This window comes from Capricornis sumatraensis, chromosome 3 (assembly GCF_032405125.1).
Source record: "Capricornis sumatraensis isolate serow.1 chromosome 3, serow.2, whole genome shotgun sequence".
Lineage (NCBI taxonomy): Eukaryota > Metazoa > Chordata > Mammalia > Artiodactyla > Bovidae > Capricornis > Capricornis sumatraensis.
This window is the reverse complement of record NC_091071.1, coordinates 175,063,914-175,135,569: the sequence shown is the minus strand read 5'-3', so window position 1 is coordinate 175,135,569 and position 71,656 is coordinate 175,063,914. Positions and strand designations below refer to the sequence as shown.

General features: G+C 41.2%; 2 protein-coding genes and 1 non-coding gene across 3 annotated transcripts in view; all 3 read left to right on the top strand.

Annotated features, from left to right (window-relative positions):
* LOC138075558 (SCAN domain-containing protein 1-like) overlaps positions 1 to 764 on the top strand; it is a 4,351-nt gene extending 3,587 nt beyond the window's left edge. Inside the window, exon 2 of the mRNA XM_068967390.1 lies at positions 1 to 764. This exon is cut by the window's left edge and continues 116 nt beyond it. Coding sequence (XP_068823491.1) covers positions 1 to 348 — 348 coding nt within the window. The 3' untranslated portion in view covers positions 349 to 764.
* Positions 765 to 14,211: 13,447 nt separating this feature from the next.
* On the top strand, positions 14,212 to 62,993 carry CDC42 (cell division cycle 42). The gene is made up of 6 exons (XM_068969551.1): positions 14,212 to 14,263; positions 43,180 to 43,334; positions 46,058 to 46,130; positions 56,438 to 56,547; positions 56,676 to 56,873; positions 61,501 to 62,993. The coding sequence occupies exons 2-6, from the start codon at positions 43,230 to 43,232 to the stop codon at positions 61,588 to 61,590; spliced, it is 576 nt and encodes a 191-aa protein (XP_068825652.1). The 5' UTR covers positions 14,212 to 14,263; positions 43,180 to 43,229; the 3' UTR covers positions 61,591 to 62,993.
* Positions 62,994 to 67,935: 4,942 nt separating this feature from the next.
* LOC138077362 (U6 spliceosomal RNA) lies at positions 67,936 to 68,042 on the top strand. The gene has a single exon (XR_011144799.1). It is a non-coding gene; the product is annotated as a U6 spliceosomal RNA (small nuclear RNA).
* Positions 68,043 to 71,656: the final 3,614 nt, after the last annotated feature.

The following is a 71,656-nucleotide window of genomic DNA, read 5'->3' as shown; positions in this document are numbered from 1 at the left end:
GCTGAGGAGCCAGAAGGCATCCTGATAGCGCCGCCCCAGGTCCAGGTTCCACCAGAGAGCCTGGATGAAGACTCTGAAGATGACCTGGAGACCGTGCCCCGAAGGAGTCCTCTCAACCCTGCAGCCTCCAGGCAGAGGTTCCGGGAGTTCCGCTATGAAGATGCAGCTGGGCCCAGGGATGTCCTGAGACATCTCCAAGAGCTTGCTGGACAGTGGCTGCGACCTGATATTCACACGAAGGAGCAGATTGTGGAAATGCTGGTGCAGGAGCAATTCCAGGCCGTCCTCCCTGAGGAGCTCAGAGCTTGGGCACTGAGGTGTCAGCCTGGGGTCAGAATCACTGGCTAAAATCTCACTGCTTCTTTTTCAGCCTACATAGGAGAAGTGACCAAAGGCTCTCTGTTGCAAATCCAACTACAGTCATGAGAAATCTGAACCTTAATTTTCTTTGAGCTTGCCTTTGCTAGCTGTAATAAGAATCAATGAAAACCTTTTTTTTTTTTTTTGCCTGAAGCAGCTCTATTTCCTGGCACTGCGAACTCCAAAATGAGTTTCCCTGCCCTCTTGTAAGGACAATCAGTCTGCTGCTTGTTTTTGCTCTGCTGAATGCATCCCTTTTTGCACTTTGTGACATGCTTTAATATATAGTTTTTATGTATCCAAAGAGATGATTGCTTCAACTTTAATATTCTTGATTCTCGCTGTGGTGGCTTGAATGGAAGCTTCTGTAACCCCACCAGTAACTCATTTGGGGTGTCCTTGAAATATTAAAGTTTGATTCTTAATAAAAATGTCCTGTGGTGATTTGCCAGTCTGGCTCTTAGTTGTCAGCATTTGAGAAAGATGGGATAATTATCGGGAGTAGATGTGAGCTGCAGATAAGAACTATGTGGCGTTTGCTGAGCTGGCGAATAGGAACAGGCCTGGCTTTTGTTTTCAGAGTCAGCGTCTAAATTCGGCAAAACTGAAGGGGGAAAGAGGTCAGAGGAGGTAAGTAACTCAGGTGGGGCTGTTTGATTTGCTCTGTGTCCATTTCCTTATCTTCTCAGCTCATCTTCCTGCTAGAGGACCAAACCATCTGAGGTTCTGTTCTTTCTGGAACAGAGGTCATCCTGGCTTTTTGTGTGTCGAGTCCTGTACTTTGGTTTGCAGCTGAAACAGCAGTAGCTGTGGTTGTGACAGGTAGAGAGGAAACAGCAGCTCCTTCCCCAGCATGACCCAGTCTTGAGGAACCTTTCTGCCTCTGCAGCCTGGCTTTTGGGATAGGGGTGGTTAGCTCCACTGTGGAGCTTGAATTCGATTCTGCTGATGTTTGTTGAGTACTTCTGTGCCTTTGGGACTCTTGATGCTAGAATCCCAGGTGGTGCAGCAGTAAAGAATCTGCCTGCCAGTGCTGGAGACACGGGTTCAGTCCTTGGGTGGGGAAGGTACCCTGGAGAATCCCATGGACCGAGGAGCCTGGCAGGCTACAGCCCACAGGGTTGCAAAGAGTCAGAAATGACTGAGCACACACAAATATAAAACCCAATTTCAGGGAATTGCCTGGTGGCACAGTGACTAGGAATCTGCCTGCCAGTGCAGGAGACGCGAGTTCAATCCCTGATCGGGGAAGATCCCACATACCTGAGAGCAACTAAGACCCTGTGCCATAACTGCTGAGCCCATGTGCTGCAACTGCTGAAACCTTTGTGCTCTAGAGCCTGTGCTCTGCAACACGAGAGGCCACTGCAAAGAAATCTGCACAGCAACGAAGAGCAGCCCTCGCTTGCCACAGTTAGAGAAGGCCCTCACAAAGCAGTGTACACCCAGTGCAGCCATAAATAAAAAATTCAAATATATAATATAAAGCCCAACTTTAAGGAAATCTATTGTTTCTAAGGAGAGGAAGAAGCCATCAAAATACATCATTAGAAATGCTGGAGTAAAACTAGCCTTTTTTGGCATCTGATTTTGAGACAGCACTAAAAAAACACATTTTGTGTGTGTGTGTGTGTGTGTGTGTGTGTGTGTTTTAGAGAAGAAATAGCCGAGTCAGGGAAGCGGCATTTTTATTGAACTGTAGTAGGAGTCAGAGATCACTGGACAGAAGGCACACCTTTTGTAAAGGCCTTTACAAAGGGAATGGGAGGGCATGCAGTATTTGGGAAATAACTCATTGTGTTAAGCTCTCAAGTAAAATTTAACATTGACAATGGAGTAACAGTGATAGTGTCATAGTATCTTCAGTACTTCCATTTGTTCCAAACATTCCGAAGGTATTTCCTTTAATCTGCAGGGATTAGGAACTCCAGGTGTTAAAGAATTTCCTGACCTGCTCCAGTTTCTCAGATGCTTTGATGGCCTAGAATTTAGCATGCAAGTAAAGGACTAGAGTTCCAAGTAGACTGAAATGTTTTCATCTGTAGGATTTTAAAACATGAGATTTCCTGAATCCCTTAGCACAGATTTTTCAACCTTGGCAATTTGGGGCCAGGTAATTCCTTTTTGTGGGGGCTTGTCCTGTGGATTCTAGGGTATTTAACAGCATCTTTATCCTCTGCTCACTAGATTAGAGTAACATCTGCTAGGTGTGACAACCAAAAATGCCTCCTTTGCTCTTGGTTGAGAACCACTGACTTTCAGTAGGAGACTTCATCCAGACATGTCCCAGATTATACTTTGGTCCACGGTCTCTTAAGCTTAACATCAGACTGAGAAGCTGTTGGAAGACTGGTGTAAACTGGGCTTTGTGGTTCCTTTTTTTTTCCCCTTCAAATTTTCTATTGGAGGATAATTGTAAAGCACTCTCCTGTGTGTGAGATATTTCTTTGGCTTTTTTCATCTTTATCTTGAAAGTGAAAGTCGCGCAGTTGTGTCCCACTTTTTGCGACCCCATGGACTATACAGTCCATGGAATTTTCCGGGCCACAATATTGGAGTGGGTGGCTTCTCCCTTCTCCAGGGGATCTTCCCAACCCAGGGATTGAACCCGGGTCTCCTGCATTGCAGGCGGATTCTTTACCAGCTGAGCCACACAGGAAGCCCAATCTAAAATAACATGTCTTAGATTCATTTGACAAAAAGTATGAAAAAAACAAGCCTGGTACATAATCTCACTTCCTAGGTAACTCCTGTTAGCATTTTTAAATTATAAGATACAAGCGTCCTGTGCTGCCTGCGTCTCCTTTCCTCTTTCTGCCTCCCCAGCACATGGTAAGCTTTCTGAAAGCAGGGTCGGCGCCTGCTTTGTCCTCTACGCGAGGAGTTCCCAGCCTTCAGGATCTAATGCCTGACAATCTGAGGTGGAGTTGATGTAATAATAACAGATAAAGTATACAGTTAATGTAAAAAAAAATTAATTTGCATGTGTATAGAAAAGTCCAAGGATATAAGAGGAAAATGTAAAGGCTGTTTTCACATTAACAGTTTTGCAGATAGACATGTATGTGCCCACATATGCATATATCACCCTGCCTTTTTTTTTTTTTTGACCACGCTGTGTGGCATATGGAATCTTAGTTCCCCGACCAGGGATTGAACCCATGGCTCTTGCAGTGGATGTACAGAGTCTTAGCCACTGGACTGCCGAATTGCCAGAGAAATCCTTTTTTATTTACACAAAATACATTATGAATGTTTATATATTTTTCTTGCCCAGTAAGCCTTAGCAGTCTTTTGCTATCAACATAAAAAGATGTATTAAAAAAAAATTTTTTTTTTTAGCAGTTGCATAGTATTCTGTATGGCTAATACCTAGCCTTATACTTTTCAGTAAAAAATGCAAGGCAGGGGGTTTAGATACAGAGGTGAACCTCCAAAGCACAAGTGAGGCTTACAGAGGTAAGTGAGAGAGCCAGAACTCAAATCAGAACTGGTAAAATGCCCAGCACTATCTCCCAGCAACCTGCTAGTACCAACACTTTCTCATGGAAGTGAACTTGTAGATGCAAATCCTTACCCCAAACAAACCCAGTAAGAGGAGAAGCTCGAGTTGATCTCCATTCCATCTGGCCCTAGTCCCATGCCCTTGCCACGAGGTCACGCTGCCTGGTTACTAAAAAGTACACCAACTTCAAGGGTTTCTCGGGCCCTGTGGAGATTTGGGAAGACAAGTCACTCCCCATCTCTAGTGCCGCTCCTCCAGAGGTGGTTCCCATGCTTTCTCTACCCCGTAGAGTAGTTCTCACCGCTGCCAGTCACTGTCATTTCTGGAGTCAATCTAGATACCAATTCTAAAGAACCCTGTTTATTTCTACTATTTACTTTTTGGCTGCACTGTGTCTTCGTTGCTGCCTGTGGCCTTTCTCTAGTTGTAGCAAGCAGGGGTTACTCTTCGTTGAGGTGCACGACTTCTCATCGCTGTGGCTTCGCTTTGCAGAGCATGGGCCCTAGGTGCACAGGCTCAGTAGTTACGGTGCACGGGCTTAGTTGCTCCGAGGGAATGTGGAATCTTCCTGGATCAGGGATCAAACCAGCGTTCCCTGCATCGGTAGGTGGGTTCTTAACCACCGGACCACCAGGGACATCCAAGAAAGCTTTAAATTCTGCGAATGATGGGGCAAGAGGAGGGAGAATGTAGAGGAGCTGGAGGGGAGCATTTCTAACATGTCTCATGTGTCTGACTTGCCCTCTGTGATTATTTTGACTCCAGTTCCACAGTTTCATCTAGTCACGGAAAAGTGCTCCTGCCAGATGGCTGCTGGTGAAAACCAGTGTACGGACCACAAGGTAATATGAGATTCCTAGCAACTGGCTGGAGCCATGGAAAAATATGTCATCTGTTGGGCGACTGCACCCTGAGCAGTGAGTGGGTGCCAGTCCCTGTTTGCTGGAAAGGAGGCCAACTCCAGGGGCTGGGGTGGGGCAGAGTCCCCCCCTCGTGGTGGTGAGAATTCAAGCACATCTGGTCTTCCTCAGAGCACCCCGTGCGGTCAGTTTCCAAAGGCAGCTCACTACAACTCTCTTGACAACCAGTTGACTATTTTGCTAAGCATTTTCCACCCACCACCATGCATTTATTGGCCATTTCCCCTTGGCCTGAAACGTCCCACCCCTCTGCCTCCCGCGTCTTTGCCAGCCTGCTCCTATTCATTGTTTATGACGCAGATAGCTGTGGTCACCTTCACGAAGCCTTCTGTGATTTCTGCCTTGAATCAGCATTTGAATCCCTCTTGTGCGCTCCTGTAACTCCTTCCCTCTAGTTCTGCGTCCCTGCTCATTCAGCAAACACGCACTGTGTACCCAGCACGCCAAGGCCCGTGCTAAGGATCACATGCCGTGTCTAGTCTGTGTCCCCAGCAGATCGTGAACCCCACGTAGAGGGAATCTGTTCCTGGCCTCCAACACATGACCTGCACGTGACATCCTCTAGAAATAGTTTATTTTGTAGAAGACACATGATTGCTGCCTGATTTAAGGTGCTTCCTTCTTAGTGAACACAAATGACTGGAATTCATGGGAAACGAGGGAGTGAGATTATTAAATCCTGTTTAATTGGAGATTAAATTGTTTAATTGGAGATTATTATTGCCCCTGTTTAAAATGGAGATGATGGTGAAAATAAACCCCTGAAGAAAAGAGGAAGGTTTCACTCAGTCTTCACTGGGGTGGCTGGCTTCCCTCTCCGTTTTGCACCTGATTTTGCAGTGAGGTGAAGTTAAAACAGCCCTTGGCTGGCTCTGTTTGAAAGCTCCAGGGCCCCCTGGGTGCCTAGCAACAAGCTGACTGCCCAGAATAGTGATTTTGAAGCTGGGTGTGTCTTCTGGGCAGGAAGCCACCAACACCACCAGAGCAGCCAGGGCCTCCCCTTCACTTCCTCTGGGCCGAAGCTCCGCCTTCACTTGGGGCCAGAACTAAGTGTTTTGGAGCCCTGTCTTAGCACAAATGGGATGTTCCTAGCAAAGGTAACTCCCGCCCTTTCAAGGTGTGTGATCTCAGACAAGTCTTGTCACCTCTCTGAGCTCCAGTTCCCACACCTGCCTTGTTTCATATTCCCAGCTAGGGCCACCCTTGCACAGCACAGAGCCATTCTGTATATGCTACTTTCTGTGATAAATAGTCTACATCGTAGCTGAATCTGCTTGGTAAAGGGAAGGTTCATCGAGTGATTCCTTCTCAGCTGTCTCTTTGATCTTTTCCTTCCTGAGCCCATCTCTCAAACAGCTCCATCTCCTCATTCCTCATTTCTCTATGTAAAATCCTGTTTTTATCTTCTCACTCCTCCCCACCCCTCTCCTCATTTCTTATCTTATCCCCAGGCATTAGACCTCAGCGTTGAAAAAAGCCTACACTTCTTAAAAAAAAAAAAGTGTTTTAGTGTATAGGCCATTGCTAGTGTGTCGTGACCTTTAATTTTTAAGATTTAACAGGCATCCCGTAAAACATACAGATCTTAATTTCATGACTCAATGAATTTATCCAAAGTGGGCCTACTCCTCTGACCACCTTCAGATGAAGATACAGGATTTAACCAGCTCCCCCGGAAGTCTCCCTCATACCGTTCCCGAGTTATCAGCCCCCTGAAAGGTAACTGTCATGCTTTCTATCGCCCTAGAGCAGTGCTGCTGAAGCTAGTGGGCAAAGACAGGGCGCTCTCTTTTGTGTCTGGTTTCTTACATCCAGCATCATGTCTCTATAATTTGTCCGTCCCCCGAGCATCCTGCTTTTCTGCGTCTGTGAACCTGGACACGCCTGTTCTTTCCAGCAGGAAGCTTCTGTTCTGCTGACACGCCCTATCCTGACCTGACCAGTCTGTGCAAGTCCTCTAGACTCAGATCAAATCTCCCTCCTTTGGGAAGTCTGTGGTCAGCTCTGGATTTGAATCCCAGAGCTTCCGTCTACCGGCTGTATGATTTCGGCTATGGGTTACTGACCTCTTCACTCCTCACTTCTGTTGAAGATCATGGTGTCTAGAGTTCTTATGAATTTCAAATGTGGTAATACATATTAAATACTAAGAACAATAGCTGGAACCTAGGAAATGCTTAGTAAATATTACATATAACTATTGTGAATACTCTTATGTCCGCAGATTCTTGTACACCCCCCATCTTAACACTTACCTTGATTATTGTTTGTTCCACTGTGTGACCTTAGTTCTTTAAGTGGGAATTGTATCTTCATTCACGGTATTTTCTGCAACAGTCTTTTATGAGTATGCCCTATATTCTAGCACTGAGGTACAGTGGTGAAGGAAATCTTTGCATTTACTTTTTAATGGGAAGAGACGGATTACAAGAAAAATAAAGAGACGAGATCATTCTGGATAGTGATCAGCTCTAGGAAGGAAGTAAAACCGTGTGGTGTGAGAGCGGGTGTGAGGTGCCGCTGAAGCTGCAGGGGTCGGGGGGGAAGGGAAGAGGTCTTCTTGAAGAGGCGAGATTGAAACAGAGCAGGTACATGCAGAGCAGGAGCGAGACCAGCAAGTGCAAGCTTCAGAGGGCTTCACAGGAAGCTCAGATGTGTCTGAGGAACAACAAAGAAGACCACGTAGCTGGAGCCCAGTGAGTGAATGCGTGGGCTGGAGAAGGCCAGAGGATGGGCAGGAGCCAGGAGAAGCTACTGAAGTTAAGTGGGGGGATATTGTTCACCTCTGCTGCCAAGGTGCCTAGGACATAATGGACACCGACTACTTGCTGAATACTGGCAGCAATGTGCCCAGGACCAGTTAGGCCACACAAGCAATTCTTGGATCATTTTCAAGTTGAAATTTAATCTTTGTGCTGTATGCTTCTGAGCTCTTACCAAAACCGACTGGATGGGGAAGGAGATGCTCAGGTGTTTATAGATTCTTCTCTTCCCTATCCCATCTCATCCACTCTTCTTCAGTGACCCAGATTATCTCCACCAGAGATGTGTAACAGTGATGAAGGTGGCAAGTCTGGGCCAGTTAGAGAAAAGGCAGGTAGGAAACAGGTTCGGTCAGTTTCTCTCCTTTCTCTGACTCCAAGAGGGGTCCAGGTCCCTGGACAAGCGTAAGGATGTGGCACAAAGTGGAGGAGAGAGACTGAGCCCCGAGGGGACTGCATAAAGGGTGGGAGGGGGGTGGTGACCCTTGGAGGCGCCTGCTTTAGCCTCTTAAGGTGTGGCAGTCCCAGCAGAAAAATGGGGCTGCTGGCAGGGCCTGGGGCTGTGACCAGCCTGAGAAGGGAAAGACCAGCCAGTAAATCAGAATGGAAGGAAAGGCCTGAGTCTCAGTGACAGGAGTTTATTTATTTATTTGGCTGCACCAGGTCTTCCCTGCAGCATGTGGGCTCTAGCTGCGCCGTGTGGGATCTAGTCCCCTGCTCAGGGATCGAACCTTTGCCTCCTGCATTGGAAGTGTGGAGTCTTAGCCACTGGACCACTGGGGAAATCCTCCAATAATAGAAATTTGTACAACAACATCAACCTTTTAGTAACAACAGTGAGACTTTATTTAATTATTTCTAATTTTAATTTTTATGAAATATTACATGTGAGAAAAAGCACAGAAAACAAGTATACAGTACAATGAATACTTATAAAGCAAACATCCAAGTAATCATCACCCAAGTCATGAAACAGAACATTGTCAACATCATCCCCCAAGCCCAGCACACCTCGATCCTTTCCAGATTACTATCTCAGTTAGACGCAGCCAATAGCTGGATTTTTATAATTGTCACTTCCTTGATGTTCTTAATAGTTTTATAACCTATGAATCACACAGAGAGTCTTAAATTAGGATTTTCTCACGTAAATCCTAAGACTGAGGGCCGCAAAAGAGAGCCTCTTTAATGTAGATTCTTCTCCAGTGGATCTTGGCAGGCTCTGGGGAGATGGTAATGGATTTGAGGCTTTGGTATTTGTCAGAGAAAGTGGTGTTGAGGCTTCTCTCATTCAACCAGTGTTGGAGTGCTCACTACATTTAAAGCTCCTGAGATGCACCCCAAACTGAGCCTGCCCCTGGGAGCTTACAGTCAGGCAGGGAAAGTGTCGATAAGCATGACAGAACAGGGTGAGGCCTGGGGAAATCCTCAGATAAGTGCTCTGGGAATTTAGAAGAGGCAGGGACCACTTTTGGTGGCAGGAAGCAGAGCAAGCTTTATGGAAGAGGTGGATGACGCTCATTCACGCATTATTTATCAAATATTTTTGAAGGTCGGCAGAGTGCCAGGAAATTAGGTAAAAGGAAACAAAAATGAATAAGTTAAGATCCCTGCCTGCTCATGGCCGAATGGCATTTTAGCAGATACAAATATGGCATGCTTTAAAAAGAGCATAATAGGAATAATTGGTTGTGTGGAGTTGTCAGGGAAGCATTCACAGCTGAGATCTAGGTTAGTCCTTGAAGAAAAGAACAAGAGTTTGGCAGACAAAGAAGGGAACCAGTGAATCTGCCTAGTTACAGAAGTGGGAAAGGACACAAGGTCGATGTTGGCGAAAGGAGCAGTTCCTAATGGGGAGGAGAGTGGGACTCGAGAGGTAGGACAGATGAACAGGAAGGGTGTTGCTGGCAAGGGGAACAGCATTAGCAGCACAAAGAGACCAGAAATCATGGTACCTGCGTGCACAATACTAAGTAACTTACTCTCACTGCAGCATAAGGGGGTGGGATGAAAGTTGTGATGGTTAATTTTATATGTCAACTTGACTGGGCCACACGGTGCTGAGATATTTGGTCAAACATTATTTTGGATGTTTCTGTGAGGGTTTCTGGATGATATTAACATTTGAGTAAAGCAGATTGCACTCCCTGATGTGATGGGCATCATCCAACCAGCTGAAGGTCTGAGCAAAAAGGCTAACCCTCCCTTGAGTAAGGAAGAAGTAAGTCCTGGCTTTGGACTCAAACTGAAATGTTGAATTTTCTTGGGTCTTGAGTGGCTGGCTCTCGGACTGCAATGGAAGCATTGGCTCTTCTGGTTCTCAGGCCATCAGACTCGGATGGGAACTGTACCAGTTCCTGCATCCGTAGCTTGCCAACCCACCTTGCAGATCTTGGGGCTTACCAGCCTCTGCAATCATGTGAATCACTTCCTTATAATAAGTCTCTTTAGGTAGAATTGGAAATATAGATGCATATAAATATATTGATAGATAGATGTAGATCCGTCTATCCGTCTACTGAATCTCCTACTGGTTCTGCTGCTCTGTAGAGGTAATACAGAAGGGAAGGGGAAGTGACTTTGGAAAGGCAAGTTGGTGCCTGATCATGGGGGACAGAGAATACCTGGCTAAAGGACTTAGAATTTTATTTTGAAGACAGAGGAGAAAGCACTGGGATTTCCTGAACTGGGCAGTGTCTTAATCAGAACCGACACCTAGGAAGATGAAAGCTGTGCTGTATAAAATGAATTCAAACAGAGCTTCTTTTTGATTTTTTCAATTTTTTAGCTGCACCACATGGCATGTGGGATCTTAGTTTCCTGACCAGGGATCAATCTAGCACCCTTTGCAGTGGAAGCACAGAGTCTTAGCCACTGAACCATCAGGGAAGTCCTAGAAGAGAGGTTCTTAAAGGAAACCTCTAGAAGCTGGGTATTAATTTGTGGGCATAGGATCTACGATGCAAAAAAATTGGGGATCCCCGAAGCCGATCTAGGCACCGCAGAACCTGAAGCACGTGGGAACTGGAAGATGATTTCTGTGGTGCTGATGAGATTTGTGCGTAGCTGGAAATTTGGAAAAGGGGGTGAGCAGGGGTTAGAGACGGAAGAGATTTGGGAATCATCTACGTAGAGGGTGGTGGCAAGTACCCCAGGGGGCAGACGCTGGGGTCAGGAGTGGCAGAGTGACAGTGCATCAAGAGCCTTGAAGTTGCGCGTAATGGAAAACTACCCCACCTGGCCCAGGCAGGAGAGGGGATTCATTGGCTGATGTGATTGCAAACTGAAGAAGACTGGATCCAAGGGTTCAGTCATGCTACTGAGACTTGGTTTCACTGTCCTGTCTCTCCGCTCTGTTCTGCCTGTCTTGGTCTCATTCTCGGGCTGTCACTGGACTGACTGTGGGAAGAGGGCTACCAGCAGTGCCGTGATTACATGCTGCTCTCAGAAGATGGATTCATGCAACTGGACAGTTCTGACCAAAGGCCCAGAATCAGATCTCATGGCTCTCGTTGTGTCACGTACCCACTGCTGGCATGCTGTGGCCAGAGTCCTCTAAAATGCTCTGATAGGCCAAGCATGTGTCACGTGTCTAGCCCTGCAACTTGACGAGAGACTCATCTCTCAAGCCACAGGGGTTGAGAACTGGGGGAAGAGCTGCCTAGGAGAAATGGAAATGCTGTTACCAGAGGAAGAAGGAATGGGCACTGGGCTGGTAATCACAGGGGAAGGAGAACTGGAAACCCACAGGCTGGCCGTCCTGCAAACGTGAAGCAGCTGCCGCCAGTGGGTCAGTGGGGAGGGGCCACCAGGAGGTGGAGGTCTGGGCTGACAGCAAGGGAAGGGCTAGACTCGGTAACACTGTTGCCTTTGGGGCAACATAAATGTTGGAGAAGCTTCTTCTGACAAAGCTCTGACAGCATAACAAAGTGCTAAGTGAGTTCTTGTCCTCAGGATAAAGGCAGGAAAAACCAAGTGGGTTGGGTGACACCCCATCAGGATTTTGCTGCTGATGGAAAGGGCAGACATTGTCTGGGGACATTGATGGGAACTGTGAGACGGGATGGAGGAAAGGGCACTGCTAACTGGTCTTGCGGAGGTTGAAAACAACCAGTTTTCCTTCCAGTTTAAGAAACTAAGCTCATGCATTTTTCAAATAGTCAAAAATTTACAGTAACCAAAAATAACCTAAATTCTGAAAGTAGGCAATTGATTGGATAAATATAGAAATGCCTGAATAATGAAATGCAGCCTTTAAAAATGATGCGTGGGGACTTCCCTGGTTGTCTAGACCTCAGCCTTCCAGGGCAGAGGTTGTGGATTTGATCCCTGGTTGGGGAGTTGGTTTCCCTGGTGGCTCAGAGGGTAAAGAGTCTGCCTGCAATGCAGGAGACCCAGGTTCGATCAGTGGGTCAGGAAGATCCCCTGGAGAAGGAAATGGCGACCCACTGCAGTATTCTTGCCTGGAAAATCCCATGGACTGAGGAGCCTGGTAGGCTACACACCATTGGGTAGAAAAGAGTCGGACACAACTGAGCGACTTCACTCTCACTTTGGGGAGTTAAGATCCTACATGCCTTGAGGCGGAAAAAAAAAACCATAAAACAGAAGCAATATGGTAACAAACTCAATAAAGACTTTAAAAACGGTCCACATTAAAAACAAAACTTTATATTTTTTAGTATATGATGCTTTACTTGACGTGGAAAGATGTTTGCAATGTAGTTTTGAGAGAGAAATGCAGAGTACAATCTGTTTTTGTACAATAAATGTGTATACATATATCTATGAATATCTATATTCATATATCTATGAATATCTGGAAAGGTGTACACTGAAATGTTAATAGTTGGTATCACTAGGGATAGGACTAACAGCTAAAGCTTATCTTCTGATTTCATTTTAATAAACCTGCTAGGTAGTATGTAGGTACTACCTACTACCAACATACTACCTACAACGACCTACAATTAGGTAGTTTGTAGGTCAACTGGCCTCTTGGGGTTAAGTGCTAGCTCTGCCACTGACTGGCTTGGTGACCTTGGGTAAATCCCCTAACACGTCTGAGCCTCTGTTCATGCATCAATAAGTGGGGGTACACTTTGTGCGGTGGCACTATCCTAGCCTATGAAGTTTATCCCAGAGGTGATTATGGCTGATTGAAAAGAAAAATAAGTGGGGGTAGTAGTTTCTTAACTTCTAGGGTGGTTGTGAATTTTACATTAGCTACTATTACATGCAAACCTGTTCAGTTCAGTTCAGTCTCTTAGTCGTGTCCAACTCTTTGCAACCCCATGAACTGCAGCACGCCAGGCCTCCTGTCCATCACCAACTCCCGGAGTCCACCCAAACCCCCGTCCATTGAGTCGGTGATGCCATCCAACCATCTCATCCTCTCTCGTCCCCTTCTCCTCCTGCCACTTATAGTAAACACTCAAAAATGTATTTTTCTCGTGTAATTAAAAAGTCCAAAAGAAACTCTTAACTATTAAACATACTGGAAACAAATGTTTTTCTTGGCCAACTAACTGTGGTGGTCATCAACAAAGGAGCTGTTACTAAGATAAGCTATTTTCCTGTAACACTGGGAAACATCTGAACAAGACAGAAGGTTCCTACTCTCCTGAAGTTTGCACACTAGCCAGGAAGACAGATGATAAACAGATGCTGTGAGGATAGCAAGATCAGGAAGTCGGTGACATTGAAAGGCTGAGAGCCGGCAGAAGGGCTGCAGAGGAGGCAGTGAGTGCAGGTGGTGGCGAGGAGGTCTCTAAACCAAGAGATGTGGTTGGAGCGAGGGACAGAAGGGTCTAAACAGAGATGAGAAGCGACCTCAGCTCTTAGGCCAGTTCAGTTCAGTCGCTCAGTCGTGTCTGACTCTTTGCAACCCCATGGACTGCAGCACGCCAGGCTTCCTTGTCCATCACCAACTCCCAGAGTTTACTCAAACTCATGTCCATTGAGTCAGTGATGCCATCCAACCATCTCATCTTCTGTCCCCTTCTCCTCCTGCTCTCAATCTATGGTCTTTTCCAGTGAGTCAGTTCTTCGCATCAGGTGGCCAAAGTATTGGAGTTTCAGCTTCAGAATCAGTCCTTCCAATGAATATTCAGGACTGATATCCTTTGGGATGCACTGGTTGGATCTCCTTGCAGTCCAAGGGACTCTCAGGAGTCTTCTCCAACACCACAGTTCAAAAGCATCAATTCTTAGGCGCTCAGCTTAAGCCAAGGCGTACTGAATACAGGCCTGAGGGAGTCAGGAGGCCGTCCCACTTGTAGTGTGGTTTCGGGCAAGTCACTGCCCGTTTGAGTAGCCACTGTCTTCTCTGCAAAATCGGGATGCTAACACTTTGTAAGGATGCAAGGATCAAAAGACATGTTAGGGGCAGCGCTTTGCAAGAGATCGTTTGTAGCATAAACTACAAATCCAGGAGAAGAACTGTAGAAAGAAGTCCAGAGAGCAGCCACCAACTAGCGACCGCGGTGACTGGCGCGTGCGCGTTAGGCGGCCCGAGCCAGGGGCCTGAAGGGAGCGGGGGGAGGAGTTCAGGCCCCGCCCGGAACCGCTCGGCCTCTTTTCTCCTCTCGGCCCCTCCCATTTCCGCGGATAACCCTACCGTGCGTCGCCTGCGTGCTGACGTCAGGCGCGTGCCCCTGTCCGGCAGCCGAGGAGACCCCGCGCAGTGCTGCCAACGCCCCGGCGGAGGAGCTGAGGTGAGTGTGGGGCCCGAGGTTGCCCCGCGGGAGCGGCTCCCCCCCTCACACCGTCCTCGTCCCCCCGCCGCGCCGCCCCTGGCGTCTCCCCGTCCGCGGGGACCTCCTGCTCTGGGACCCCGGGGGGCGGGCGCGGGGCGCCGCGGGGGGAGGGGTGCCGGGCTCGCGCGGCGCGGGTCCGGGTTCTGTCAGGGGGACTGAGGGGAGGGGGTCGCGGAGGGCCCGGCGGCGGCGGCGGGGGGCGCGGGTTCTGCCCGGAGCGCGCGGCCGCGGCGTGAGGTGCCGGGGCGAGGGCGCGGCCGGGCTGTCACCGGGCAGCGGCGGAAGGAAAGGGTCACACCCATCCCGGCCGCCCGGCTCTCCTCCCCCGCGGCCCCGCGGACGCCCACCGCCCCCATCCGCCGGGGCGGGCGGCCGGGCCGGGCCGGGGCGGCGAGGGCCGCAGACCCTCTCTCAGGCGCCCGCGGGCTGGCGGGGCCGGGGCTCCCTGGCTGGCCGGCCGGCCCCCAGCGCGCGCCCCGGCTTCGACTTCCTGCTTCGCCGCGGACATTTTGCGGCCGGCGGCGGGGGAGGGGAGCGGACCGCGAGCGCGGTCGGGGAAGCGGGCGGTCCGGGGGGGGGCTCGGCCCTGCCGCGCGCCTCCCTCTCTCTGCGGCGCGGCCGCCCGACGCCTCGTCCCGCGCCGGGAGGGTGGGGTGGGGGGCGGCTCAGTCGCCGCTTCTCCCGTCTCCTTGATTCCTGCCTTAGGTCGAGTTCCTCCCAATACCATTTCCGTTTGGCTTCTCCCAACTCTTCTCCCTCCCCGCCTCTTCAGTTGAAGCTTCCCCTGCTGGAAGTTAACCTAACCACCTCCCGAAACTGTCGTTCTGCCTTTTGCCTGATTCCTCTCTTTAGGGGGAAATTTTTCTTTGTTCATTTGCTCCCCCCCCCCCCCCCGCCCCGCTTTCCCTTTAAGTCCTAGAGAAATGCAGTGGGGAAGATTACGTCATTGCAATATAAGGGGTGAGAGTTTTTAACTCCTGCAAGTCAGGGGCTCGCTAAATTAAGACAGCATTTGGTAGCCTCTGTTGGGGCCACCCAGTGGCATATCCTGCCTGTTTCCCAGCTACTGGTATTCAGAGATGATCTTTTGAAATCCTGGCCGTCTCATAAGCGTCTGAAAGCCAGGGAGGTTTAAAATCTCAAGATGATCTTAATGCCAAGACAACACTTTTCTTTAGCCACTTGGCGTGGGCAGTAACTTTAAAGATTCCTGTGACTGTATTGGAGTGAAGTTAATTTATTTGTGGAAGCCTTTCTTTGTTCCAAAATAACATTCTCAGATTATTTAACTTTAATAAGTGTGTCTTATTGATTCAGAGTACGTACCTAAGTCGACTCACGTGCACTTTTGTGGCAGGGGTGTGGTGAAAAGAGAGTCAGTTCATTTTACACCTGTTCTTTGCTTGCTGGTCACTTTAGTTTTGTTAAAATGAGTTTTGGGTTTTTAACCAAAAAAAACCCTTAAGTGAATAACATTTTCAGACTTTGGAGATCACAGTATTCATTCTTCAGAATGTTAGGCACGTCTTGAATTGTATATCCTTCACTGACTACAGGGTACAGTGGCACAGAAAAATATTAGCATTGTAAAGCAAATGAGATCCAATTGTGTAATGCATTGTTATAAGGATAGTTCATGTTGGAACAAGTACTTTCTTATTGTTTCTCGTTTCTATAGAGAGAACAGATTGCTTGTTAAACACTTAATAGAAGTGGTCGATTTAAAGCAGCTTTTGGTAGTTTGTAGGTGTTGGTAGATGATTATATAGGTGTGGAGCTTGGATCTTCTGAAATACATTTGTTATAATGTATCTCTTTTTAAGAATATAAAATCGAAGTACTTATCTGCCATATTTCTCGACTCTTCTGTACTTAAGAGCTTTAAATACACAAATATCAATTGTCTTCTTCCCTTTTAAAAGTATGGGAGAATAGTTTGGATTTACAGCTTTTATACTGAGGCAAGGAGATTGGTGATTGAGTATTAAAAATGAGCTGTTTCTCAGTAATTTTTTAAGACCCCAAAGGTATCACAACCTCTTAAAGTGTTTGTATGTAATAATCAACAACCTGTACTCAGTTGAACTTAATATTTTGGGCACCCGAGGCAGGTATTACAGCCTAGGGTGGTGGTGGTTCAGTTGCTAAGTCGTGTAGGACTCTTTGTAACCCCGTGGCCAGGCTCCCCTGTCCTCCCCTGTCTCCTAAGGTAGTCAGGGGCTGAAATGAAACATCAGTGAGATTCTTCTAAAGCCCACCAAACCCACGTCTTGACTTTTTTGTAACTTCAAGATTTTCTTTATTCGGATACTTTTTCCACTTTTAATTTTATGGTTTATTAAAGAAGCATTTCTAGTTACTTTAAAAATGGTTCACTAATAAAATGTTTTGATTCAAGATGTGTTCCATTTGGAAAACTTCAAAGTACAGTTTACTGTGCCTGTTTGGGAGTAGTATTTATAGCCATTCTCGGAAGTAAAAGTAAAATTGTACTTTTTATTTTAAATGCATTTATCGTTTTAGGGTCAGTTTTTGAGAGGACAAGGAATGCTTAACAAGAAACACTTAAGGCCACAGAGCTTTCTCTGCTGGGGGACGAGGGGGTTAGTATGTTCACTTCTGTCCCATAAATAGACCTGTGTGTTTTCTATTAAAGGTTGCATTCTAGGTTTTCAGTATTCGGTAGTCTCTTCCAAGTCTGTTAATTTCACCCACTAGAATGTAAATCTGTGAAGGCAGGACTTTTGACCTGGTGTGATCACCCCGATCCCTAGTACCAAACCATGATGTATCTCAAGAAATGTTTGTCAAATGAATGATTGTGATGTCTGAGGGTCAACATTTTCTGCATATTCTACAGGCGTATGTACTTTGTTTCCTGAGATGACTTTTGTGCTTGGTCAGCCATATCCATATTTGGGCTCATTGAAGTGATGATTACTAATCTTTTCTTGCTTAACCATATCCATCTGTTTACTCCTATATTTGCTGCAGGTGTACTATCTGAACAATTAACAGTTGCTTAGAAAATCTTTTCTGATGACTGGTTTTTATTCTCCTAAAAATTATGCAGACTTTAATGTGTTTCCTTCCCCAATTTCTATTTTGAAAAGTCGCTTAATTATGCGACTTCTTTTCCTCAGTTTAATGGCATAAAATTCTTGGTCATGTTATGTTTTGTCCCTTACGTTTCTACTTTTAGTTACTCATCCCTTCATTCCAAAATATTTTTGCTAAAGCAAATCAATTTTCATTACTTGTTCTTTTGGCCTTCACTCCTGTTATAAGTCCTGGATGTCAAAACTCTTCTTTACTGGTTGCCCATGGGACATTGGTCTCAAATTGCTCATTCCGTGAAGTGAAACCCCATTTTTGCTACCAAAATGGTGTCCTATTAGAAAAAATTAGAAACATTTTTTTCTTAAAATATTTAGCTATTATGCTGAAATCCAGAACAGTTTCTAACAGCAAAAATCTACGTATCAAGTTATGGTGTTTACCAAGCGTCAGTGGTCAGTCACCTGAAGAGAACCTCAGTTGCTCATTCTGTTCTTTAACACTTTACACTTGCATCATTTTCTGTAAGAGTGAGCCATTTTGATTTGCTGTTGCTGTGTGTTTTGAGAGAGACACTGCGAGTATAGTGATTAATAGTGTAGACTCTGGAATCAGACTGCTTGGATTCACATCCTGGCTTTGGCATTTATTAGCTCCATGCAGCCTGAGTAACGTCTTTGTGACTGGATTAACCTTCCATAGAAAAGTTCTAGCAATAGTCTCTACCTCACAGTGGTGGTGGTGGCGGCTGGGCGCTAAGTCGTGTCCGACTCTTACGACCCCATGGTAGGCTCCTCTGTCCATGGGATTTCCCAGGCAAAAACACTGGAGTGGCTTGCCATTTCCTTCTCCAGGGAATGTTCCCAATTCAGGACCCAGGAATTGAACCTGTGTCCCAGGCATTGCTGGTGGATTCTTCACTGCTGAGCCATTAGGGAAGCCCCACAGTGTTGTTAGGAGTATTCTAAATGAAGTACTTAAAGCAATTAACTGGGGCACAGCAGTGCTTTGTAGGTGTTTGCTCTTGCTATTATTACAGCCTTGCTTAATGCCCCCATTTTTAAGAATTTACATGTATTTCTCTCAAACATCAACAGTTTAATAACCATCCCTCTCCCAGATAATCTCATGAAACCATAAAAATTAAATGAAGTGGGAATTGGTGTCTGCTTTATGTTTATATTCATTATCTTAAGCAGTGTCATAGAGCTAAGGGTGTAAGTTCTTAAGTGTGAAGTATGTGGTCCTGTGAACTAGCAGCATAAGCCTCACCTTGGAGTTCCTTAGGTATCTCAAGCTCCATTCCAGTCCTACTGAATCAGAATCTGTATTTTAATGCGATCTCCAAGTGCTTTTCATGCACACTGAAGTTTGAAGCGCCCTCTGAGTTATAGTTTCCTGCCTGTTGTGTAGAATCGCCTCATGTCTGTGCTCATCATCAGGAACTCATGTGTTCAGTTTCTAAAGGGTCATCACCCCCTTAGTAATAACTAGTCTTAAATTCTAGTTTCAGAACTGCTTGACTTGAGTTCAGTTACACATTTGAACTCAGTGACTTTTTATGGAAAACTGATTGCTGTTATGAAGAGCATATGATTAGGATCATTCACATAATTGTTGGTTATGAAAACAGGTTAAATACAAAGATGGCATTTAGCTGATCAAATGTAAAAAATTTTTGCTGCTTTTTTGGTACTAAAATAAACCATATCTCCAGTCTCAAGGGAAAATCTTAATAACTAAAATCTAGTCTTATTTAGCTACCATCCTGAAAAAATTATTGATATTTTTAAGGGACTTGATTACATTTTCTGATTTTTCTTAATACTGATTGATGTAGAAGAGATTCACCAGTAATATCCCTGTGCAGTGTGTGCTCTAGAGCAGTGTTGCGTGACCTTTTTCAAACCAATGGAGACATAAAAAAAGTATGGCACCCTGGAGTGAAAGGATAAGACTACTCTTGGCTGGCTGGAGGTGCTGCAGCCCCAGGAGAGCTGGGAATCAATGCCTTAGGCACACCTGTGTCCGTTCTGTGTGTCCCAAGGGGCACTTTGAAGCCATCTGCTGTTGGATATTAAGCCACAGCCATCATTTTCAGCTAAAAAGATTATCACTTTTTGTTACTCCTTGTGTAAACAGAAGAGATGGAAGATAACAGGTCAAATGAGGAGCAGATGAAACCAGGGGGAGAAATGGAGGTGGAATTAAAGAATACTGTAATTAGTGTTAAAGACTGTGAGATGATAAATTTTGTAGAAGAAAATGAGTAAGATTTCAGCTACAATCCATTTACTTTGTTGGTAGGCAGTTTAAGGATATTTGTAATTTTTTTGTTTTCATTGGGTTTACTTTAAATCTGTCTAAAAGCAGATGAAGAGGAATAGGATGCGAGAGTCAAGTTTCTTAAGAAAGATATCTTTGTTATATGTGGTTTCAAGGATTTTCATCCTAATACAGCTTCACTGTAGCTTCTAGTGTTTGTAAAACAGCTGAAGGTGAGAGGAGCTCAATTTTAGAATTTTTTGAAGTGGAGTTAAACCATCTATATTATTTATTACTTTGCCAGAAAACCATATTTTTATTGTGAGGTTTAAGAATAACAGTATGACTCAAAAGTAAACTTAGATTTTAAATATAAAATTTCATTCTTCAGATAACTAGGAATGAATGGATAGTTCCTGTGAATGTTGAGTGCTGGGGCTTTAAATCAGTATCTAATACTCTAATTTGTTTCAGAAAGTATATAAATAGTATACATAGTATAAAATATAAGCTATGAAAATGTTTGAATCATTTTCGGTTGTATGATTTATTTGTTTAAAGGGCCAAAGGAAATATTAGTTCGTCATGGACAGAGGAGCCTAGTAGGCTGCAGTCCATGGGGTCGCAAAGAGTTGGACACGACTGAGCGACTTCACTTTCACTTTCAAGCATTTATAAATCAGTGGAGATGGGGATAAGGGATACTTTAAGTTTTTAAGAGTGGGGATTTTTCTGGTGGTCCAGTGGTTAGAACTCTGCCCTTCCAGTACTGGGGGTATGGGTTCAATCCTTGGTTAGGGAGCTAAGATCCCCCGTGGCATGCTGTGTAGCCAATAAATAAATTAAAAAAAAATTTTTTAAGAGTAATGCCTATGTTAATTCTCTAGTGTGTTTCAGAATAGCTGGAAGAGGTTTCCATGGGGATGGGTTGGAACCCCTACTTAATATATCCCCATTTTGGAAATTTATGATATGTAAGTTTGTTAAGGGTTCATAGAAGTTATTTACATTTGATCACAGGTTGTCAGGATCTGTTTAATTCAGTGTTTTTTAAACTTGTTTGGTGATGGCCCCATCTCCCCAACCCATGGAACACCCAGTTCCACCTTTGAGAAAGTGGACTGGGAGAAAGTGGTATTTGGTGGCTTGTTAATCTCCATTAGGTTCAGGGGCTGTTGGTGTGGCTTTGCTATGGGTAGAAAAATGGAAAAAACTTTAAGTTCCTGAGGCAAGTGAAAGGTAGAGACTTTAGCAGAGGCCATAGATTATCTATTCTTGCTGTAACCTAAACGCCGCTCAAGATCTTTGTACAGAAATTGCTAATATGCACTTCCTTAAGATGGAACTTGGCATGTTATGTATAAAACACATCTTTGGGGTATCGATAGGGGAGTTAAGTATTCATTGAAAGGACTGATGCTGAAGCTCCAATACTTTGGCCATCTGATGTGAAGAGCTGACTCATTGGAAAAGACCTTAATGCTGGGAAAGATTGAAGCCAAAAGGAGAAGGGGGCAGCAGAGGATGAGATAGTTAGATAGCATCACCCACTCAATGGACATGAGTTTGAGCAAACTCTGGGAGATACTGGAGGACAGCGGAACCTGGTGTGTTGCAGTCCGGGGTTGCAAAGAGTTGGACACAACTTAGCTTAACAGTAACAACATGGGGGTGTAGCTCCATCTCAATTTAAAAATCAGGCAAGGTATTGGAAGGGTTGCAGTCCATTATTAGGGACTGGGAAAGTGATTGTCTAGTGGCTGCAAAGGAAATCTCTGGAATGGAGTCTCTGTCTCCAGTTTTCTTTGTTCTTGGATCAGTAATCCTAGTTTGAGTATTTATTATTTTCCAATATTCTGAAAAGCTTGCAGTAATTTCAAAGCCATTTTTTAAAAGCTCTGAAAGTCATGTAATTTTTAAAACTACTTTATTTGAGATCCAAAGAAGTTTTATGTTTAAAAAATAATTGTTAAGTTTTTTAGGAGTTTGTGGCAGTAATCTTTTGTATTTTATAATTTGACATCTTTCTTTTGCTTTTTCTTGTCATACATACTGCCCAATCCACTTCTCCCTTCTCACAAAAACAAAAACCTGGCCCAGATACCATCTTTTACGTTGATTTTTTTCCCCCCCTAGTTTCATATATTACATGGAAATGAAGATGTATTCTCCTAAAAAATTGTCCTTGGTTCTAGTTCAGAGCCAGGAATAGAAAAAATCATTTTACTTACTGTTGGATAGTTGACCAAAAGAGGTGGGGGAATGGGGAAAGATGATTTTGTGGGTCAGGATTAGGGTTAAGGACTCGGATTGGGCTGTTTTAGTTCTTTTTAGAAAATTACTATTTTTTGGTAGTGGGGTAATTTTTCTTTAGGATCACAATTCATGTCTTGGATGTGATACATGTTGAAGATACAAAAGTTTGTTTTCTGTTGACATCAAATTTTTTACCTCTGCTACTTTCAGTTTGAGAAATTGGTGTCATTTCTGCTCTTATAAAACATAGATCTCTCATGTTCTGTCTTTTTTAACAATACAAAGATGAGGTGATTCTTTGCAAATATTAACACACACTCTAAAAGAAACGTAAGACTTAGAAACAGCTTTTAAAATAGAGCTGCTGCTGCTAAGTCGCCTCAGTCGTGTCCGACTCTGTGCGACCCCATAGATGGCAGCACACTAGGCTCCCCCGTCCCTGGGATTCTCCAGGCAAGAACACTGGAGTGGGTTGCCATTTCCTTCTCCAATGCATGAAAGTGAAAAGTGAAAGTGAAGTCGCTCAGTCTTGTCCGACCTGCCGTGACCCCATGGACTGCAGCCTACCAGGCTCCTCAGTCCATGGGAGTTTTCAGGCAAGAATACTGGAGTGGGGTGCCATTGCTAATCAATAACAAAGATTTTTGTGAAAACCTAGATTCTGGAAATAATTTTTTGGCAGTTCTGTGTTTCCTTAAGTGTACTATTTTAATTGATGTTAAATCTGAGTGAATTTTTCCAAAATTAGAAGCACATTTTAATTATAAAGCTACTGAGCCTAAGATTGGCTACATTAACTGTTTCACTGTGATACAGTTGGAAACATCATGTGGTATGCATTCTTTATAGGGATCTTGTGTTTTATAGAAAAGTATCCTTTTTTGCTAGTTTAAAACTCAGTAGAGTTTCCCTGGTGGTCCAGTGGGTAAGACTCTGGGCTTCCAATGCAAGGTGGGGGGATCCCTGGCCAGGGAATTAAGATCCCCCATGCCACAAAAAGAAAAAAAAAGTAGAATTGTGCATTCCCAGACTACAGTTGCTCATGATGATTCAGGATATTTATTCTCCAAAATGTTATTGGGTGGCTTTTAAACAGTTTGATGTTAACTACTGTAGCTAGTTTGGGCTGTGGCCTTGACTTAAGCTTTAGGAATAGGATTCTTGTCTTTCAGAGGGAGTTAAATTTTTTTTTTGTTCCTCCCTCCCTTCTTTTCTCCGGATAGTGATAGATGAGGGTTTAGGAGCTTAGAGGATCGACTAATGGGTATATTCTTAGTTCAAAGAACAAGGTTTTTTGTTTTTTTTTTTGACTCGCTTCATCTCTAACCCATACTGTTTTATTAATTAGTGATTTCAGCAACCCTTTGTGTGCTCTCTGGAAATGACAGTTCTAGGTGTTGGTGATAGAAGTGAATGCAATAGACCAAAACAGATCTCTGGCCCCATGAAATTGACACACTAGTGTGTGGGTTGGAGATAAGTGGCTAAAAATGAAGAAGGGGAGGCAGGGTACAGTGGAGTGTTTCAGGGTTTGTAGAACTTGTGGTGCAGTTTAAGGTAAGGTAAGTGAGGAGTTCTCACTTCAGAATGACATTTGAGCAAAGACCTGTAGGGGAGATGACTGAATGAGTCATCCAGGCCAGAGCATTCTAAGTAGAGGGAACTACTGTAGTCAGTCTTCAATCAGTGACCAGTGCTGTTCCACCTGATTTTATATGAAGTCTTTAAAAACAGACATTAAACAAATTAATTTTTTTCGTTATTTAAAAGTTTATTTTTTAACAGAAGGATAATTGCTTAAAGAAGTGTATTATTAATGCATCTGGAATACCGTTATAGGAGCTTAGCTTCTCAAAATGCGGTATGTGTATATAATTTCCATAGACGGAATTCATAATCAAAGTAGAAGTTTGTGCTTTGATGGTGTTATCTTTGGTTGCAAGTGTGCTCTAAAAGGCATATTTGTGGCCAGCACATACTGGTTGTTTTTCGGTCTTTGCAACTCTTATCTTTGTCGTTTTTGTTTCTCTTGATCTCTTTTAGTGGATAGAACTGTACTGTTACTGCTCTGCAGCCAGGCTGAAACATCTGCAGTCATGCCAGCTGTACTGCCTTGACACAGAATTTAGTGCAAGTGTTATAACGTCTTTATTCTTTGTTGAATTATTTCTTCAAGTGCACAGCTGAGTGCTACTGTAGAAGTTCACCCTGTTAATTTTACAATTGGTAGACTGCTTTGCTTCAGAATCTTGGTAATCTTATTTTAAAAAAAAGGCTTGTAGTTTGTAAAATAGATTGTTGAGTATCTGAATGTAGGTACCTCTGCCTCATTAGATATAACAAAATATAAATGATCATGGTTAGTTTTGTAACCATGGTGGCCTCTCACCTGATAACCTATTCAGAGATAGGTTCTCAGCTTGTCACTCATTTTATGGTGTGTGTGTTGTCCAGGTTATATAGTAACTTTTTTTTTTTTTTGCTTCAGACATTTTTGCTGCAAATGTATGCTTGTATGTGGGACTTCTGATACATACTGGCACATGATTTCATCCTTGATGGACTTAGGACCAAATTATTGTGTTCTGATTCTGAAAAGGCTATTCTTTTGCGTGTTTTCTTACAAAAGAACATAATATCTTGACCTTAAGATTTCTTTTCCAACTTCTCCATTTGTCTGTGTTACACATCTCTCCTGTAATTTCCCGAACTAAAAAAGTTTCCTCATAATTTACCACCTCCTTAAATAAACCCCTCCTCCACCCCCAAACTGGTCAGCTCTTTCTCTGCTGGCATACAGCCACTTCCCTAGTTCAGGCCCTTGGATTATTAAAGTAGTTTCTTAGCTGAGTTCCTGTATTTTATCTGGTTACCTTTGACAGTTCACCTTGGAGTACAGATACAAGATTGATATGCTTAAAAAAAAAATTGGTTCATGGATCAGAAAGAAATGGTAGCTTCTTCTTATTAAATGAAAGTTCCTGTCCTTAGCTTTCAGAATCTGTATGACATGAACTCATCCTCTGTGTGTGTGTGTTTCTTTCATTCTTGACCACTCCCATGTTTTATTACTTTTGAAAATCTTTGGAAGTTGTAGCAGACTTGGAATTGTGTTAGTCGCTTCTGCTTATAACCAATGAAGTATACAAGGTGATGTATGTCAAGCTATCACAGATTTTTATGGGTTTGGTTTATTGGTACTTGATATCTTGTAGACCAGGTTTGATCAAAATGTTTTCCTTGTTGAATGGCTTTTGGAGATCTTTTCATTTTAATAGATAGCTTTGTTTTTAAAATTAAAATGCTACATGTGCATGGTGAGAGCTTCAGTACAAAAGAGAATATGATGAAAAATATGTCTACCCATTACAGACACACCCATGTCCTCTTCCCAGAAGCAGTCACTTGTCCAGCAGATGTATTTTTGTAGAGAGTCTCTGGACCTGTCAGTATATAAGTATCTCCTCTCCATTAAAAAATTCACATGCATCAATTGCTATATTATGCATACTCTTTGCACTTTTCTTTTCAAAAACAATATATTTTGGAGATCTTCCACACTTGCACTGTATTGGTAGTTTTTGCTAGGGTTACTGTATAGTCTGGCTGATTTTAAACAGCAGATGTTTATTTCCTTACAGTCCTGCAGGCTGGGAGTTTAAAGGCAGGTTCTGGGCAGGTCAGTTTCTTCCAAGGCCTCTCCTCTTCGTTTCTAGACGGCCGACTTCTAGGGTCTGCACTTGGTCTTCCCTCTGAGTGTCCCAGTCTTGCTATAAGGACACTAAGTTAGATTAGGGCCCACCAATATGATCTCATTTTACCTTCATTATTTCTTTAAAAGCTCTGTCTCGAAATATAGTTGTATTATTAAAAATTTTTTTTAATTTAAAATTTGAATTGGGGTATAATTGCTTTACATTTTTTTTAACCAACAAGTTATATTATTTTTTATTCATGTTAGAATTTCTATCAGTGTTTGAACATTAATATTTAGAGTGTTTGTACATTGTTGCCTTCCGAGGTTTAAAATGAGAACCACACTAGGTCACAGATTGTAACTAATACAACACATTCCGCAACTGCATGAATATTCACTCAGTCTCACTCTCTTAACACTGTTAAGACATTTTCTTTTTCTTGCTGTACTTTACAATGAAAAGTGTGCCCCAGTCATGTCTCAGCAAAGTTCCAGACATTATGCATTTATCACATATAAATTCTTCAAAAATTTACTTCTGTCAAAAGACTTGATGACTACTATGTACACTACAAAAATAAATTTTCATATAAATTACATGGCATACTTTTATCTTTGTAATTGAAATGACACAAACCCATTCCTGCCAAAATTGGCAGACAACGAGACCCAGTTTGAATATTTCCTTTAAACTCCTTACACTAAAACCTACCATGAGTCCTTAATGAAAATGTTATATATGCTTTACAATGTTATGTTAGTTTCTGCTGTACAACAGTGTAAATCAGCTATATGTATACATATCTCCCCTCCCTCTTGAGCCTCCCTCCCAACCCCCTCCATCCCACCCCTCCAGGTCGTCATAGAGCGCCGAGAGGAGCTCCCTGTGCCATCCAGCAGCTTCCCGCCAGCTGTCTGTTTTACAAGTGGTGTATATATGTGTCAGTGCTACTCTCTCAATTCACCCCCGCGTCCTCTCGTGTCCAGAAGTCTGTTCTCTACATCTGTCTCTCTTCCTGCCCTATAGATAGGTTCATCAGTATCATTTTTCTAGATCCCATATGTATGCATTAATATACAATATTTCTTTTTCTGACTTCACTCTGAATGACAGACTCTAGGTCCATCCACATCAACAAATGACCTGATTGCGTTTCTTTTTATGGATGAGTAATACTCCACATATGTTCAGTTCAGTTCAGTGTCTCAGTTGTGTCCGACGCTTTGCAACCCTGTGAACCGCAGCACACCAGGCCTCCCTGTCCATCACCAACTCCTGGAGTTTACCCAAACTCATGTCTATCGAGTCAGTGATGCCATCCAGACATCTCATGCTCTGTCGTCCCCTTCTCTTCCTGCCCTCAATCTTTCCCAGCATCAGGGTCTTTTCAAATGAGTCAGCTCTTTCCATCAGGTGGCCAGAGTATTGTAGTTTCAGCTTCAGTATCAGTCCTTCCAATGAACACCCAGGACTGATCTCCTTTAGGATGGACTGGTTGGAGCTCCTTGCAGTCCAAGGGACTCTCAAGAATCTTCTCCAACACCACAGGTCAAAAGCATCAATTCTTCGGTGCTCAGTTTTCTTTATAGTCCAACTCTCACATCCATACATGACCACTGGAAGAACCATAGCCTTGTCTAATAGCCTTGACCTTTGGTGACAAAGTAATGCCTCTGCTTTTAAATATGCTGTCTAAGTTGGTTATAACTTTCCTTCCAAGGAGTAAGCGTCTTTTAATTTCATGGCTGCAGTCACCATCTCCAGTGATTTTGGAGCCCAGAAAAATAAACTCTTGACAGTTTCCCCATCTAATTGCCATGAAGTGATGGGACCAGATGCCATGATCTTCGTTTTCTGAATGGTGAGCTTTAGGCCAACTTTTTCACGCTCCTCTTTCACTTTCATCAAGAGGCTCTTTAGTTCTTCTTCACTTTCTACCATAAGGGTGGTGTCATCTGCATATCTGAGGTTATTGATATTTCTCCTGGCAATCTTGATTCTAGCTTGTGCTTCCTCCAGTCCAGCGTTTCTCATGATGTACTCTGCATAGAAGTTAAATAAGCACGGTGACAATATACAGCCTTGACGTACTCCTTTTCCTGTTTGGAACCAGTCTGTTGTTCCATGTCCACTTCTAACTGTTGCTTCCTGACCTGCATACAGATTTCTCAAGAGGCAGGTCAGGTGGTCTGGTATTCCCATCTCTTTCAGAATTTTCCACAGTTTATTGTGATCCACACAGTCAAAGGCTTTGGCATAGTCAGTAAAGCAGAAGTAGATGTTTTTCTGGAACTCTCTTGCTTTTTCGATGATCCAGCAGATGTATCACTTCTTTTATTCATTCGTCAGTGGATGTTTAGGTTGCTTCCACATCATGGCTGTTGTAAATAGTGCTGCAGTGGACTTTGGAGTACATGTGTCTTTTTGCATTATGATTTTCTCAGGGTGTATGCCCAGTAGTGGGATTACTGGGTCATATTTTTATTTAGTTTTAGTTTTTTTAAGGAACCTCCATACAGTTCTCCAGAGTGATTGATTGCATCAATTTACATTCTCACCAACAGTGCAGGAGAGTTCCCTTGTCTCCGTGTCCGGTGCAGCATTTATTGTTTGTACAGTTTTTGATGATGGCTTTTCTGACCAGTGTGAGGTGATACCTTATTGTAGTTTTGATTTGTATTTTTCTAATAATGAGTGATGTTGAGCATCTTTTCATGTGCCTCTTGGCCATCTGTATGTATTCTTTGGAAAAATGTCTGTTTAGGTCTTCTGCCAATTTTTGATTGGATTATTTGTTTTTTGATGTTGAGTTGTGTGAGCTGCTTGTATATTTTGGAGATTAATCCTTTGTCAGTTGCTTCATTTGCAGATATTTTCTCCCATTCTGAGGGTTGCCTTTCATCTTGTTGGCAGTTATATTCTGAGTTACTGGTGTTTATGACTTCAGCATATCAGTTTGGGGGATGGGCACAATTTAGTCCATAACAGGCACTATAGGTCATTCTTTTTAAATAGTTCCATGATATTCCTTCGTAATATGACCTGTTTTACTGTTCCCCTGTTGGTGTGCATTTTGCTCCTGCAAGCAAGGCTGTGGTAAATATGTTTGTGCCTCCCTCTTTGCATACTTGGAGAACGTCTTAGAAATGGAACTGCTGATCAAAGAATGTATATATTAAATTTTGGTAGGTACTGGCCTAGACATGGGAACCTTGTTCCTTATTGTTTCTGATATTTTTTGAAAGCAAAAATTTACTTTGTGTATCATGTCCTAATGTAAAAACCACATTTTATTTTCAAAGGTATATCATTGACTTTCACTTTGCATTTTGATGAGGTATAAACACAACCCCCTATAGAAGACTGCTTAATCAGATTCTGAATTAACTGCTTGTCTGGGTCATTTCGGGGCTTCCCAGGTGGTGCTAATGGTAAAGAACCTGCCTACCAATGTAGGAGATGCAAGAGACATGGTCGATCCCTGGGTTGGGAAGATCCCCTGGAGGAAGGCATGGCAACCCACTCCAGTATTCTTGCCTGGAGAATCCCCATGGACAGAGGAGCCAGGTGTGCTACAGCTCATGGGGTCACAAAGAGCTAGACACCAGTGAAGCAACTTTTGCACACTTTTGGACATAGCACACTGGGTCACTTCACAGTGATAAAAAGCATTCATATTTGAGTGTCAAGTGCTGTACAGAGGAGTAACAGAGTTCATTATTACAACCTGTGATGTAAGTACTACTTCTGTTTTTAATGGAGAAACAAGGTCTTGAAAAGAGGTTAAGCTTGCCCAAAGTCACACAGGAATGGAAATGTAAAATTCGGGCTGAAAGTGAAAGTGTTAGTCACTCAGTCGTGTCCACTCTTTGGGACCCCATGGACTGTAGCCTACCAGACTCGTCTGTCCATGGAATTTCCAAGGTAGGAATACTGAAGTGGGTTGCCATTCCCTTCTCTGGGGGAATCCCTGACCCAGGTATGGCACCCAGGTCTCCTGCATTGCAGGCAGTTTCTTTACAAACTGAGCCACCACGGAAGCCTCCAAATCCCTAAGGGGCTGCTTGACTTGAAAGATTTTGTGCCTGCCTCCTCTGTGTTGTTTTCCTGGGCATATTAGTCTGGCTGGATATTTGCTGCATGATTAATTGTTACTTTGTCTCTTTAAGTAAAGTGGATTGCAACCCTTTCTGTAACATTCAAAAGCTCTTGCTACAAATGTGACATTGGAATTTAAGCTACAAATGTGACATTTAGTTTAAGGTGTTCTTTGAGATTAGAGTGAGGGGATTTCAGAAAGGAAACCCTAACCCTGTCAAGTAGAAGCAAGGATTTTTCTTATATATAGTATTTAGATGCTTTCATTTCACAACAGTGGTTCTGATCTTTTTCATAGGGCCATTTTGGTTTTTGCAGATTATAATTGGGGATAAAAATAAGGTGCCAGATTAGGTGTTTACTCTCTACCAGGTGATAATCAATAGTTTTATACACATTGCTTTGTTTCTCTTTGTGGCAGTTTTGTGAGTTAGATGTTATTGTAGAGAAAAGATACAGAAGTGAAATAACTTGCTGTATTACGTGAAGTAACTTGCTGGGATTACATACATTAAAATTTTCAATTCTAGCTCAGTACTGTATTAGGTGCCTTGGGAAGGAGATAAAAAAGTATAAGCCTAGTTTTTCCTCTCAGAGAGCTTAAGCTCTTTTAGAATAAACACACACTTCTGTGAATAAAAACAAGATAATTGAGTGCTCAGTGGTGTTTCACATTTGTTCACTGAGTGCCTACTGTGTCCAGTATTGATCTATGTTCTGGGAATCCAGCAGAGTCCCCACCTTCACAGAGATTTCCTTATTTTTTACCTGTCTTCCTTTACTGCAATATACCATAAACAAGATAATTATAGATTATGACTATGCTATAATGGAAATAAACAGGATAATACGATAGAAGTGAGGAGGGAGGTGGCTGGATAGTACTCTACGTAATGTGTTTAGGGGAGAATTTTCTGAAGAGATGATTTGAGCTGAGATCTGAAAGATGAGAAGTCAAACGGTGTTGTGAACGGGGAAGGACTATTTGGCAAGTATAAAGACCTGTAGGCAGGACAGGACTTGACATGTTTGAGGAATATAGTAAGACATGTATAGCTAGAGCATGAAGAGTGAAAGGGATAGAGTATGAGACAGGAAACTTAAGAGCTAGGAAGGGCCTTGCCATGGAAGTTCAGAGAATTTGGGCAGTTTCTGATAGCTGGAAGAGTTAGGGAATGTGTTTCAGATAAGGTGGGATTTTGGGATGGGAAGTTAGGATAGAAACAGGGTGAGTTGTAAGGCTAGACATCCAAGATTTGGAGAGATTTTATGGATAAAAGCATAAACATTGAAATAAGCACCATACTGTATTAGATAATTTAAATAATATCAGGCAACTTGCAGTTGATTAGATGGGCCGAGTAAGACGCAAACTTAGTTGAGCAATTTCAGTCCTGTCTTTGCTTAGGTTGTCAGACCTCAGAGCTGTAGCAAATGTAGACTTGAGATCTGGGATCTGTGAAATGCTGTCTTTTGTTGTCTGATCTTTTGCAGGAAACTGAGGGTAGATTTGAGTGTGTTTTAATATCTCCTTGCCCTTTCTTAATTAAGAGAACAGAATAGGAAAACTGCATATAAGGGTGTCCGTATTAGTAATATTATGAGGAAGGCTGTACGGGGGCGATGCTGATTTCCTTATTGTATGTATACACCGCTAGGATTATTGTCCCAAGCGGACAAGAACTTTGTTCCAGGCATGGGGGGGGGTGGGGCATGGCTATGTATAGGACAGTGCTTGGCACTTACTAAGTGTTTGTTGAATCAGTGAATAAATCTACAAGTCTTGAATATTTTGAGGGAAAATCTTATTGTAATTTCCCTTCTTTTCTAATCAGATTCTTAGTACTCTTATACATTTTGGCATACTGTTCAATTTTTCCAAATTGTTTTGAAGTATATTACACTCAGAAATTATATACCTTAGTAGATACTTATTAATTGGACTAAATTTTTTTTTGAGTCACAAAGATAATAAAAAATGATTACTTTGGCTAGCATCCCTTAATTTTTGGTAGTTTGAGGAAGGAAAACTCAGTAAGGTTCTAAAAATAAGGACTCCCGTTCTTACTGGATCAGACATTTCTGAATGAAGTCATTTTCAGAAATGAAGCTGACAGCAGACTTCGAGCCCTGCTGAAAACTTCTTTTTGCCACACAGGATCTAATCTTTTCATGTTACGGGTGCTGCTGTCAGCGCTTTCCCGACAGTTGCTTCATTTTTCTGTCGTTTCAAGGACCCAGAGAGCTGTAATTTGGCACCCGCTTCTATACTGTCTCATATAGGTTGCAGTTTCACAATATATTTAATTTCTTTCACAAGTGGCAGAGAATGGAAGAATTGAGTAGTTGCTTTAATGAATGCCTAATGTTTGCCTTTCAACACTTTGCATATGTTAATGCATCTAATTGTCAGCTGGAGATATTAGAAATTTTGCAGCCATTTTGTGGGGGAGAGATACATGAAGAATTTGAGATGTTTTTGCCCAAAGATACTTTTGTTTTATGTAACATCTGGAAAGTACATTTAGGAGAGGGGAGAAAAACCCATTATCTTTTCCAGCAATCAAAGGCTTTTGTAGTGTTATCACATTCTGCCCAAGTCTGTTTCCCTGATTTCTCTGACTAATTTTGGGGCGAATTTTACATATATCTGCCAATCTCATGTTAAACATTTGAGAGGAAAAAAAGCAACAACAGGGCTCTCAGACATGTACCAGGAGACTTTGTCCTTTAACTTTATATAACGACTTAATTTTAGAAGTGAATAAGTAGAATTTGGGGGGAAAATAAGCATACTCACAGCTATTTAGGGGCTTCCTTGGTGGTTCAGACTGTAAAGAATCTGCCTGCAATGCAGGATACCTGGCTTTGATCCCTGGGTCGGAAGATCTTATGGAGAAGGGAATGGCAACCCACTCCATATGCCTGGAGAATTCCATAGACCGAGGAACCTGGCGGACTACAATCCATAGGGTTGCACTCAGACATGACTGAGTGACTAATACTTTGACTTTCACAGCTGTTTAAGGATAGGAGAACAAAATAAGGTTTGGTTTTTGCAAAAATAGCTGATTTATTAGCTTTATTCAAAGCAAAACAAATACATTCTTATTTTTATTTTACCACCTTTCTTGATAGAGGATTCTGGCCTTCACACATTTCTTCCTATTAGAACAGACACCTGGAAGATGGAACATAAACAAGTGAAACAACCAGTCAGCTCTTAGGGAACATGTACTGGCTTGAGTGAGGAGACCGAGGTGTAAAAAAAATGTTGATTATTTCAGGAGGGTTTTCTGTAAAGAACACCTTTGGATACTGCATAAGATATGAGACCTGGTAACCTAGCCTCTACTTTCTTAATTATTCTAAGAAATCATTTAATTGCTCTGTTATTTACTTCCACAAATCAAGTGCACAACAAAATCATTCTCATAGAGCTCAGTCAATTAAGTAAACAGGGTTGGGGATTTTATTTTACTCGCCTTAAAAGCTAATATGTTAGCCTTGTATTGTTTTACGGATGCTGGCAGAAAACATGGGTCGGAGACAATGAATTTAATTAAGCCATAGCCAGCAGCAGGAGATGAGAGTGTTGTGTGCTGGGTCGCTTACCCCTAAGACTTACGGATGGGTGACACACTGGGTTTGTGTCATAGCTGAGGAGCTCCGAGCTTGGGGAACCTACTATTTAGTAGCATGCAGAAGGCCGCCTTGCTGTTTGTCCCAGAGGGAGGCTTTACTGTACCCGTCAAGGTGGTTTGCTGCTAACAACCCTGTGACATGGTCTGGGTAGAGTGATCAGGGCCTTGCCCACTTAGCATACCTAGAAGATGCTTAGGACCACAAGAGACCCATGAAGACTGTCTCTCCCAACACAGGGTTGTCTGCTTTTTACTAACAGAAAGTTACTTTATAGAATTCTGGTTTTAATTTATTGTTCAAATTGGAATGCACACATTTATTATTGAAAACTGAGGCAAACCATGTGATCATATTAAGCTTCTTTTGGATTTTATTAGAGCAGATAAGTTTGAGCAGTAGTTGAATCATTTTGACCTTTTGAATGAGCACCAAAGTATTCTAAGATGATTCCTTGTTTACTTAGGACTCTGAAAACAGATTATCAAGTTCAAAAAGAACTGTATTTATGTGACTTGTTTTGTGTTTGCTTGAATTCTGAAGAGTTGGGAAAGACTATCAGGATACATGGGTGTTAACTATCTGGCACTGGGGCAAGTCCTTTCCATTTAGGCCAGAATATCTGCAAAGTGATGGGAGATTCAGTTCATTAAGGAATATTCCAATTTTGAAGGAAAATAATATTCTTTATTTGGGTTCTTCTGAGTAATATTGGATGAACTCTTAAATTTAGTTTGAAACTAAGTGTCCCTTTTCAAGGTTTTATGTATATTGCTTGTTTTGGGGGAGAAAGGCATCTAGGGCAGAGGTGCAGTAGGGTTTCTGGGAAGAGCTGCAAAAGGCTGTATGCACCATATTCTCCAAAAGCGACTGGATGTGAGAGGAGAGACAAGTGGCACCAAGTTTATTCATTCTGTCTAACCCTGTAACCAGAGCAGGCGTGTCATCAGATATGTAAGGAAGGCTTGTTATTCAGGGTTCTTATTCTCTTGATTCTTGATGTCTCTTTCCTGCAAGTATGAAAATGGGTTGCTTCAGGGAGAACTGTATTTCAGATGAAAAGAGTATTACTTTGGGTATATTTTGTGTTAGTGTGAATGTAGTATTTTTTTCTGATATCACTTCTGTCAATTCCATTCTAACACTAACTCCCAGAATTAGTGTAGACCCCACAGCTTAAGGGCTCAGCCCCACAAGACTGCCTCAACTTCAGGGCAGCAGCTGCAGATGGGGTGCCGAGGCTATCCACCCTGCTGCCTGGCTGATGGCAAATGTGGGGTATGGGATACAGGTCCTCTCCAGGCAGGCACTCTCCAGCACAATGTGGTGACTAACTTGGAAGCTCTCTTAAATCTTCTTGTTCAACAGTTTTCACAGATCTCAGTTTCCAGTGCTCTCTTCCCTGTCCCCTACTGCTGAGGTTGACAGGTAGGGCTGAAAATTCTAACCCTCTCATTGCTTGGCCTTTCTGATGAGCAGTCCCATCCCAAGGCTATCCAGGGGCCCCTTCCTAGTCACTGTTAGGAAGGAGCTCAGTATGAATGACAAAAGATACTGCTATCATTTAGGGGAACTTCAAGGGTTTAGGAGTTCTATGACAGGAATGCTGCACAAAGACTAGTTATTTTTACCACAGTGAATAGCAAAAATTAGACGTGGGTTTTATTCACACTGTTTACTGTTAATATTTCACATCGTTTTATAAGAGATATAGTAATCTGATTGAGAATACATTTTTTTTTTTTTTGCAAAACATGCTTATTAGCAAATGCTTAACCCCCAGATCTTTTCATATGCTCTTTGTGCCTTATGTCTAGAATGAATGATGGTGCACGGGAAGTCAAGGCCTCTGTGGCCGGGAGCTTTGTTCCCTTCCCCTGTGTGAGTTCTTTTCCTCGCGGATTGCATTGTTGGTGGAGTTTAGTTGGCATCTAGCTAATAATGATGCTAAAGAGAGAGTTCCAAAGTCTCTTTATTTTTATTTAAATATTTATTTATTTGGCTGTGCTGAGTCTTAGTTGCAGCATGTGGGATCTAGTTCCCTGACCAGGGATCAAACCCAGGATCCTTGCACTGGGAGCCCAGAGCCTTAGCCACTGGACCACTAGGGAAGACCCCCATCGTCTCTTTAAATTTAGATAGAGCTTAGGAATCCCAGAAAACTAAAGGGACTTGAGTTTAGAGATCCTTGAAGGGTAATTTGAACCACCAAAGCATTTAATTAAGAACCTAAGAGAAGGGTTTTGGTGTGGTTGTCAGGAAGAGTGATAGATACTGGGAAGGAATGTAGATGATTACCTTATTTCACAATTTTTCTTCCTTAGGATTGGCAGTCGTTTTTTGTGCCTAAGGTTGCTCAACACCAACCAATTCCAAGTTATGGTACAAATGAACTTCATTATTAAAAAGAAATAGTATTTAGCTGTTGGTCCAAAATGACTTTTCTAGCCACTCTGGATAGCAGAATGGTAAATTGGTACTACATAACCTCTTTGCTGTTACAGTGATTTGACATGGTTTAAATAGAGAGTTAGCATAGGATTTACAAACATGTCTGGCCTAGTTTGTGCATGTTGTTGAAGCTGCCATTATGTATGTTGCAAAAACAGTTTCTCCCCTGGTCCCCTACTTCCTTCCCATCTGTGGGTCATCTGGTGACATTTTAATATGTGATATTATTAATATTAATAATACATGTCGAATGCTTTTCAGAATAGCCCTAATTAAATTGGAACTTGACTCTGAAATGACCACCTTTGTAATGATAACTCTAAATTTGATTACATTTGTAGTATAGACTTTACTCATTTAAGAGTAGGTGTAAACATTTAGTAAGCATTTATTGGAGGCCAGGCACTTTTACTTCTTTACATATATTATCTTCTTCAGTCAACTTTATGAGAGTGGTATTATTTTTATTTTTGAGATAAGTGAAAACAGCAGTTAAATAGCTTGACTAAGGTCACATAAGCTAGAGTGGTAGAGCCAGCCTGACTTCTGAACCAGTGCTCTTAGCTGGGGTCCCACAACCGATTTCTGATAGATTGCTGAACTGTCAGGTTAGGAAGCCTAAGAAATGGAAGATTTGTGAGTATAGAGATAGAAGGAGGAAGAGCAAACTCTTATCTTACAAATTCTCGCTTCCCTTCTCCCCGGTAAAGATTGAGTGGTTGTCTGCAGGGTGAAGAAATCGGAAATGAACTTAATCCCTCTTCCTCGCTCCTCCTCTAGCTTCCTCTGCCTGATGCTGGCAACTGTCATATACGTGCTGCTTCATTTGTAGTGATCATGTTTGTTTTTATTAATGTCACTTCTCAGGAGAAAGTGGTATAGTGTATAGAGTTTTAGAGGAGAACCTTGACAGACTGCTTGGGCTTAAATTCCAGTTCTGCCATTTACTGGCTCAGTCATCTTGATCTAGTTACTTAACTTCACGGAACCCTTCTTTTCTTATCTGTGAAACAGGGATGTATAGTACATACCTCAGAGTTGTTGAGAGGATGGCATGTACAGATATGTGTAATATGTTTAGAACAGTATGTGGCACAGAGTAAGTGCTGTATAAGTGTTGGCACTGTTATTTGAGAACACTGAGGTTGAACCAGTATTAAAGCATCTCTGCAGTATCTTGGTTCATGATCTCTCAGTATCCAACATGAGTTTTGTGTTAGTAAATACCTGGTTGATACAGATAACTTACAGTGATAATTTGGATTCTACTTTGAAGAAACTCACTTCTTGGAGATTTAAATGCTTGTAGTGTTTATCTTAGTTTGCATTCTTTTGTTACTGGTATTTTTTGTCTGGTTATCATATGTGGTTGTGGTTCTCAGACTTCTCTGTACATGAGAATTACATAGGGAGGATTGAGATCTGGTTTATTAGATTTGGGGTGAGGGTCCAGGAGTCTGATTGATAACATTCATTTTGGGTAATCCTGACTGTGATTGCTTGAGGTAATAGTTTTGGAATTGCTGATTTAGAGGCTGAATTCAAGTATAATGGGAAAAAGAGATTTTTATAAAAGGTATTAACAGTGTGAACATTGATAACAGAAACCTCATTTAAGCTGGAGTCAGGCTTCCCAGGTGGCTCTGAATTGAAATGAAAGTCACCGCTTTGTGACCCTGTGGACAATACAGTCCATGGAATTCTCTAGGCCAGTATACTGGAGTGGGTGGCCTTTCCCTTCTCCAGGGGATCTTCCCACCCAGGGATCAAACTCAGGTCTCCCGCATTGTAGGGGGATTCTTTACCAACCGAGCTATCAGGGGAATCCCAGGTGGCACTAGTGATAAAGAATCCACCTGCCAGTGCAGGAGATGAAAGAGACACAAGTTCGAGCCCTCGGTCAGGAAGATTCCCTGGAGTAGGAAATGGCAAGCTACTCCAGTATTCTTGCCTGGACAATTCTATGGGCTGAGGAGCCTGGTGGGATACAGTCAGTGGGGTCTCAGGCTACAGTCCATGGGGTTGCAAAGAGTTGAACACGACAGCATGTACTGCAAGGAGACCCAGCCAGTCCATCCTAAAGGAAGTCAGTCCTGAATATTCACTGGAAGGACTAATGCGGAAGCTGAAACTCCAGTACCCTGGCCACCTGATGGGAAGAACTAACTCATCTGAAAAAACCCTGATGCTGGGAAAGATTGTAGGCGGGAGGAGAAGGGGACTACAGAGGATGAGATGGTTGGATGGCATCACCGACTCAATCGACATGAGTTTGAGTAAACTCTGGGAGTTGGTGATGGACAGGGAGGCCTGGCGTGCCACAGTCCACGAGGTGGCAAAGTCGGACACGACTGAGCGACTGAACTGAACTGAGCACAACAACAGGTGACCAGAAGGGGGCGCTCTCACACCCTACCACTAGATTTTAATTGTCCACCTGGAAATTTTTTATCTCCAGCAGGAAGAAGGTAAAATAACTGGCTGTTTTATTGTTTTAGATGAACAGTTTTCAGATTTTCATCAGTTTGCATGTGGGCAGTGATGATTTGTAATCCCAGGGAATCTTCCCGACCCAGGGGTGGAACCCAGGTCTGCTGCATTGCAGGCAGATTCTTCACCATCTGAGCCAGCAGGGAAACCTGACTGGGTCTGTTCCCATACCAAAATTATATTGTTTTGTTTTAAAGCTCCATTTAAAAAAATTATATCTATTTATTTGACTGTGCCAGGCCTTGCCTGTGGCACGTGGGATTGTTTGATCTTTCGTTGTGGCATGCAGGATCTAGTTCCTCGAATAAGGATCAAACCCAGGCCCCCTGCATTTGAAGTATGGAATGTTAGCCACTGGAGCACCAGGGAAGTCCCCTAAAATATATTGTTAACACCTGTTAAGTACCTTGGTTTTAAGGACTGCTCTGTAAATAGAGAAAAGTGCAGGAAATACAGAAAGAAATAATATGGGAGTCTTCAGGAGAAGAAATATTTGGGTGGATTTCTTGTTTTTTTGTGTGTGTGTCACTCACTATTAATAAATAACAGAAAATATAATCAGTTTATTTTAGCCTGTTTTTGATGTTCATGTTTTGGGTAAAGTGTGAGAAGTTTTGCTTAGGTAACAGCCTTCTAAAGAGAGAAGAAAGTGTGGTGCTCGTTTTGCGCCTTTGGATGAAAACAGGTGTGATGGGATTGATTTAACTGGCATACTTGGTAGAGGAATTCATATATCTTGAGTATGTGCTAGGAGCCAGGTTCTTTAATATTATTTAATCTTTATAACTTTGCAAGGTGTTGGTTTAAATTATAATTAGTTCTGTTTTTAAATGAGAAAATTGAGGCAAAAAGAGATTTAAGAAACTTGCCTAGGTCACTAGTAAGCGCTAAGCAGAGATTAAAACTGAAGGTTTTCCTGGTTTCAGAGTTAGGAAAATTATTGTCACGTTATGTGTTAAGTTTATGTAGCTTGGAAGTTCTTTCCAGCTTACTAAGCAGGACACCAAAGAAGGGCCTGATTGGTTTAGGGGCTGTTTTTCCTGCTCAAAAAAGATCCAGACTTCTGCAGGTTTTCAAAGCAGCAATGTTTAGTGATCTGGCCAAACTGTGATCCCATTTCTCTAACATGAGTTTCAGTCTCCATTATCTTTCAGTGGAAAAGCTTAAAGATCTTCCTTAGATAGTGATTTTGTTCTTAACAATGCAGAGATATTTTTAAAAGTTATATTTGGAGGATAAGCCTAATTAGCCAATTTGAAATATTGTTACCTTGTTTCTAAACTTACATTGTAGACTTAATCTAATACAACTTGTGCTGTATGTTTTGCTCAACAGTTATGTTTCCTGGCGGGCATTTTTAGCATTTTCTTATACTTAATGGTATCAAATACAGAGGTACCACAGTTTAGGTTTTCACCATACAAAGAGGGTTTCCTAGATAGTGCTAGTGGTAAAGAAGCTGCTTGCCAGTGCAGGAGACATAAGAGACACCGGTTCAATCCCTGGGTTGGGAAGATCCCGTGGAGTCGGAAGTGGCAACCCTCTCCAGTATCCTTGCCTGGAGAATCCCATGGACAGAGGAGCCTGGTGGGCTACAGTCCATAGGGTTGTAAAGAGTCAGACATGACTGAAATAACTTGGCATGCATGCAGTATACGAAGAACCAGTATCCTAAACCTGTTATTAGTGAAATGTCTGTCCTGAAGACAGTTCATTTTGATAAATTTCCTAATATACCTATAATAAAAAAAGAGGAATTCAACTTGAATTAGATTTAAATGTTTCTCTTTTAATACATTTATTAATGATAGCTTCTCTTTTCTTTGGAATGTTGTAGGCCAGGTTTAACCTTCTCCATCATAGCTTGTGATAGTTTGTGATTTAGCCATGTGGCAGTGGTATTTGTGTCTTTAGTCATGGAAACTTTTTGTTTTAAACTTCTTTATTTCCTAGAGAATTTTAGTGAAAGTTTTAAGAAATGTTAGCTCTTCATTTATGAGAAGTTTCAAGTTTAGAAGTGGTCTGATGATTTTGTATTTGCTAGGTTGTATGAGTTATAAGTCTTAAAAGTGAATACCATAGGTGGACTGAAGATAAGGATTATCATAATTAAGGATGGCAGTTTTAACCACAGTTAAAATTTAACAATAGAATTTATATTAACAATAGTATTTATCTTAGGTGTTTTTAAGACAAAGTTCAAAAGTGGTCAAGTTTACTATAAAGTTACTTGATAAGTCCAAATATTACTATAATTTTGTTAGTTGTAAGACTATATCTTCTACACTTAACATCTCTAATTTAGGATGTATTTTAAAAATCGTTGTCTTAGAGTCTGTAAAATACAGAGATTAGGATTTCAGTTCTGCTGCTGTAACTGAGAAGTCTAAAATACTAGGGACTTAATGAAGGCAAAGTTTCTTTCTCCTGTAAAAGTCCTGGAAGGCAATACAGGGCTGGCCTCTCCTACTGTGTTCCTCATCCTTAGCTGTAATCTCTGCCTTCTGGTTCACTGTGACTGCTCTCACGTCTGTTATGATGCATTCTAGCCTACAGGCCAGGTGGGACAGAGAAACTGTTTCCCTTGTTTTTAAAGCTTGTCTTGAAAATTACATGCTTTGCTTCCATCCCCATTTGCTTGAACTTGGTCACATCTAAGAAGGCAATGGGACCCCACTCCAATACTCCTGCCTGGAAAATCCCATGGATGGAGGAGCCTGGTGGGCTGCAGTCCATGGGGTTGCTGAGGGTCGGACACAACTGAGCGACTTCACTTTCACTTTTCACTCTCATGCATTGGAGAAGGAAATGGCAACCTACTCCAGTGTTCTTGCCAGGAGAATCCCAGGGACAGGGGAGCCTGGTGGGCTGTTGTCTATGGGGTTGCACAGAGTCGGACACGACTGAAGTGACTTAGCAGCAACTGCACAAGAATTTAGGAAATGTCTTTACTAGGAGCCATATGCGCCAGTAAAATTCTTTTACTAAAGAAGAGAGGAGCAGTTGCTAGCAGTCTCTGCCACCCTGCTCAAACCTTACTTTCTGGCCAGTGTTTATGATTAAACTCTATGTAAAATGAAATTACCCATAATGGTCATGAGACATGGAAGATGCAAGAACCGAACTTGAAATTTATTTTTAGGCATAATTTATTTTTAGGAAGATAATTCTGTAGGATGATCAGAAGTCTCTGCTTACCTTTTTTTTCTTCACTCTGAATTGGAAATACATTTTACAGAAGACCTTGTTTTTTAGCAGTCCCTGGTAGCTCAGCTGGTAAAGAATCTGCTTGCCATACAGGTAGACCCCAGTTTGATCCCTGGGTTGGGAAGATCCCCCGGAGGAGAACATGGCAACTCACTCCAGTGTTCTTGCCTGGAGAATCCCCATAGACAGAGGAGCCTAGTGGGCTACAGTCCATGGGGTTGCAAAAGAGTCAGACACGGCTGAGCGACTAAGCACAGCACATCCTGTTTTTCAGAGGTGGATTGAGGAACTATGAGAAGATAGCCATTTCTGTTTTCTCTTCTTGGTTTTATTAATCAGTAGAAGACATTCTTCTAGAATAATTCTCTAGAATTAATTTAGTGCTTGGTGTAGTGTTGTCATTTTGACAAATGATTCAGTTTAGGGGTCAAGATCCTTACCCTAGTATGAGCATGCTGGTGCATTGTTCTCTGGTGCATTACAGGGAAAAGAGCAAGATAAAAGGAGGTTGAATAAAGAGAGATGCAGGCAAGATGCTTTTGATGAAGGATGGAAGAAGGTATATTTCCTGTGTGTTACCATTCCTCATAGATATACAGAGACACTAACAGGCCTAAGTGATGCTGAAGAGTTGCAGAGGTTACTGTAGGAGCATATAGGCCTGGCATCTAATTCTGTTGACATTTTTATGTTAATAAGGTGGCATCTCTAGCTAACAAGAAATTGTAATCCCTTCAGAATTATAAGAAAAAGAATTTAATCTTAAAAAATAGATACATAGGTAGTGGTGTTTTTTATTTCAGAAAAACTTAAGATTTTCGCTGATACAAGATGTCATATATCCCAGTTTCATAGATGGCAACATGTTGGGGTAAAATGGCTGGTAACAAGTGTAAGGAACCTTTGGTAAAGATATGTTCTGATTTTAGAAATGCTTAAGTATAAAAACAAGCATCTCAGAATTGATAAAATTAATAAATCTTTGGTGTATTTGTAATCAGTAGTGTCTTAGAATGGAGGACTATAGTAAAAGAAGCTAAGGTAATTGTATCTGTTTATAAGTTAGAATGCTTTAGAGTGATCATTTTCATTTGAAAAGTCTGGATTTTGATCTCTTCATACCATAAATACTGAATTAGTAGCTTGACAGCTTGGTGCTGAAACAGCCACTGAGACCAGGGGTCACCCTGATCTTTGTCCGGTTCTTCATGCCTATCTGTTATGCGGGGCAGGTGATGATGCTCTGCTGCTTATTAGTTATGCCTGAGTAGCCATCTTAGGTGGGGTAAAGGGACCATTCTCTGAAGCAGTGGCCTTTTTTTGCAGTCTAGTACACATATATGTGTATACACGCATGTGGGGGCATGTACAACTGAAGGAAAAGTTGCACAAAATAACGCTTGACATTAAGTGGGGTTCATTCTGAAATAGCTTCTTCTCTTTCATTATAAAAAGATCTGTGCTGCTGTTTATGTTCTTTTTGATTTTTTAAGAAAAACACTTAAGTCAAAAACAACCAAGGATCAGAAACTTAGGAAAATTGACTCCTATTTGCAAATCACTGTTTCTCTTTTTTGGTTCTCCTAGCGCTGGTAGTTGAGGTGCTGATTCTGTTATTGCTCTGAATGTGTGAGTCTGTTGCTAATTGAAGAAAAACAATATATGTGTAAGTACAAATAATTGAGAGAATTATTTTTAATCTTTTTGTAGGTCATCATCAAATTTGAAATATTTAAAGTGGATACAAAACTGTTTCAGCAATGCAGACAATTAAGTGCGTTGTTGTGGGTGATGGTGCTGTTGGTAAAACGTGTCTCCTGATATCCTACACAACCAACAAATTTCCATCTGAGTATGTACCAACTGTAAGTATAAAGCTTTCATCTGTTAGTGAAATTATTATAATTTGATATCCTTTTGAAAACTTTCTCATGTGTGTACTGAAATTTTTCTGTTGTCTGCCTTTGTTTCCTGTTTTTAAAGATCTTGACTTCTCATGGGTAAATTATGTACACTTTAAAATTAAACAGCTGAAAAATCAGTGGAAAGTCAGAAGGGGTGACAGAAGGGTTTGCAAGAAGTGCTGGGAGGCAAAACTCCAGTAGACAAGCTTCTAAAGAGTGGTGGTCTCAGTTTGGAGTATGCACTACATCTTGGAATGAGGTGACTTTTTTTTTTTGTTATCTTGGCCAATGATTAATCAGTGCTTGGAGTTCTTCGGGATGATTTTGGGGGGCCTTGTAACTTGAGGGAAAGTAGTGTGTGTCTACACATTCTCCTTAGGGAAAGTAGTGTGTGTCTACACATTCTCCTTAGGGAGTAGAAGAAAAGCTTATGGAGCTGTTGTCCTCACAGAAATGGTGCTCCAGACTGGCGTTTAGAGGCAGAGAAGACCTATTTTTCTTATGAGAACATCAACAGAAGCCTATGGAGGTTCGCTCGCAACATAATGCTTTTTATCAGCTCCTTAGAAGAGTAGAAGGAAAATGGGGATAACAAAGATCTTGAAGTCAGAGAGGGAGAGTTATTTAGAGTAACACTCACTGTGAATGTGTTGGGGATCCAGTGTTTGTCCCAGGTTGGTTGACCAATTCAGTGGTATAATTATGTTAAAGATAGATGTCTATTCTGTGGTGAGAGAGGAGCTAGTGTTGGCTTGGCCTGGCCGCAACCACCTCTGTTAAGTGAGCTATTTTAGAGGTTATAGAGCACCTATGTATGATTAATATTTGGCCACCTCATGCGAAGAGTTGACTTATTGGAAAAGCCTCTGATGCTTGGAGGGATTGGGGGCAGGAGGAAAAGGGGACGACAGAGGATGAGATGGCTGGATGGCATCACTGACTTGATGGCCGTGAGTCTGAGTGAACTCCGGGAGTTGGTGATGGACAGGGAGGCCTGGCGTGCTGCGATTCTTGGGGTCGCAAAGAGTTGGACACGACTGAGCGACTGAACTGAACTGAGTATTGTTTGGAAGTGAAAAGGAAGAAAATGTACGATTACTTCAGATTAATCTTCAGAGATGAGAGTATTTTTAAGAGGGTGGTGACAGGTTAAAGGTTTGGTAATTATGTTTGATTGTAATTGGCAGTCTGTAATGTCCCAGGGCGGATAGTGATTGAGGTAGGCCTAGGCTATAGGAGGAAAAACTAGGGTTTCTTGAAGGGGGAGAAATCATATTTATAAACATGAGTATTTTTGAATTGGCCCTTTTGGAGATATTTGGAAGTGAAAGAAGTGCTGAGGTTGAAAGGGACTTTTAGGGGACCTTTAGAGATAGGTCAGTTTTGTGGATCTTGAGTGAAGGCTATCAGAATGTTCGTGTTTCAGTTTCCATTTAAAGTTATTTTCATACAAATGGGATTTCTGAGTCTTAAGTGTTTAAGGAGAGCTTGTGGGTATTTTATGTATGTGTTTGTGTGTGGATCTCTGGAAAAGGGTTAGGTATGGCTTCAGAAAATAACCTAAATGAGAGCTTAACCATATTGTTTTTACTTCCTTGTTCTTGCGGTCAAGAACTGAGTTTCCTTTTAACTGCCGCCTCTCCCAAGCCCTTTTTTCCAGTCTACTTTTTTTTTTTTAAACATTTAAACAAGCTCCCAACAATCCAGTCCACTAAAACATGAATCAGAGAATTGGTGTTAAGCAGAGCCGATATTAAAATGTACCATCCTTCTCTTGGCTGGAAAGCCTTGCTTTTCAATTGTAAATTACTAATAATTCAGAGGAGTCCATGAATTAGTGTTGGGTCTTTTATCATTTCATTCATTTTTTCATTTTTCATTTGTTGGAACTTTCATTTCCTTTAGTTACCTCCCATTTTTACAAATTACTTAGTACACCTATATATATATATATATATATTAGTATATACTGAGTTTGTTTGTTATGGGTTTTGCAGTCTATTTATAAGTAGTATACCCTATTCAGTATCCTTAAGTGTACACACACACCTATATACTGTCCTTAAGTATACTCAATTCAAAGAAGGTATCTTAGGTCATGTGGTTTGTACCCAGTAACATGAGTTTTATTCATGAAGTCCCAACAAAAGATCTGCCAGCCTTTTTGGACACTTTCCTTGAGTAAGTTGAGGGAACCTATATTTTTCTCTAATGGGGCATATTTGCAACAAGGCTGCTCTTGTCTTGAACCCTGAAAGGAAAAAGATTATCATGGACCTAGGAGATTTAAATTCTACATTAAAAGGAAATGGCCTGTGAAGAATAATTTCTTAGAAATTAGATAGAAAATTTAGGTAAACTTTAAATTAGTGTCTGAAAAGTTTCAAACCGTATCATTTCGTATAGTCAGGGGACTCCACTCCTGCGATACCGCTAACCCTTTTGTGGCTTTTTATCTGGGCTGTTGGGGTAGAGCAGACATGCCAGAGTGCATCTTCTGTCACTTTTTTTGGAAGAACTGTTAGGTCATGCAAGGGCTTAGTTGGCATGATTGGTCATAGAAGAAATATGGACTGAGAGAGCATTGAGTCTTGGGAAGGAAACTTTGTTTTAGCTTAAGAGTTGTCCTGTCCTGTTTTGACCATCCTCTTGCACACTAACAATGTCATATTTTTCTGTTTTAGGTTTTTGACAACTATGCTGTCACAGTTATGATTGGTGGAGAGCCGTATACTCTTGGACTTTTTGATACTGCAGGTGAAAACTTGCTGTCTTCTGTAATGTGTTCGTCTGTAACACTTGCTGGTTGTCTTTTTTGGGACATTTTGGGAAACTAGAGTATTAGCAAACCATTTGCTTTTGTTAATAGCAGGATTGAATATTATGATGGTCGATGCTTGACCAAGAAGCAGCCCCTGACCTGGAATGGCAGATAGGTGTCTGGAGTACCCTCACTGGATGGTGTGGAAGGGGACCAAGTAGGATGAGAGCAGAGTACATTGGACAGGCTCTGCTGTCACTCTTGGGTTTGAAGACTTACTTAGTCTTTAGTATATGTGTCTGTATATTACATATATAGGTAGCTTCTGTATCATATTACAGCTTGCTGTTTTATATTACATTTGAAAAATTTTTAGGGCAAACCAGTGTTTAGCTCACAATATTGATATTTGCAGTCAGCTTTTCAAATTTAAATAAATTTCTTCTTTATTTACAGTTTCTCAGTGTTTTTTCCTTATTTTAACAGTAACTACACATCTTAATCTCTGACTTCTATTATTTCTGTTATCAGTTCAGTTAGGCGAAAGAAATATTCAGAAATTTGTTTTGGTATGTAGGAATTCTAACCTCTTTGCTGTTTACGAGTTATCCTCTCACTGCCTGCCAGATGACATATTGCTCTTAGGGAGTATATCATACTGCCCACTTTGAGGAACTGTCTAGATTTAATTGGGAGGGTGAAGTGGAGAGACAGTAGTAAACAGTTAAGTTTAGAGACTTTCTAATGGTGTGTTAGACCTTGAAAATTTTTCTGAATTAAAAATTCTAAGAGTAATGGTATATTAGAGAAAACTTGGAAGATGGACAGAGTAAGTTAATGACCTACATCTCACAGTTGGTGAAGGATTTTTTTGTTTTTGTGTGCCTTCGGAGACAATCTGTGTTCAGAGAAGAGGCAATATATGGCTATCTGAGGTTGAAAATTAATTTTAATCTTTATTTTCAAATTTCAAAACTTATTTTTTTATAAACATTTATGTCTTAAATCATTTTTAAAAAATCTTTTTTGAAGTATAGTACAATAGAATTCACTCATTTTAAGTGTTCAGTTTGATTATTTTTGCTGACTATAGTTGTGGTGGTGTTTTCGCTCAGTCTTGCCTGACTCTTTTGCAACCCTGTGGACTGTAGCCTGCCAGGTTCCTCTGCCCATGAGATTTTTCCAGGCAAGAATACTGAAGTGGGTTGCCGTTTCCTTCTCTAGAGGATTTCCTGACCCAAGGATTGAACCCTCCCACGACTCCTGTGTTGGCAGGCGGAGTCTTCACTGCTGAGCCACCTGGGAATCCCATATAGCTGTGTAACTGCCACAGTCCTCAAGATATGCCATTCTAAGGGCTTCCTGTGCCCTGTACAGTCAGGCCCATCCCTTGACCTGGCCCCAGGTGGCTGCAGATCTGCTTTCTGTTAGTATGGTTTTGCTTTTCTGGAATTTCATATCATTGGAACCGTATGATCTGTAGCCTTTTGTGTTTTACTTCTTTCATGTAGCATAATTTTTTTGAGATTCATCTGTTATGTTTATCAGTAGTTTGTTTCTTTTGTATTCAGTTTATGAATATAGCACAGTTTGTTTTATCCATTCATCCACCAATAACAAGGTGATGGTTTGGGTTCCGTTTTTAAGCTATGATGGATAATGGTGCTGTGAACACTTTTATATATATGTCTTTGTATGGTCACAGTTTGGAAGTGAGTAAGCCTTTACATTTATTAATAGTTGCACAACTTATTACTTCTTTTTATTAAAACATCTCTTTTTTAACAGATCATTCTCACAGTTGCCCAGGGTCCTTTGATTAATACTGGTTTATTTAACTTGGGTTGGTCAGACTTTAATCCTAGTTAGCCTCATTTACACCTGTTAAATTTCTTGTAGCACTTTAGATTGCATTTATAAACTTAAAATACTCAGATTTTATTTTAAGTGATTCGGTTTGCTTGACATGACAAGTGAAACATACCCAAGTGTTTACGTATATAACTTGAATAAACCTGATAACTTATGATTTTCTGTATTTGTCTTAATTTATCTTTTAAACAGTATTATTTACAACTTTCATAAAATTCTTAACATTTTCAATGAAAACTCAAGATCACTTACTCTGTGACACATTTTAAATTGGAATCAGAAAACTAATCTATCATGTTCTTTAACATGGTGATTATTTTAAATATTGCAGACACTGAGTGTTAAGTAAGAATAGGTTATTCCCAAATGTAATTGAAAATTAATAATAATGTTTGATTTGTTTCATTTCTATATTAGATTCTCAATCTTTATAGGGGTTGAAAGACATTTACTAAGGAAATTATTTTACTGTACTGGGCAAGTTGCAGAGTTTTCACCTCAACTGGTTAAGGTCACTGTAAGCCTAAGATCTTTTTTGACAGGTGCTGGAGACCTGGGATATTAGGCATCCAGATTGAGTCTCCTGTCTTTGATAGACTTAAGAGGAGACTCTGTATCCTTCTCCAGAGGCCTTAATCTCAGAATCCTGGTTGGAGTCATTCATTAACTCAGTGTTCTTTCTGCTAAAGCTTTCATCCATGCTCAGATAGCCTCTGATTTCCTTTATTTGTTTGGTTACTTTTAACCTGTCGACTGTGTTATTTTGTTTTGAATTCTTTAATTCATTTATTTATTTTTTTAAAAAACTTTTAAGAATTGAAGTATAATTAATTTTTAATGTCATGTTAGTGTCAGGTGTACTACAGAGTGATTCAGTTATTTATATATATATATATGTATTTCCTTTTTCAGATTTTTTTCCATTTTAAGTTATTACAAGGTATTGAATATAGTCATTTTGACTTCTTTTTTATACTATTCCTATCTTTGGCTACAACTCTTACAGCTGTTTTAAAATCATACTGTTTAAGACCAGAGATAGGGCTCTTCCTCTGTCTCATAGCTTTATTTCTGCTTCGGTGGTCGCAACACCAAATTCTTGTTTAATGAGTTTCCAGTTATTTTGTTCTTTCTTTTTTCTTTTTTTAATGCTTTTTACCCTTGTGTTTATAGTTCTATATTTAGCTCTTTTCACTTACGTATTTTATCATAGTCTGTTTTCCATATTGAATAATTCCAATTCCACCACCAATTCCTTTCTATGTCAGAATTTAAAATGTTACTGTTTATTATAGAGATACAGGTTTTTCCTTATTATAGGAAAAACAGAATATAGATAAGCAAAAGGAGAATATGAAAAACCATCTATATCCAGAGACAATCACATCTTAGTGCATGTTCAAAACAGAGCTCTTCCTGTACATTCATTGTATTTATACATAGGGAAAAGAAAAGGATACTCTTCCCCGCCCCCCCGTCCTTTTCTCTGTACCTGCCTTTATCTCTTTGTAGAAAAGTACGATGATATCTTTCAGGGTTGTACTTGTGTGTCATAGTCTTCATGGTTACACAGTAGTCTGATCACAGCACAGTTTAACTTCTTTTGTTAACACAGGAGTCTGTTTGTAGTTTTATGTTTCCTAGAGAAACACTTTAGTATTTGGATGCACATTGTCTTTTATCACTTTTTATCCTGATTTAGCTTCAGGATTTATGTGTGTTTTATCCTGATTTAGCTTATAGATAAGTTACTACTACAAAGAACTCCTGACCAGATTCACCAGTTTTTAGCCTTTTGTGACATTCTCCAGCCCTGTGTGTGCATTGCTTCTATTTCTAAGCCATTAGTAGACTTAAGTTGCGTACCTCATGCCCTTTTGTGTCTTAAAGTTTCAGTATGCAGTTCTGAAGAGCAAGGAATTCTTACAGTGCACTTACCAAATTTAGGAAATTTAGCAGTGTGTGTGTGTGTGTGTGTGTGTGTGTGTGTGTAATATTTTAAGCTTTGACCTGTTGTCAACTTTCTGATTTTGTCAGTTGTCTTAATATTGTTCCTTCCTTATAGCAATTTTTCTTCTACAAGATCTGACCCAGGGTCACACATTGCATGTAGTTGTCACTCTCTTTGGTTAATATCTTTTAGTATAGAGTCTCAGCCTTTTACACCATTGCCTTTTTTTTTTTTAAAGCAAACTAGCCATTTATTTTATGGAATGTTTCTCAGTTTGAGTTTGTCCATTTCCTCATGAGTAGATTCAAGATAGGTATATTTGGTTAGTATACCAGGTTGGTAAGTCTGTCCATCTCAGGGTATCACCTTTTGGTAAAAGTAATTTTGATCACTTTTTGTGGAGTTGTCCAGTTTTCCTACTATATATTTAGAATATTTCCTTTTATAATTAATAGTCACTTTGTGAGGAGATACTTTAAAATGGTATAAACATACTCTTTAGCACTCTCTCTAAATTTAATAATCACTGACACTTTCTGCCTGAATCAATTTCTCCTACAGTGTTGCAAAATGGGAATCTTAAGTCCTAGACGTGCTTATTGTTTTAGAGCTCTGGACATAGATAAGAGAACAGAACAGCTATGACAGGGTAGCAACTTGTTTTGCACGACAGTGACTTGTCCTGAACCACAGTGACTTGTCTTGAATATCATTCTTCCAGCTAGGGAGGTGTGTTTAATCTGGATAGCGAGTTTTTGTTGATAACTCCAAATTCAGTCCAATTCAAGCTGTCGTCTTCGCCTTCACCAACTCCATGTTTTCATCTCCATGTCTTCTATAGGTAGATACTGAGTCCGTGAAAGATGAGTAAAATGTTCTCATTTTCACTTCTGCAACACACATAAAGCAATTTCAGAATTTTATACCATACCACTGTGAAAAGCAAATATGTAATAAGAGTTCAAGATTGGTTTGCAATACCTTTTTCCTTTGGTCTAATAACATACAAAGTTTCTTGGATTTTGTTCCCCCGCCCCCACCTCCATGTGGCTATGTTATTTGGAAGACAGTTCAGTTCATTTATGTTCACATTAAATTTGTTTCCCTCCATTCTCATTTATTTTATTTATGTATTCTCTTGTTAGGTTCAGTTTTCGGAAGATAGCTTCATTTTTGAATTCTAACAATTGTAATCAGTCACTTCAGGCACTACCATAGCAATAAACGAGAGAAAGGTTGGACTTTGATGCTAGATAGACCAGTTAGCTCGATAGTTGGTAAGTTACTTAACTATGTGGAGCTTAATTACCTTGATGTATAAAATGTTGAAAATATTTTCCTCAGAGGTGGTGTAAAGATTCAGCGATAGTTTAATGGAGTGAATACATACGTAAAGCCTGAGGAGCTGTGCATTTATGGTTCATTGTTTATCACTAAGTCCTGTATGACTCTCCGTGACCCTATGGACTGCAGCTCGCCAGGCTTTCCTGTAACTTCACTGTCTCCTGGAATTTGCTCAAATTTATGCCCAAATTTGGTAGTTCAGCCATCTCAGCCTCTGTTGCCCCTTTCTCCTCCTGCCTTCAGTCTTTCCCAGCATCAGGGTCTTTTCAATGAATCGGCTCTTCACATCAGGTGGCCAAAGTATTGGAGCTTCAGCTTCAACATTAGTACTTCCAATGAATATTCAGGGTTGATTTCCTTTAGGATTGACTGGTTTGATCTGCACCACAATTCAAAAGCATCAATTCTTCTGCACTCAGCCTTCTTTATGGTTTTTTTTTTTTCTCCCCTCCCTTCCCCCGCCTTCTGTATAGTTTAACTCTCACATCCCTACATGACTCACTTTACAATTAAACCCCAGCACAATGACTGGAATGTGTTTGGTGAAGAGCTAATATTATTCTCTTCCTTAGCAAAAGAATAATACTCAGAACAAGCCATAGTGATGTCCTTTGACCTGGTTTAGCTGTTGCTGTTCTTGATTCATGTTGTTGTACAGCAGAAGCTAACACAACATTATGAAGCAATTATATTGCAATTAAAAAAAACTTTCATTGAGGTGTTTCTAGTATCTGGCTGTCTTTTGTAGTTATTGATCAATTACTTTGTCAGGAATGGCAATGCTGTTCACAGAGATATTCATAGCCGCTTTGGTCTCTAGTGTTATTGTAGAATCTTTCTTTGAGTCTTCAGTAAGTTCTGCATTAACATGCAATGGTATAGATTTTTACAGATGTTATATATAAGCTGGTAGGAATCTCAGGTTCCAGTGTCCCCATTTATTTTTGGATTTTTTTTCTCTCATGATGTGAAAGTTACGAAATTATTTAGGAATAATCTCCGTAACAGGCTTCCCTGGGGGAGCACAGTGGTAAAGAATCTGCCTGTAATGCAGGAGATGTGGATTTGACCCCTGGGTTGGGAGGATCCCCTAGAGGAGGAAATGGCAGCCTGCTCCAGTATTGCTTAGACAGTTCCATTGTCAGAGGAGCCTAGTGGGCTCCAGTCCATAGGGTTGCAGAGAGTCGGACTTGATTGAGCCACTGCGCACACACGCACACAAGCTCCACGGCATAGATGGAGCAGGGATCACTAAATGCTGTTGAATTTTGAGAAAGTGTGTGTAGAAAAAAATGTTTAAAGTTTTAATTTGTAGTTGTATATTCTATGAAATTTGTAATGTCCTCCTGAAATTCTCTGAAAATTGTTTTTTAGCCATATTCTTTTTTTTCATACCATGAGAACATTTCAGATTTCATATGGACCAGAGTCCTCAGTTTAAGTTGACTTAAATTCCTCTTGAATTCAAATTTTGAATGAGATTGTGAGCAAGGAACAAAACCAGCAACCTATGAGATGTACCCTTGCTTTTTGTCAAGTGTTAAAAATTAAGTGGTGAGCTGGTGTGCTGCTAAATATAATTTAAGGCTTTTAGTCAAAACCTGTCTTACATAGTAGAGGGAAATTTTGATTATGTTGTGTACCTTAAAGGATGTTAAATGATACTGCTACCTCTATCTTGAGTGAATAACGACTGCTTGTGACAAACGCAGAAAATAGATTTTAGCTGGATAAATTATGCTTGGATATTGAAGAGACTTGCTCATCTAAGGGATCATACTCTGTTTCCTTAAATGTAGCACTTGTAGCAAATGTAAGGTAACCTACATTTTGTTTATTGAACAATTTTACTTTTGAATTTTTTTTCTCCTTAGCAAAGGAAAAGAAAGATTTATAGCTTTGAGGGCTTGTTTATTACAAGTAAATGGACAGACCAATACCTCTTTGGGTCTTGTGTTAAAAAACAATGACTGTTACTTGTTTTCTGCCTCCAGTCCATCTGAATTGAAGGTTGGTTGCATGTAAAACATTGGGCATTTATTTAGATGCTCCCAGTGTTGCTTAGGAGTCTCTTTTTGATGCAGGGGCTGGATGACTAAAAATGTAGCCTTTTTTAGTCTATGTCGGCCTTAATTTTCATGAAATATATTCTATTTGAATAGGGACTAGGGCTAAGAAAAGGTGTGTGAACATCTGTACTTTTTATGCAGTTTGGTTAACTGTATCATCCTCTTATTTTCTAAATTTAGTTTTTGTTTTATTGTTCTTTTGGAGCTTTGGTTGTGATACCTCAGAGCTCCAGCTAGTGTTAGAGCTCAGGCAGTTAAGATTGAGAGAATTAAAGAGTTTGGCTAATTTCACCCCCCCCCCCCATTCTTTCCTTTTTAATCCCTTCTGTGTCTACAATTGTACATTATAGTTACACACCTTAGTGGATACCTTTGAATTGTTTTGATTCTAATCCTAGCAGATTGCTGTAGTAAGTATTTAAGTTACTAGTAGCTTGCTATAGTATTTAAGTATTAAACACTTTAGTGCATATCTTTGACTTCCTTTGATTCTAACCATCAGTAATTGCTAGAGGTACTGAAAATGATTTTATTGTTTTGTAATTGATGTTTTGTAATCTCTATTTTTACTTCTTTAAACCTTATTCACTTGCTTGCTGTATTCTGACAAAACCTTTATTGTCTACTTATGTATTGTTTCAGCTCACTTCAGTCGCTCAGTCCTGTCCGACTTTGCGAACCCATGGACTGCAGCATGCCAGGCTTCCTTGACATCTTTAATTACCATGTTTTGATAGCTACCCTAAATTCTTATATTCTTTCTTATTGGTGGCAAAAAAAAAATCACTGGCATAGAAAATATTTAGGGTTTCCCAGGTGGTAGGACATGACCGAGCAACTGAACAGCAACAACAAAATATTTAACTTTCCTTTTTTCCCCTTAAAATATTTTTTACTGTGGTAAAATGCATATAACATAAAGTTTACCATTGATCATTTTTAGCATCCAGTTCAGTGTCATCAAGTACTTTCCTGTTCTTCTCTTTGTTTTGTGGTTGCATGATTTGTGTGCATCCTAGTCTCCCCTCCCCTGGGATTGAACCCTTGCCCTCCACAGTGAACGTGTGGAGACCCAACCTGGACCGCCAGGGATTCCCTTTTGTTTTTTGTTTGTGAACTGTTCTTGTTAATACATAGGATTGTTGTAGTTCAGTTTTGAAATTGGATTATGAAATCCTTTCTCTGTGACTCTTCCCTTTCCTTCACAGTTTCGGAAATGTGTATGGATATTTTAAGACACTTTTTATCTGGAAATAATTTCAAGCGTAAAGAACAGTTGCAGAAATAGTGCCAGGAACCCACATATATCCTTAACAAAATTTACCAGTTGTTAATGTTTTATCTGCTTTTTTCCTCTTTCAACATATTTGTACATACTTTTTTTCCCCCCTAAACTGTTTGAGAGTAAGTTGTCATTATCCTTGAATTAGGGTTTTCTTGGTAACTCAGATGGTAAAGAATCTGCCTGCAATGCAGGAGACCCAGGATCAGTCCCTGGGTGCGGAAGATACCCTGGAGAAAGGAATCACTACCTCTCCAGTATTCTTGCCTGGAGAACTCCATGGACAGAAGAGCTTGGTGGGCTACAGCCCATGGGGTCTCAAAGAGTTGGACACAACTGAGCGACCAACACACACAGCCTTGAATAAGTATGCATTTCCTAAGGAGAGAGACATTTTTGTATAATGGTAATCAACTTCAGGAAGTTTAGCATCGATACTGTACTCTAACATCTAGATTCCAGCTTGTCAATTGATCTAAGTCCAGTTTTGTTCTGCTTTTAGTCCAGGACCATGTATTGCATTTAATTGTTATGTCTCTTTAGTTTCTTGTAATTTGGATCAGTTCTTCTGCCCCCAACCTCTTTTTTGGTGTTTCATGACATTTTAATATACTACAGACCTAGGAATCCTCACCCTCCTCCCCTCATTTTGGTTTTGGTCTCTTTTCTCATGATTAGGTACAAACTATGCTGTTTTGGTTGGAATATTACCTTAGTGATGTCTTCCTTAGTATATGAATGTAGAGGCATATGATATTCACCTGCCACTCATTGGTGGCAATCTTGATCACTCAGTCAGGTGATGTCATTTCTTCATAGTGTGCTTATGTTTTTTCCCCCCTTGTGATTTATAAATAATCTTTAAGACCATGTAAATATTCTCCTTTTCACCAGAGTTTCCTCCGTATTAATTTAACATCACATTGATTTTTGTTGAGTTCTTTTTTTTCTGTGTGTTTTCAGTTTCAAGTACTGGTGTCTTACACGTACCCATTAACTAAACATGTGAGCCTGATTTGGTAGTCATGAGCAGTGGATTTTGTCAGCTGGATTTTACTGAGGTTTTTGTTTGCTTAGGTCAGCACTCCCCAGCCTTTTTGGCACCAGGGAAGATTTTTCCATGGATTGGGTGTAGGGAGGATGGTTTCAGGATAATTCAAGTACCTTACATTTACTGTGCACTTCATTTCTAATCTAATGCTGCCGCTGATCTGACAGGAGGTTCTGGTTCATGGCTTGGAGGTTGGGGACCCCTGCCTACACAGTTTCACTGTCATTGTTTCTTAGATCTGAGTAGATCTGATTTTTAATCATTTCTGGCAGCAGTTTGTTGAAAACTGTAAATTGATAACAAGGCAAATAATACATAACAAATTCATTGCTGTTCTAAAGCAGTGAAAACAGTTTCTCCATTTTTTTTCTTTACTGATGTATAGTTGACTCACAATTATTATATAAGTTTTAGGTGTACAACATAGTAACTTGATATTTTTATGCACATCATGCAAAGTTACTGAGCTGTCACTGACAATATTCCCTGTACTGAGCACTACATTCCTGTGACTTATTTTATCACAGATAGCTTGTACCTCTTAACTAGAATTAGCTGAGTTGAGAGTATTGCTTAAATATTCTGTTACAAAGCTATACATTTTATTAGATAAGTTACATTCTCATTAGTAAGTGTGCTGTTAACTACGTGCTTAATTTGTTGGCTGCTTGTGATGTTAATGCTGTTAGGCACCAAGACTCACTTGCTGATTTCTTTGCTTTTCTCCCCCTTAGGGCAGGAGGACTATGACAGGTTGCGACCGCTGAGCTATCCACAGACAGACGTGTTTCTGGTCTGCTTCTCAGTGGTCTCTCCATCCTCATTCGAAAATGTGAAAGAGAAGGTGAGTTAGATACTTTCTCCCTGAAAAAAAGGGTATCATAGAATTTCTGTTGACTTGTAAATAGCTTTGGAGGCTTGTGGATTAATGCAGGTGTATTTTTTCTTTTTTTAAAAATATCTTTTCTCTAGTGGGTGCCTGAGATAACTCACCACTGTCCAAAGACTCCTTTCTTGCTTGTTGGGACCCAAATTGATCTCAGAGATGACCCCTCTACTATTGAGAAACTTGCTAAGAATAAGCAGAAGCCTATCACTCCAGAGACTGCTGAAAAGCTGGCCCGTGACCTGAAGGCTGTCAAGTATGTGGAGTGCTCTGCACTCACACAGGTGAGGACTGTGTGGAGCCCCATGTCTATTAACAGTGGAGTGGTTTGAGTAGCATTTAGGACACGGGTTATTTCTGACAGTAGTATGCAGTGCTCAAGAAAGCTGCCCAGGAAGACTGTTAGAAGTCTTGTTAGAGGTCTCCATTTTTATGAAGAAAATTATTCGTCTCTAAATAAAGTGCTTGTGTTGGTGAGCTCCCTGTTTTATGTATCATTTGTAGTGGTCAGGGATTGTGTTTTTTTTTTTTTTAATTAATGGTAAGGTCCATATTAGCACAAATTTATAAGAGTATGTGAATGATTCCCCTCTTCCCCCTGCCCCCAACTTAAAATTTCATCTAAGTAAATCTCATCTTTTATCAGTACTGACAGTTGATGCTATAGCCTCCTGGGGTAATTCATCTGAAATCGGGAATTGGTCGTAATCATTGAGACTTTCAGAGAAAGCTACCTTGGCCATTTCTCAAGTTTGCCTTTATATAATATCTCTATTCCTAGATTTTGGGAGGCATTCCTTCCTTACACTGTTCGCTTTTCTTTCTGAATGATTTAATTGGAACTCTGTTCGTAGTTTGATGGGAAACTTCAGATTCTGAGGACAGTGAGCAGTGCTGAGCGTATTTTGGTTGAGAGTTACAACTGGCTTGTGTGGTTTCACCTTCTCTGCCTTCATGGTATCGCCAACCTATTCTCCCATTTGAGAATTGTTCTGTTGGGGGGTGGAAGGAAGGATTATGGAAATAATTAGCCCAGAACTTTTTTATTCTGTTTTTTGACATTTGAACAGTGAGCAGACATGCCTAATTAAAATAAGGCAGGACTGAAGGGTAGAGATTTCTTACAGTTATGTGAAGTTCACTTATATTTCTCACACTGCTTATTCAGATAGGTTTTTTTTTTAAATTAAGTTAAAAAGACAGATTCTTGATTATATATATGCTAAAGTAAATGGCATATAGTTACATATTCTACATGTACTAGGTATGTAGTAAGTAGGGTGTAGACATAACTTAGAAATCTCCAATTTAGCCCTGGGCTGGATATGTAAAGACAAAATTTGTGTTCGAAGCTGGATATCTCACAGGATAGCTTCAAGGCCTAATTCTTCCAAGCCCAGTTTTTCCTGACAGTTCAGTTCTGTTGTATTGACATCACAGATATTTACAAGTTGAGATGATTTTATATTTTCTTACATGTACAGCTGAGATTTTAAAAAATGCATAATTGTACAGCTGGCTGAGACTTTAAAAAATGCCTAACGCCTCTGTGTTTTGCTAGAAAAATGTTGTGTGTGTACTGAAGAAGGATGTGTGTGGAACACTTGAGTCAGCTAACTGTTGCATGTCCCCATTCTCTGAATATGGGTTGCTTTTGGGGGAAGTGGAGGCAGGTAAGCCATGTGGGCCCAATTTTAGGTCCCAAGAGAAGCTTATTTTAGAGAATTGGATGCTTCCATATAAGGTGTTCTACAATATGAGCAGATTTATTTAGGAAGTCCCTTTTCAGAGAACAGAAATTTGAAAAAGTCTTAGCAAATATATTTTTCTTATCAGATTTTGAAGTTTGGAGAAATCAAAAGAGAAGACAGAAAATGGGGTCCCTGGTGCAGTTTGGAAGCCGGAAGTTTTTAGGACTCCAGAATTTGTTGGTTCCTCTAAAACTGAACTCTTTATATAATCAGATAGTGTGATTAAAGCAAAGATTAGGTTTGTCTTGTAGGGGATTAGTTGATCTTTGTCAATAAGCAGGAACATACTTGCTTCTTATTAAGGGATGCCCTAGTTACTAATTGTTGTCCTCTTCTTTTTTCCCCTTATAAAATTTATTTCTCCTTGATAGCTTTCCTCCTTTATGTTTGACAGCCAGAATTTGCTCCTAGATATATAGAAAGAATTTCAGAGGAACCTTTGACTTGTTTAGCATTTCTAGTTTGTGAAAGACACAGAAGGAAGAAAACTTAACGTTTTGTTTCTTTTCAAGTGCTTATTATTTCTCATTTATTTTGTACCTAATGGAATATGTGGTGCCAGTCTTCTAAGATACTCTGTTGGGGCGGTGAGCAAAATAGGGCCAGCGGGGCCGTCTGGGGCTCACACATTTGCTACCGGAGCTGTGCTCTGGGGCTTTGAGGGGCATGTTTACTTGGGATCCAGCTGACGTAAAGGACATGTGAAACTTCTTTGGGTGGTAACTCTGTGGCTTCAGATTTAGGTTGAGTTTAGGTTGAGTCTATAGACCTGGTACCAGTACTGCTGAGTCATACTGTCACGCTGGAGTTCTGGCTGAGGTGTAAGTGTATTTCTGCATCTTACTCCTTATAGAGCTGAGAATATTCTTTGTTTTCACTCCATGCTTTATGCTCTGATACCCCATGCGGACATTAAAAGCATTGATGTGCTTGCTAAAACTCATTCTAGGACCCCATTCTTTGTTTTCCTATTGGGTGGTGGTTACTTGCTCTAACACATTACTGAATAACTGAAGTGTATGCTGTTTCTAGAGTCTTTTCTTTAAACTTCTCCCAGTTGGTACTGCTGAACAATTAACACTTTTTCTAAATGCCTGAACCTGTTGTTCTGGAAAACTTGTTTAATCTGAGATCCCGATGAATCCCATCTAGATGTGTCATTGAATCTAGAAACATGTAGCATGCTTGTTAGTCTGCCGTTTGTGCCCTTCAGTTATTCAGGGGATGAATTCACAGAAGCCTGAAATTGTAGTAGGTTTAGTTCCAAAATGCGTGTGCCATTCTTGTCTTTAGAAGTACTTGGGTGTTTTGCAAGTACCAATCCTAATTTAATGCATGTATCTCGTGTTTACATGTCCATTTATTCCTCTGGCATTGTTTTCATTAATATGTTGTAATGTTAGATTTCAAAGTGTGATTGTTCTAGAAATCAACATATGGCATTGTCACAAAAATTGTTTTCTTGCTCAGTTAACCTTTTTTGAGGTAAGACATTTGTTCAGTTATTTACTCTCTTGATAATGGACTTAAGATCTAGCTTTCTGGCAGTTACTTTTCTAAAGGTGCATTGCTTCTGTGAATTCAGCCCATTTAATCCGGACTGCTGTTGTATCTGCTAGTCTTTCTAATCCTCTAACCTGGCTGCTATTCTCTCTCCTCCCCTCTGTCTTATAGAGAGGTCTGAAGAATGTGTTTGATGAGGCTATCCTAGCTGCCCTCGAGCCTCCGGAAACTCAACCCAAAAGGAAGTGCTGTATATTCTAAACTGTTTTCTCCTTCCCCTCTTTGCTGCTGCTTCCTGTCCCACTACTGTAGAAAGATCGTTTAAAAACAAAGGAATAAAACCATCCTGTTTGAAAGCCTCTGCGTCTTTTTACTCACTACCTTAGAGCAACCTCTGTATTAGTTTTTGATCAAGAATGCAATATCTTATAGAATATTTTTTGTGATCAGTAGTCAAGTTGGACTTGTTTAACTTTCTGCTGCTTGAGTTGCCTGATGCTGAGAGCTTTTTGGTTTGGATTACTATTGCAAAAGGGAACTTGGTCTGGCATTAAGAATGTCCTTGGAGAAAATTAAGAGTTTTTAACACTTATAGATCTTAGTTCTTGATGGAGAAAATAACACAAACATCATTTTACTCTTGTGATCCATTGTTAATTGTAATTGCATGACAAAATTTATGGGAAAGGGTGACCTGCTAGTAGAGTGTACTGGGGAAGGGAGGATTCTTTTCTGGTTTTCCTTTGTGCAGTGAAACTTTGTGTTGCTATTGCTTTGGCTGTCTGTGCTGTAGTGGAGTGTTTGTCAGTCTGGGTGGGAAAGATATTGATGTACCTGCTACTGCTTTATGAGAGCATTTGTTACACTCTTTTAAGAATAGCATCCATTTTAACAGTTGACTGAAGGTTTGTTAATGTTGAGATGTAAAGCTGCCACCTTTATATTTTCCTGCTTCTGATTTTATTGTTGTGAGGGGAAACGTACAATTGTGGTTACCTTCAAATTTTGAAATTAAAAATATACAATTGTTTGTATAAATGCCTGATGAAGCTTTTTATTCCTGTTGCACTGACTGGCTCTAGTTTCACATATGTATAAGGTACCCACATTTCTGCTTCCTTGAATCCCCCTGGCTCTTAATTGGTGGGAAAAAGGGAGTTCAGAGTGAATACCTTTGATGCAGCCACTGTAATTGCTCTCTCCATCTTTGCCTGCGCCTTTCATGTGATAAGGGTGCCACTGCCCAGTGCCCGACCTCTCACTCCTGTTCCATATTCAGCTGTTTCGTTTGAATGCAGAGCTGCTTAGTTGTTTTTATGGAAAATGTTTCAGCGGCACATTGTACAAAACTCATTGAATGAGCAAATGACACGTGTGCTTGTTTGCTTCTTGTGACATACATTGGTCTGCAAAAAGCTTTCTCAAAGAACCACTGTCTCACTCATGAATATCTGCTCCTCTGCTCCTGAATTGCTGGATCCTTCCAGTGCCCTGCCTGGACAGAACTTCGTGAAGTGAGATAATTGTGTTGAGATCAGGGTTTTTCAATGACTCGTTCTTTGCCAACTCTTGGGGGCTTGAATGTTTTAAATTTGATCTTCAATTTTATTATACTGAATATCAGACTGCAAATTTTTTTCTTTCTACCCCTTTTCAGAAAGGCCTAAAGAATGTATTTGATGAAGCAATATTGGCTGCCCTGGAGCCTCCAGAACCGAAGAAGAGCCGCAGGTGTGTGCTGCTATGAACGTCTCTCCAGAGCCCTTTCTGCACAGCTGGTGTCGGCATCATACTAAAAGCAATGTTTAAATCAAACTAAAGATTAAAAATTAAAATTCGTTTTTGCAATAATGACAAATGCCCTGCACCTACCCACATGCACTTGTGTGAGACAAGGCCCGTAGGTATGGCCCCTTCCCCTCTCAATACTAGTTAATTTTGAGTAATTGTGTATTGTCAGAAAAGTGATCAGTACTAGTTTTTTGTTTTGTCGTTTCAAAAAAATTATTATTATTTTTTTTGTTTGTTTAAAAGCAAGGCATGCTTGTGATGACTCTGTAACAGACTAATTTGGGCTGTTAAAGCTGTTCCCGGGTTCCACTCTGGCGAGTAATCTGGGATATCTAGTGTTTTTTTTTTTTCCTTCTTTCTTTTTTTTTGTTTGGGCAGGGGAGTGTGTGTGGGATTTGTTTATATTTAGTCTTTTTTTTTTTTTTTTAAATCCATTAACCATTGGGCAGCCCTTAGGGGAGGAGGACGGATTGATTCCATGTTCCGCTTCCTAGATCTAGTTTAGAGAACATGTTCCCCACCTGGTGCTCTTAGGAAGGAGTATAGTAAACGCCTCATTTAATAATATACTCCTTTTTGAAAGTTGCCTTTTCTCTCCACCCTTGAGTAGGTCCAGTATTTGATGAAACTCATGAAAGTGGGTGGAACCTGTCTTGCCCCTCCTCTTTTCTAGGATGCACTATATATGTGACTGTGACTCTCAAGGAAATTCGTTTGCCATTTGCTGATTTTTTTTTGAAGTTAATTTCTAACTTCTTTCACTGATAAATGAAGAAAAGTATTGCACCTTTTGAAATACACCAAATGGATTGAGTACATAATTAAAAAACATTTTTTCCCCCCCTGTCAGTCATTGTCTTAATATGCTTAGGATAGACATGCAGCTTAATAGTGTATGATATGGTGTTCCTAGAACACAGCTGAAGACCTGGTATATAGAGGAAATCCAAGGGGGTGGTGCTGGAAGACAGATGCCTGGGATGATTCACATCCTCTTCCAAGTCTCGAGGATGGAGACCTGCTTCATTAAGAAGCTGGGGGTGGGGTGTGGGGGGAGAACCTTTAACAACATGGGGACCAGTCAGGGGAATCCCCTTATTTCTGTTTTGCATACAAGGAACCCTAGAGCAGCCAGGTGAGGCTCTCTAGTTCACTAAAAATCCTAGGGAGAGTCTTATGAAGACTCTTCAGAAGTGTTAATAAGGATTTTATCAGCTTATTTTGGTTGCAGTTTTCAAGGTTTAAAAATGTTAGGTTATCTTCCCCACCTTCCCCAAATCCTAATTCTTGTAGATTTCGTTAGTGTTGAACCAATGCTTTCTCATGTCTCAATTCTTTGTATATGCATTCTTTTCAGATGTATTAAACAAACAAACAAAAAAACCCTTCACAAGACAGCCTGGGGATTGTTATTTTCCCTCCGCCTCTTAATCTTTAGACATTTAGGAGTGGGAACTTGACTCTCATTGACATCAATTTTCTAACAGATTTCAGGATAAAAATTTAGAGCGTAAAGATTTAATGTACTTTGTTTTCTGGAATTCAGGTTGAGATATTTTTTCCTCTCATATTCAGATTTCTGCCTTCTCCCTGAAGTTTGACAGGTAGCCTGCCAACTCCTTCTCTTTAATGTCAAGTGGGTTCCATAGAGAAGTGCTCTGACAGCTCACTGCTCATGTTGTTGAAATGACAGTGTACCTCCAATCCATGGATTAGTGGGAAAGCAGCTATTTTTTCTCCCCAAGTTTTCTGTGTCAGTGGTTTTCAAACTTTGCTGCTTTGTAGAGTACAGCTTGAGCAGGGGATTATTTAGAAGCTTTCCAGGTACTTCCATTATGCAGCCAAGTTTGAGAATCACTGCTCCAAAGGTGTTAACCACAAACTGCTTCTATCAAATTACAGATTCCATGCCTTGTATCTGAATATAGGGCACATTTTCTGTAGGTGCCAAGAATGATTCATTTATTTTTAAGAGCATTATACTGATCTGTATGAGAATCTTAGAAGCTAAGGGCTGTTAATTCAGTTAATAAGGCTGATACAGTGTGTAGCCTCATTTTCATAGTTTTCTATGTGGAGTCATGTTTGACTTGATTTTATTCTGTGCTAGAACTTAGCTGTCCGACTTTTTGCAACCCCATGAATCGCAGCACTCCAGGCTTCCCTGTCCATCACCAACTCCCGGAGTTCACTCAGACTCACGTCCATCGAGTCCGTGATGCCATCCAGCCATCTCATCCTCTGTCGTCCCCTTTTCCTCCTGCCCCCAATCCCTCCCTGCATCAGAGTCTTTTCCAATGAGTCAACTCTTCGCATGAGGTGGCCAAAGTACTGGAGTTTCAGCTTTAGTATCATTCCTTCCAAAGAAAGCCCAGGGCTGATCTCCTTCAGAATGGACTGGTTGGATCTCCTTGCAGTCCAAGGGACTCTCAAGAGTCTTCTCCAACACCACAGTTCAAAAGCATCAATTCTTCGGCTTTCTAAAATGTTATATTTCCTTTTTCTGAAGCAGGGCCTATTTTCATAGTATTGAATATAATCAGAATACCTCTTAAAGTTTTTTGTTATACATTTAGTGTAGTGGCGCTTTTTTCTGAAAAGCTGTCGTTAGATCATTGGTGTCTTCTAATTATCTTCACAATATCTTCATAGAATGGATAAGATACTACTTTTCATGGTTAGATTTGGACTATTCTCTTAATTTTCTCCTCCCATTTTGATGTTGTTAGTGGTTATTGGAGGGTGCTGAATGCTAAGGAACTGGTGTACAGGAACCCTGCTTCTTGAGGTTTGAAACTTAGTCTTCTCTGGGTACAGCTAACATACATTGAAAATTTGGATGGTTTTTCACCAAGAAGTAGCAACTCTATTATTTTTCAGGAAAGACTGAGCTCCTCATGGTTAGGATATCTGAATAATATGTGAGGGGAGTGTCTTTGAATCACATTCCTGATTTAGCTCTCATTGTTTTCTGTAAGACTTACCCAGTTTGCCTAAACTTCAGAGCATGGTGATTTAACTTAAAAAGCTCAACAGAAGACCTCACCTTAATATTTTCTTCTTTCTAGGACTGTTACAATACTTCGTTTATATATTACTTGTATTTTTTTCTGAAGTGCCCCTCCTCTTTAAAAAAAAAAACAAAAAAAAAAACCATTAACTATTCCTACAATAATGGTGCATTACAAACCATGCTAACTCTCAGCCGGCCTTATGCAACAGCATTTATTTTTCTAGATTGTGGGTCAGTTGGATTTTGCCTCCAAGCTTCAGATTGGGCTCAGGTTGGCTTCATGTTTCTTGTTCCGGAGCCTTCCGGAGAGGACATCAGGTAGTGAGCCAGAGTGGGTGCGGGAACAAGCACATTGAACATCCCTCACGTTCCACTGTCCAGAGGGTTCCACATAGCCAAGCCCAAAGCCTGCCACTCAGACGTTCATTTCCCTCAGATTTAGTAGTTAAAAAGTATGGTTTTCTTTCTTTCCTTCTTAATAAGGCTCTTGAGGATATTAGCAGAGAATAAAACAGATGTGAGTTCCTGACTTCTGCTTGGAATTTTCTCTCCTTTACAGTTTTGATACCTGCCTTTTTTTTGAATAACCATATAAGAGAGTAAAACTTCTCTGCACGTGCATGCCCACAACATAGATTCATTCGTCAGAGCTCTTGTTCTGTACTAGGCTCTGGAGCCATTGGAGAATGACAGTCCTAACTCCGTGTGCGGGCAGCTTCACTCTCCTGGCCCCTTTGTGTATAAAATAAGTCTGTACTTAACTGTCATTGAGGTTTCAAGTGCAAGTCTACATAGGTGTGGGGTGGGACCTGGGAATCAATCTAGTTTTTAGATATTCCCAAGATAGACCTTTGATTCGTTATGTTTGGGGACCAGTGTGTGCCTCAGTGGTTCTTAACTCTGACTGTGTGAATGGCACCTTTGGAGCTTATTTAAAAAAAAGGAAAATAATGCCTGCAGCAATTTTAGGCAGTCCCTGGAAATAGGGTCTGGGCATCAGAATTTTTTTCAAACTATTTTTTGTAGGAACATCATGGCTTTAAAGCTCATTTGCTATTTTAATATGCCCCAGGTTTCAGAACTGTGGCACTGGATTGTCTCTTTAAGGTTTCATTTATATCTGACATGAGTTTTAGGGTAATTTTAGACTACAGTCTTTACAGCTTTTTTCTCCTTTGAGGAAGAGGTCTCCATACTTGTGGTCCCAAGCTGGCACTCAGTTCTTCGTAAGCCTTAGTCGGAAAGAAGGTTTACAAAGTTCATAGTCATAGTCTTACTGGTGGACTGACACTGAGATAGTTTAGGCAGTCATCTCAGCGGTTAGGTTGCTTAGGCAGCAGTTTGAGAAGGGGGCAGGTATTTGAATTGTAGAGTTCAGCTAAGGTTTTCTAAGTGAAAGCTAGAATGTAGAGGAAGGCTGTATTTCCCTGATAACTTCAAGACAAGTGTACTGTACACATTTCATTGAAGATGGAGATCTTTTTCACTCTTCCAGGAATATTCTAATTCACCTGCAGAGAGTACACAGGTCCAGATTCAAAAATATAAGGCAGTGCTAGAAATGAGTACTCTGCTAAGCTGCTAAGTCACTTCAGTCGTGTCCGACTCTGTGCGACCCCATAGACAGTAGCCCACCAGGCTCCCCCGTCCCTGGGATTCTCCAGGCAAGAACACTGGAGTGGGTTGCCATTTCCTTCTCCAGTGCATGAAAGTGAAAAGTGAAAGTGAAGTCGCTCAGTCGTGTCCAACTCTTCGTGACCCCATGGACTGCAGCCCACCAGGCTCCTCCGCCCATGGGATTTCCCAGGCAGGAGTACTGGAGTGGGGTGCCATTGCCTTCTCCGAGAAATGAGTATAAATTGAAGTTATTCCAACAGAGTACATTGGACTTTGGGGAGATGAAATCGCTTGTTAACTCACGGTCACTTGTTTCCTCTGCTGCAACTCCACCCCACCCCCACCTCACACCCACACCCATCCTGGTTTTTTGTCAGACCTTTGGGCAGTGTCACTTGGCTTTTATTTCCTCTTTTGTCAGTGAGTATAGTTGCAGGCGGGTTTTTTTTTTTTTTTTTGAGTGGTTAAATAGGTAGTGGTTTCCTTTGTATTAGCCGTATTCTGATACATTAATATTTGGTTGTATGGAGTTTTAGTTTCTTGGTTTGTGGTTTAGGTGTAAGTTGATGCAAAGCCCAATGTGACCAGTCCTCTCAGAGGCAGCAACAGTGGGTGGGTTTACAGATGGTCATTGCTTTTGAGCCATAAAGTCTAAACTGAAAATTCTTTCTTTACTCCCTGATAATGGGCCATTGGCTGTTTGGGGTATAGCCTCATGTAAGTGGGAAAACTTGTGCCAGTATCCAGCTGTCTCTTTTTTTAAACAATTTGTTGAGCTATTTTTAACTCTGGACCCTCTGTTCTGTAGCCCATGGATTTCTTGGATTGTTGAGATTAACTCCGCCTAGTGGTGAATTTAAGTTAAAATTGACAGTGACTCCAGGTGGACTCTGCCTAACAACATCCCTGTATGTAGGTGTTTGTTTTTTTTTCCTGGCTGCTGGGTGTGTGGAATCTTTGTTTCCCAATGAGGGATCATACCCATATCCCCTGCAGTGGAAGTGTGGGGCCCTCACCACTGGTTTTGTTGTTGTCTAGTCACTAAGTCATGTCCAATTCTTCATGGCCCCATGGACTGTAACCCTCCCAGGCTCCTCTGGACCGCCAGGGACCTCCAATGTAGGGTCTTGGTGGCAGAAGGTAGGGAGAAGGTGGTGAGGTAGAAAGGAACAGTGACTGAGCCAGTTCCCTGGTGGACTAGGGAAATTTCTGAATCATCTAGGAAACATTAGGAGTCGGAATTTGTAGCCAGTCAGAATGAAAAAATCTGAGGTGGTGTGTGCTGGTGGGAAATAATTGCCCCGAATTATAAGACTGTACTAGCTGTGTGATTTTGTCAGTGAATGTCCGTTGGCTCTATTTGCTTCATCTGTAAATAGGAATAATGATAAATTCTACATCTCAGGTGGTGAGTGTGAGAAATTATGTCATATATGTGATTGTTCTGTAAACACATAAGTGCAATGCAAATATTACCAGCTACCAGATTTGCTTTGCACTGGGGAGAGTTTAGGTTTATGGGAGGGAGTATTTACCAACACCACGGTGACATTGCTACTGGGTGTATGTTGGGGAGTTTATGTTTGCGTAGTTACAGGAGTACAGATTCACTGTTTATAGAGCTCAGGTAGAGCTCCAGGTAGTTTAGAGCTTTCTTTAAGAAGAATCGAAGTGCTTGCATCGGCAGCACATACACTAAAATTGGAACGGTACAGAGAAGATTAGCATGGCCCCTGCGCAAGGATGACACGCAGATTCGCGAAGCGTTCCATATTTTTTGATTTGGGAGAATGGCATTGAAACATGTATAGTATCATATATGAAACGAATCGCCAAAAGAAAAAAAAGAATCTAAGACCCAAGCTTCTCAACTTCATAGAAATAACTTCATGTTCATAGGGTGTGTATCCCAAGAGCTGGAGATGCTTCGTCTCTGAAGTTGCTTTCCTTCTCGGACACTCGGGAGGCAGGAACACACAAAAAAACCTCTCTGAAGATCAGGTCAGCCATGCAGTTTCCTCCGTGCCCCAGAATTACCAGGACTGTTGTCCCAGGTTGGCCATATCCCTGAAGCTAAGCGTGAAGATCTTGCTGCTCCAAGCCGTTTAGTGAATATCAAGGGATAAGAACTATTCAGAAACATTATTAAGAACTCAATCCCCCATGCTTTTGTTTTGTGTAATGTCAGTTTTACATGTTCATTTAGTACTAAGAGGCCCTCTGTTAGATAGCGGGACAAATGAGGATGGTGCTAATGAGAATGAAAGTCAGGGAGGGGAACTGAACACACCAAGAAGAGAAATCACATTGAGCTGTGTGGGTGTGGTGTTGGGGAGAAGAAAGGTAGGAGGTAAAAGTAAATCAGGAAAGGCTGCTTGAAAAAGGTTTGGGTCTGATTTGGACATGGAGAGATACACGAGGCTGGAGGGGTCAGGTGGATGAGTGTGGATTTCTGGGAGGAAGGAAAGGAGACACAGAAGAGAGGCACCTGGCTTGTTGGGGTAGACAAGAGCCCAGGTTAGGGATGGGGGTAGTATGAAGAGAGGTAGCTCTTACGGGCCCCCACAAACATCTGAGTGTTAAGGAGGGAGCACTAATCACTCCAGGAGGGCTCTAATTATTGAGGTTCATAAAAGAAATGGAACATACTCTTTGGTAAAAGAATAGCGATGTTTACTGACTACAGACTGTGTGCTTGCACTCTGTTGAACCCGCGGTATTATCATATTTGATGCTCAGAACAGCCCTATGAGATTTATGCTGCTTTATGGAGCTTCCCAGGTGGCTCAGTAAGAATCTGCCTGCCAAGCAGGAGACACAGGGCATGTAGGTTCAATCCCTGGGTCAGGAAGAGCCCCTGGAGTAAGAAATGGCAACCCACTCTAGTATTCTTGCCTGGAGGACTTAACAGACAGAAGAACCTGATGGACTGCAGTCTGTGGCTGAGCATACATGCAACTTTGTTTTACAGATAAGGACTCTGAGACTTCATAATTGCTTAACATCTCCAACCAGAATTAGAACTCAGGTCTGCCTGATTCTGGAACCTGTGTGCTTAACCATACATATATTGTGAAAATCAAATGTATGTGACTAATTACAAAGCTGAAGAACTGTAGTTCAAGCATCGTGTAATGCGGAGGGCAAGCATGGCAGGTTATTGGGTAGGATCTGGGGAAGGTGACTTTAGGAACAGTTCTGGCCTGAGAGAATGATTCCCTTTTCCTTTGCATAGATTTAGAGGATCTTGAGATGCCTTTGATTTTGGATAGGCTGCCTGTAGTCCCTGCTCAACTGTAGAGATTTTATTTTTTCATCATAGCAGCCCTCTGGGTTGGCAGAGCAGGGTCTGTTGATGAGAAAGCTGGACCTTAGAGAGTGACCAAGGCCAGGGAGATGATGGGAGTACCATGAAACCTGGTGCTGTGCTGTGCTAAGTCACTTCAGTTGTGTTCAACTTTGCAACCATATAGACTATAACCCACCAGGCTCCTCTGTCCACGGGATTCTCCTGGCAAGAAGACTGGAGTGGGTTGCCGAGCCCTTCTTCAGGGGGTCTTCCTGACCCCAGGAATCAAACCCATATCTCTTAAATCTCTTGCATTGACAGGTTCTTACCGTTAGTGCCACCTGGGAAGCCCATGCTCTTTAACTCACAGGATGATCTTTAGAATCACACCATTATTTCCATGTATCTAGCATGGGCCTGATCAGGAGAAAGGAACTCTGTTACTAGGTAACGAAATTCTCATTAGCTTGATCCAAATAAAGGAAAAGCGGTTGAAATTCTGGGGCTGCCCCTCTCCAGGGGTCAGGGTTCCTCATCTGTCTTGAGTATACGTAGTAAGCTCACAGATTTGGGTTTATGTTTATATTAGTGCTTTCACTTGGTCTTTAATGGGACCCCTAAGGGAGGGAAGGTGGATGACATCACTTGCCAGATGGCAGGACTGAAGCTACACAGCTTTGGCTCTGTCACTGACTTGACCTTTGGCCTTAGACAAGTAACGTAAGCCTTCTGAGCTTTGCATGCTCCTCTGTGAAATAAATGTATTCTGTTACCTGAAAGATGTGAGGGTTAAATAAAACGCTATATGTGAAGCACTTAGCATGGTCCTGGGGAAGTAGTAGATACTCAGGAGTAAATGGGATGAACTGAAGCTCTCATCACCATTGGCTCACTTTGAACCAGGGCCAGGGAACCCTCTTGGCTTCTGGGTCTCGGGTTGCTGTGAATGAGGGGGGTTCCGCCGCACTGCCAGGAATAGGAAATCCTTGCAGGGAGCTTGGGCGTCTTATCGTGTTGCCCCTTCCGTCTCACATCTGGCCTACTCTGGGGTAGCACGGGCTGGCTGTCCTCAGTGCCAGGCCCGCAGTGGAGCCTTAGTGCCAGCTTCCTGGGCCTCCTTTGTAAAAGCTCTATAAGATCTGCACTGGTCAAATGGGGGAGGGATGTTTGGCCTGATTCTGAATCTCTTACTCATTTAAGAACTGCCACTTCTTCTCTATCACTTTAGTATTTCACAGCTATATTGGTGTCAGGGAGTTCGGTGTATCCCTTGGCAGCTTGTGAGGGGTGGGCAGGCACCTGTGAGCTCCTTGCCTCATGTGAGAATGACTTCACCCTAGGATGCCATTGGTAGTTCTCTTGCCTGCTACTGTTAAATGCCTCTGTCTTAAACGCCAGTTCCTCTTAAGACCAATCTTTCCCTAACCTGTAAGATTCTTGAACCCTGATAAATGTGATGTTTTGCTTCTAGCTTGCATTATGGTGTTGGATCTTACCTCTTCTTTTCTCCCATGGTAGGGGACATCTCTACTGGAAAAAGCTCTGGATTGGGAGTTGGAGGTGCAGGTTCTAGTTGGGGCATCAGAATTTCCTTGGACAAGTTGCTGTACCTTTTTTGAGCCTCAGTTTCTCCATGTGTAGATAAAATGGTGTTCAACTCCTTTTTGGTTTATATCTTTTTAGCAGTAGGCCTCTTTTATTCCAAGTAAAATCTTGCATAGAGTCCTGTTATAGAGACTGAAAATGTATCATGGGGAACAGAGCTGCTGTGATTTAAGCAGCTAATATTAAAGAGAAACTATGGAATAAAAAGAAAAATACATATACTTTGTAATAGAGGGAACCTAAGTATGAGTTCGACTGTGTCAGTAGCAGTGTCAGAGCAAACTAATACTTCAGTTTTTCAATATTGATTTACACATTTGTAAGTTGAGCCGGTGATACCTGCTGACTTTTTAGCAGAATTGTCATAAAGATTAGGAAGAATGTATCTTCATCCCCCAATGAATGTTGTGTCAGACAGAAGGACAAAGATTGGTCTGTTACAGAATTACTCTCATAGAAGAGCATCCAATTTTATATTATTCGTGGGTTCAAATGGTA

Bases quoted from the DNA above. Each gene is read 5' to 3' on its own strand.
- CDC42 (XM_068969551.1), top strand. From the start codon at position 43,230: ATGCAGACAATTAAGTGCGTTGTTGTGGGTGATGGTGCTGTTGGTAAA. The intron at 56,548-56,675 runs GTGAGTTAGATA...TCTTTTCTCTAG, and splicing joins TCGAAAATGTGAAAGAGAAG to TGGGTGCCTGAGATAACTCA. The intron at 56,874-61,500 runs GTGAGGACTGTG...ACCCCTTTTCAG, and splicing joins AGTGCTCTGCACTCACACAG to AAAGGCCTAAAGAATGTATT.